Below are 72,089 nucleotides of genomic sequence, written 5' to 3' on the forward strand. Positions count from 1 at the left end.
GCCTATAGGGCCTTAGAGCTGGTGTCCTGCATACGAAGCCTTCATTCCTTTAGTCAAATGGAGCAATCCAAACCTTTGCTCTATTATGCTCAACCATTCATCAGCTTGTAATGGTTCTTCTGCCTCATGAAAGATAGGAGGCTTTATGTCCATGAAGTCCTTAAAGCTGTTGTACTGGTTCCACTTGGGTCCCTAGCGGACATGCCGATCCTCACGGTTAGCCATCTGGCGCATAGCCTCAGCTAGCATGCGCTGACTTTCCATGACTGTCTGCATTAGCTCAGCTGGTGTGGGTGGTGGAGGTGGTGGTTGTTCCTCATCTCCCATGCTACGACCGCGACGAAGGTTATAAGCCATCTGCAGTAAAAAGTTGCAACATAAGGGGAGAATCATTTAAGGGATATGAAATTTAATTAGTCGGGACAATCATATTTTAAAGGAGGAAGTAATGCAAGAATTGCCATGTATGCTTGAACATGATGCATGCACGATCCGTACGTCCTCACAAACCTAGAAAAATTTAAAGGCTAGTGAAATATACGGTGGCATACATACATTCTCTCGTATACGGTAGCTAGTCGATCTACAACGATACGTTGTTAGTGTACGTGCAGAAAATTTCATTTCAGCCCAGTAATTTCCCAAAATGCATAAAAAGTAAGCAGTAAATTAAATACTTTCATACATGCATCCCCTGATGCATATACTCTAGTATCACAACTACCCGTCAGAGATACCCACATTTAAGTACTCTCATAGATACATGATTGAACATGTAAGTATGCGAGCAACCACAACTACTCTCCCCTAGACCGACGGTTGGACGGTCATGCTCTCACAACTCCCACTTACCAGAGCATAGAGGTATTTTGATCCATACATTACCACCCAAGCGGATGGCATCCATACAATAGCATGCCGTATGGACGATGAAATAGAAACAAGCAGGAACCCCCAAGTTAGTACTTTAATAAGCCACCTAAGAGTCCTTATTTGGGCATAAGGGATATGACCACTGGCAATACTTAGTATTTAATTTAGGATTTTCACAAATACTTTTGTTTTAAATACACAAATGACATGTTTAGTGTTGAATCTTGCTCTGATGCCAGCTGTAACAGAATTGACCAAATCATAAGAACATAAGTACAAAAACAATCACCGAAGCGATCAAATTCCTGTACTTAAGCTCCCATAATCCCGGTAGTCCAGAAATCATGAAGGATTTCAACCAACTCTCGACATACAAACCAAGATCGTAGTGATTCAACACAACACATCATTCGTTACAACATTTCACAAGTAGCATTCGAATTACATCCATCAGAGTTCAATAACATATTACAAACCAAGTTTGAGTGTGCGGAAGCAACATAGTTTAGTACAAAACATCATAGTTTTCAAATACATTGCCAAGTCTGAGTCATGTCCCACAAAAGCATTATCAGGTACGAGAACTACGAGAGACCATGCCCAACGGTCTAGTCTTCATCCCCAGCTGGGAGAAGGCAGTACTTGCAGCAACCAAAGTAGAACTGGTCATCTGCAACAGGTGGGAAATAAACTCTGAGTATGAGAAGGTACTCAGCTAGACTTACCCATCAAAACCAGAAATAAAGGACACCAAGGATCATGCAAGGCTTATAAGGTGGGCTAGCTTGACACAGTTGCATAAAAAAGCTTATGATTATAGTAACCAATTTAAACTTAGCATCAAGCTTATCATCATTTACCTGTCCACTAGATTAGCACCTGTACTAGAGCACTCACTTATTAGGAGCAAATAATATTAACCATAGCAGGTATAATAAGTCTGTCATCATCATATCATCATTTCCGAACCATTATGTTATTTAGTGTATCTACATTGGAGATAAGCCCGTCAAGTTCTCACTAACCAGGAGAGACGGTGACTCGAATCGAATAACAACTCAGCTGAGGGGGTATTCCTAACTCTCACCCTGGCATACTTAGCAAGGGTAGCCGTGGGTTACCTTTGGTACAACTCAGGAACCAAATTCGCGGGTTCGATCAGTGCCAGCGCTCTCAGGGATTATCCTTCTACCAGGATGATCAGGACTTTTAAATCACCTGCCCTTGGACTCACGCCTATGACTCCCTTCTGAGGCGTACTTTATACTTATCGACTCCCGGCCTGAGTTGAGCTACTCGGCTTCGCGGTCGGTCTTCGAACACAGCCAACTAAGAGAGAGGCATGCGTTCAACATGAACAGGAAAGGCTCCAAGAATCAGTCCTTAAGTGACACAGACGGAGTCACTACAAACCGGCAAGCCTCCGTCCGGTCTTCATTTCAAATTAAGACTGGTTCTTTTCCACGATAGCAAATATAGCCAACCGTGCCATATGTATCTTCCTATATCTCGTAGGTGATAGGAAATCACCCGACTTCTACCGTGTTTAAGCAGGGCTAAGCACTACACGAGCCTGAGCTACATAGGATTCAGGGTAACAATATCTAGATAAGGATTGGGTAACCAATGCAGCAAGTGTTTGCATCCAACACCTAAACTTAATGCAACAATATATGTAATAATAATATTGTAACTGCATTTCGGAAATTAGGAGGCTTAATATGCTCCGGGGCTTGCCTTTCACAAAGTTGCAAGGATGGTGATCTGGGCACTCAACAGCGACCTCGTCTGGTACTTCTCCTGAAGGCTGCACCTCCTGAACTTCCAGTGTCGACTGCTGCTGCTCGCTCGGTTCCTCGAATTCCAGCAGTGTTACTCCCTCCGGTACACCTATTGCATACCGATGCATGAGATAAATATCATGGATGCATAAGGAATGACATGATGCTCATGATGAATATATCACAGTAAGTGTTTATGAAAGCATCACTGGACACCCGTTTACCGAGTAAAAATAGCTCTATTCAAATCACTTTAAGCATGTATCTAACTTAACTTAAAGAACAAGATCAACTTACCTAACTTGCATAATCTAAGATAAAGATGCTTATCTTCAGTTAAAGGCCTAACACCTAGGAACATTACCACAAACTTAGAAATAGTAAAGGTATACATAATTTAACATTTAAAGTTTCATATGCATACAAGTAGTCCCTTATTTCAATCACAACCAGAGTTCTACAATTCCAAATGACTTGTATGAGGACATTCTAGAAAGCTTATGAAATTCTCTACAAATCAATGGTAAACAGCAAAGCATGATTCTTATGTTAACCAAATCAATTTCCAGTAAACCTAGAATCTGTCCAGAAATGACAGGGTTACTAGCTTAATTATTTAATGATGATGCAAAAGCATAATTTGACCAAGCCAAGTTAACCAACTTGTTGCACATACCAGAGAAACACTAGAAAGTATAGTGCTAACTTCTAAATAAATTATTTAATATCCTTTTCCAATTTATTTAGTTAATTAGGTGATTAAAGCAATATATAGTAAAACTATTTATAAAAATCTACAAAAATTACAGTAGCTATCTCATGCTTCACATAGACTATCATAAAAATTTCAAAGCCATTGAGCAAGCAGAACTTGCTGTATCCAAAATAACAAGTGGTATGTCTATTTTGTGCATAATTAGGAAACCCTATTGAAACGTGTCAAGCAACAGATTTCTTATTTTTTCTAGTATCATTCTAACATAAGAATAGCACTCACCAATTTTCACCTTTACTGGATCTATAGAAAAAATATGAAAATTCACTCAAGATCCACTTATGCAAATAAGAAAATTTTCTATCTCTTACATACAGTGTCCAAAATTTATGAAAATTTAACTACAAGCTATTCATGATATGAGCAGTACACCATAAAAATTTCATGCCATTTGGAGCTACCTAGAAAAAGATATAATTACCCCTATTTCTTGTATGATTAAAAGAGATAAATAGAAACTCCTATTTTCATAATAGACATGGCATGGACTATATTTTTAATAGAAACTAGACATTATCATGAACTCAACAAAATTAGAACCACATTATTTGGATCTATATACTAGGAGATACATATTTTTGAATATCTATACAAATCTGTAAAAAGAATAAAACAAAAACACATTTGAAAACCTATCAGCTACTAGTGGGCCAGCCCGAAGAAACGGCGGCCCATGAGCAAGCGCTGGCGCGGCCCAGCCAGGCTCCCGCCTGAGCCTCAGCGGCTGACAGCTGGGGCCCGCGTGACAGAGAATCAGGCAGGGGAGGAGAAGGAGACGGCGGCGAAGCTCATCGCCGGTGACTCCTCCGGTGAGGTCAGCGTTGCTACGACGTTCAATACAATAGTGCACATCTATTGGTGTACTTAATTGATGCTATTGGCGTGGCTACCGGGGTTGGCGATGAGCACGGCGGCGCGTGGCCATGGCATGGCCGGCTCCGACGAGACGACGATGCTACGACTCGAATGTGAGACCCTACGAGCTTCAGCAGTGCTCCTAGGACCTAGCGCGAGACAGAGGAGGGATGGCAAGGGTGCAAGGACAGCTAGCCACGTGGAGCACCATCTCCGGCGAGAACAGCCACGGCGGCGGTGGAAGACAACGACGCATTCGTCCTTACCAAGACTCGATTGGACCGACGGTGGGGTGGAGATGGTAGAGAAGATCATGGCGAGGCTACTGACGGACTGGGCAACTCGTTTTCATGGTGGCGAGCGCGCACGACGACGGCGATGCACGGTCGGCAATGGCGGAGCTGCTGCGGACACGGCGCTGCATGCGGAGAAGGCGAGAGAGAGGAAATGGGGCGGTGAGCGCGTTCGGGCAGGCGCTGGCCTTCTTCTGGCGCGCGGACACACGACGTGGAGACCTCGGCAGCGCATGAATGCCACGCGGTGAACAGCTTCTGCGTCGATCGGCCATGGCGACACTGAACGTTTTCAGAAACGTTTCGATTCAGTACTCGATGACAGTGACTGTCAGCGACATTTCAACGTGTCAACACGGCTAATCCACTGATCTATTGCAAAAACAGTACACATGAAAAATGTAGGCCTACCATCCATCTACAACTTCTTTTCAAAGACCATTCCCTAATTCACCATGGATCAGCAGTTACATAAAGCCAAAGTGAGCTTGATGCAACTGAAAATGTAACTACGACTTAGAATATTTTCTAAGTGTGAAATCAGCATGAAATACTGACTTGTGGGCCATGTTTGGGCATGTTCTAACCATTTTGATGAAATGATCATAAAACAACTTTTGTTCCTTAATAAATTAGCTACAACTTTGGTAAAGAGTACACAGTCATGCAAGGTCTCTAAGTTGGTCTTTTGAATCAGTCAAACAGTGACACTCCAAGGGTCAATTCAAGTCAAACCTCCACTTGAGGGCATTTAGGTCATTTTGATCTACATGAACAATGTCCCAACAAGTAACCTAAGTGTAGTTAAGGTGTTTTAGACCATGATCAACCACTTTACACAATTGTTATACCAATTCAAATGATCACATGTGATGAAACAACAAAACAAGCATTTCACCCAATTGTTGCAATGCAATGTTTCACATGTTTCACGACTTGGTTGTTATTCTATACTTGTTACATTACTACCATGTTGCCATGTTTCAAGGTATGAGAAATTTATGTTGCATTCATATGTTGCACTACCACCATTCATAAGCAATAAAGTACAAAACAAACAGAATATGCGAATGTTGCATATGTATGTTTCAATGATAATGGCATGATGACATAGATGATGCATATGTTTATGAAATGACATGCAATTTAGTGGAAGCCAAACACCTAGGGTGTTACATAACTAACCCCACTGCTTCGGCTAGTAGAGCTTACATGAACTACGTGGCTCACACATCGAAGAAGGAATGATCACAGGCTCGCACCCAGCTTGCACGTCACGTCTGTTTGGTTGCTTGCCCAGGCAAGCTTCCCTGACCAGGCAGCAATCCATGTCATTGATTTTGACTACCTGGTGGCCAGGATTTGTTGCCAAGCACTGTCATGGTAGCAACCAAACAGGCCCTTCATATCCCTCTTGTGTCCTTCCGCTTCACCTTATATTCAAACCGTGAATCAAGCAGTAGGCATTTACGGTGACCTCGCCAAAAGTTTTGCTAATGTGACTCAAAACAATCACTTGAATCAAGCGATTGCCTCTTCAAGTCGGTAGTCTCGCCTCAGTTTTTTTTTCGTCCAAATTGACCATCGTCTCTCAATCCCTCTGAATGTCCTTGGTATGTCGATTGCTATATTTTACATCTCCATTTTTATAGTTGAAAAATGCTAAGAACATGTTTGGATCTCATTCTCATAGTGAGAATCTGGATTCTAGACAATGAGTATAAAATCTCACGATTCTGTTAAAGAAATGATGGACGTTTGGATTTCATTTTCATAGCGATTATTATTGGTGTAGTAAAAATCTTCAAAATAGCAGGTTTGGGTAGATAGTTGGATTGTTTGGATCTCATCCTTATTTTTCTACCCCATTCTCTTTTTTCTTAGGAGATCCAAACCGAGTCTGTTGTTTAGACAATAGTCGCACCCTTTGACTGCCTTATTATTCCAAGTGGATCCTCCATGTTAATTCCCATTTGAGCACTAAAGAAAAGGATAAATCTAAATTCCAAAAATCATAACCATACAACCGTTGACTCCATATATAGACTCTAATTACCAACAACAATTATAGTCATAACATTTATTTTTTTGTTTTCTAAAAAATAGCCGCATTTGTCATTAAGAAAAATAACAAAAAATGGTCCATAAGTTTACAGTAAATTACTGACATTATGCCATTGTGAACCCTAAATCCACGCCTAAATTATCTACATGTGCCATTGTGAAATATATCTAAAGTAAGCCCTACATTTGTATTCACGATTATTTATTGTGTCATTACAAAAAATAATTTAAAGTAAACCCCAACATCCAAATTATTGACTTGCATCATTATGTAAGATAATATTAAATAACCCCTTAAATTTACTAGCTTCTACTATTATTATGGAAAAAATAATTATAAAGTATGTCTATATATATGTTTTAAATACTAGTTCTACCATTACTTATAGAAAGGTAGCTCAAAGTAATGCCCACCATATAGACCAATTGCATGCATGTATGATTCGATGGTTTTGTAATCACAAAGAACCTATTAAAGAATAACATGCCAATACAACTAGCAAATCATTTTGAATTATGTTAATAACTTAATACTCATGACAATAAATTACATAAGTTGATACTTTATATAAGTTCATACATTTGGATTGAAACGTTATGACATATCTACATTGCAATGACTCTATTTTTACAAAAAAAAAACTAGTGCGCACAAAATTCTTCGATAAAAGAAATTCAACATCTAGAGTGCTAAAACGATTGTTTTGCCATTGCAATAACTAAGCCTAGGACCTAGACTATTTTTTTAATAGCATACAAAGGTGAGTTTTAAATAAAATATACAACAAATACCGAATTTCAACTTAAAATAATAAAAATAGTAACTAATAAGTCAAAAATGAAAGCTAAAATATAGGTTTATGACTTCACGGCACATGGGCTACAATAAGGGTTGGTAAAACTTAAGCTAAGATTTCAACTAAAGATATAATATAGACACGTAGAGATGTGAGGCAAATGGGGAAAATCTATGACATAACTTAAGTAATTGGTAAATCTATCATATAGATAGAGATCATAGACAGATCTATATGGATATCGTGCACAAAGACAAAGAATTTTAGTTAATTGTGGGAGCTAAAGTTATCCATGAACTTCTAATGCTTAAGATTATAGTCCATGCAAAAGCACGAGTGGTTATAGTAATAATTACATGCAAAATGGTCAATTTATTTTGCTTGTGTGGCTCCTTCTATAGAACTTGTTAGCTGAAAACAGTTGCTCAGCTCATTCCAAGGTCCCCACCAATCATCTACATGTCGTGTCACCCGCTAGTCACCAGTTGTGCAGCTGTTTCACCACTAGCTGGTGATGTCCCCTCAAGCTCCAAAAGTCGAGCCACAATCTCTTGCTTCTTGGCCTTTAGGTCATCAATCTTTGCATCCAACTTCTCTAGTTTGGTCCTCAGCTTGGCAGCGTCGGTGATCTCCCTAACTTTCTCCTTTTCTTTGTCCTCGCTCTTCTCTTTCTTTTCCTTCTTTGGCTTATTTTCCTTCTTGTCTTTCACAGGTTTCGCCTCTTCAGTGTGATCCTTGCACATTTCGATTTTGATAAAAAAGGAATGAATAAAAAATGCAGATGTTCACCATGTTTCATGCATAGATATAATTATAGTGCAAGACAATAAAATGTGAATTGATTGCCTGGTACGGTGCTGCCTAAATACAAGGGCAAACTATTGCATTGATTACCTTGTCCTTCCCCTTTGCTGGCTCGTGGTGAGTTGCAACTTCTCCTTCCATCTGGATTGTGGTAGGAGCCCAAGAAATCACAAAATATATTAGTATAAGATCCTAGAACTGAATACACACATCAATCAAATAAAGTATATTTATCCATCAGCAATGCATCTTCCAAACAAGAAATCTAAGTGTTGTTTGAAATCAGTGCTTTCCTTGACCAAGATAACAAAGCTTAGTTGTGAGAAGTCTTCAAAACAAAATGTTGCTACAATGTTGTTAGATCGATCCTTGAAATTGAAGCAAAGCCTGAAAAAAGTGACATGCTTAAATTATCATGTTCTAGGAAAATTTAATTGTGACTTGGAGCAATGCATTTCTATAATTAGGGTTGTGTATAGATTTGGGCATATGTTGTGGGGATAAGAGTGGAAGTCTCACCAAGCCAAATAACAACCACAAAAACTTAAAATCCATTTGGGTAAAAATAGTATTTCCTTTTTTATAAATGAAAGTACCATCTGTCTTCATCCTCTCAAGAGAGGAATCAAATCACGCTATTACAAGGTTCACCACAAAAAATAGTCTCACACGACTGGCAAAGTCATAATTTGGTTAAAACCCATGGGAGGCGAAGAAAGCCATTGTTGCAGACTCCAGCTTGTGACATGGCTGTAGGATGTGGTCTTTTCTCTATTCACATGTTGTAATGGGCCCAAAATTGTAGCCAATGTGCCCTTGAACAGAACTTGCAAATATGTTTTAGGTTGAGATTTATCAGAAAAATAGTGTCAATTCTTGTTAGCCATATGGACTAACAAAAAGTAGCAACACTAGTATGTAATAGTAAATTATACACTACAAGAATTTTGGCTTTACGTGACGTTTTGATTTAGTCACGGACAAGCGAAGACGCGTCACAGTTAACTATCGATGACGGTCCAGTAAAACGTCACCTGTCCCACGTCATATATTTTTTTGGACCGAAATAGAACGTCACAGGTTGGTTTTTTGGATCGTCATGGATAAACCGGAGGGCAACTATAGGAAGAGGCTATGTTGATGAACTGAACCGTCATGGTTTTGCTGCCACTTCAGCTGTTGCCATGTCATTAGGCTGCCACCTTGCCACATCATCAGTAGGCTTTTTATGGCCTATTTTCTTCAATTAGGCCCATGTTTTGTGTATTTTTTTAGATTTAGTTGGGCCCATATTTTAGTACACACTATTGGGCTAGCCCAATTGCATAGTAGAATTGGCCCATTGTGGCCCATAACATATTAGCAAAAATTCAAATTTAAATTACACCAAATTCAAATTTAAATGGACATCAATTTCACATTTAAATTGACGACACATTCAAATTTAAATTCACATGATTCACATCGCCATAGATGACCACAGATCATCACAGATAAACATAAATATGCCAAGGTCCCATCATCACACATACATCTAAATATAGTTACATATGAAGTTTGGCACAACAAAGCATGCATCAGGTCAAAGACCATGCTATAGTTCACAGAATAGCTGCAGTTCACACATACATCTAAATATAGTTCACATAACATACATCCATCACCAAAGGCCGTGCATGCACAGGTCAAAGACCATGCTGCAGTCGTTCACAGGCACATAAGTTCACAGCCATGCATCAATTGAACCAAAAGACGCAGCCACTTGTTCACAGCGCAGCATCCATCACCAAAATAAGCAACCAACAGCAAAGTGCACTAGCTGATAACCCAAGACAACCTTACTGTGTTGCTTGGCATCCTAGAACCATAGACATCAAAGTCTTGATCAGTGCATCAATGTCAGCTTGCCTTTTCTTCGACTCCTCTTCTTGCTTAGCCCTAGCTGCTTCTGCCTCCTGGAATTTCTTCATCATTTCTTCCATTTGCTATTGTTGAGCCTTGACAACCTCCCTAAGATCACTTGATGTTTGTTTCTCCACCACCAGTTCCTCTTCTAGGTCATGCTCAGCACTAACACGTGTGGCATTGCTTTAGAGCCCCACATTTACAAGAAACCCGTTCTTCTTAGTTTTCTGAACAAGAGCCTGAGATACCACATGAGTCACATCCTTTGGTTGAAGACCATCATCTACAGGTTCATTCAGCTTCTCCTCTATTTCAGCATAAGAGACATAGATAGGTCAATGATCATGATATATGAACCTAATGTATCATCAGATTGTGAACTAAGTATGATTTTACTTACAATAAGAGATTGAACTGCAGGAGCAAATCCTTTCTTTTTGTTGTAGTGCATCTCTTTCAATAGTTCCAGTGGATTTGGTGGTTCGTTTTTGTACTTGTTCGCCTGAAAAAAAAATAGAAAAGGACACTCTAAAAAACTATTGCTGATTCTATGTATTACTAACACAGATAAAAGGCATTAAACAAACTAAGCTAGAACATTTTCTAGATTTTCAAGTGTTAGTGGCATAACTAATTTTGTAGCCCCAAGTTTAGTATGCAGTGATATAATTTTGAAAACCAAGCAACCAGCAGCAGATTTTTGTTGCATTGTTGTTTCTAAAGTTCTACGAAGACCTGGTTGATGGGAAAGGATCGGATGAGAAGCCTAAAAACATTCCAGACAAGCCACTGAACAAAAAGATAAAGTTTGAGGACTCTGATTCTTCAGATGATGAGGATGAAGACCACTCTGGTGAGGAAGCCGACAATGGGATTGGGAATGATGTGGAGAAAGGTGAACCGCTCCATCTGAGAAGCAACAGGAGGTGCTTGATACCTCTGATACTGCGAGTAAGGACAATACCACTCCATCTGAGAACCAACAGGAGGTACTTGATACCTCTACCGTGAGCAAGGACAATGAGGAACAAGCAGTCACTACTGATGAACCGAAAGAAAAGAAGCAATGTGTGGAAGATCCTCCAGTTTCTGAGTAGACCGTGCAAAAAGAAACTACTGATGAACTAAAGGAGTCCACTGATAAACCAAAAGAGTCTAGTGAAAAAAATATTGATGATTTAATTGACGAGGACCTGAAAGAAATAGGGGGACAGGAAAAAGGTATCTTTGCTTTCTGGTGTGGTTATAGCTTAAGATATCTGCTACAGTGCTCCTCTGTTATGGTATAGTGCATATAATTTATACCAAAGAATAAACTGAAGTTTCTAGCATTTTCTCCATAGTTGAGGATGGATTGATCCATTTATCTTTTCTAAATTTTGTTCTTATTAAGCAGGGCCTTTAGCATAGGAACTTAGGGATGCTTTTAAACTACTGTAGACTTGTCCATCCTTTTACTATTATCATACAAATTTATACTGTAGATCCAAGTCCCATAGTGACCCTTAGGATACTGCAATCAAATATTCTCGTGCTTAATAATCTTCTCTAGCTCAGATTCAAAATTTAAATTTAGGTTGTACAGGATAAAATTGTTTCAGGCATGACTTTAGAGGTTGATTATTGTTGTATCTAACAAATCACTTTATACTAGATTTAATCTTGTTGCAACATCACTGAGTGTTCATGTATAAGTAGATCAGTACACTTCAGCTTAAACAATTTGTTGTGGGATGAAGATCATGTAGGAAATCTTGACTAATGAAGTGGTGGAAATTGGTATTATATACACCTTTTTAGCAACTGTTTATTTGAACCTTGAGCTGAGTCATCATCCCAGGTCTTATCTGCTTGTGTATTTCATTTGTTCAGTTCTGCTGGAAATCTTTCTGGCAATCGATTTATTATATTATATGCAAAAACAGCACATATTGACTAAGCTATGTATCTGTTTTTTTTTGAAAAAATTCTACTATGGTTTATGGCATTATATGCTAACTTATATGACTTTTTGTATTATGAACAGAGGCTCTTTGCAAGCCTTGAGTCTGGCTGCAATGGATGCATATTCATTCAAATGCATAAAAGAGCAGGAGACCCTGGTCCAGTTGAGATTGTACAAAACATGATGTCATCTGCTGCTTCGACTCGTAAACATATGTCAAGGTTCAGATATGGTTCTATTGCTGCCCATCTTCTCTTGTCACTGTTAATTTTCATTTTTAAAGATGCAGTTTTTCTTTGCTGATACAGATTATTGAGTTGCTTTCACACTTATAAACTCCCCATCTGAATGCAAACTAGTGTGTCAAGGTTCAGATATGGTGCTTTCATAGTTGCTGCACGTGTGTGTGCTGTGTTCTGTGCTCAACTCCTTCTACCTCTAGCCAAGTGTTGTGTAAGGGTGATCTGGTTGCTCACCTGTACAGGGAGGCCGGTTGCCAACAAAGTTTGCAAAAAAAGACTATTTTACTTTTCTTGGTACTGACTATTAATTTTTGTGGAGGTAGTGTGTTAGATCATATATGTTCATGTTATGAATGGATTAGGTACAGTTTTGATTTTGCGATGACAGTGCTACTCTTAGATAAGTTTCATTTAGTTCAGTGAATCAGTTTATAAGTGTCATGCTCCTTAATATCAATCACCCTGCAATTATACTTCTGTGTTTTCTCATCCAATGAAGTGCATGAAACATAACCAGACAAACTATAACATCCAAACATATATTCTGAACAAGTATTTTGTTCTCTTTGTTCATTATCTAGAATTGGACATGGTTTCTAACTCGGAACTTTAATCATACAGTTTGCAGTGTTATATGAAGCAAGGTCAAACATAGGAATTGATAGAATGAAAATCATAAATGCAGTAGCAAAATCTGTACCACAACCTTATTATTAATCTTTGTGCCATAGCTACATACAAAGCTCTTTTAAATATGCAGCGAAGAAAAGACCTCACAAACAACATGTTCTAGTGAAAAGACCTCACAACCAACAACAGATTTTTGTCAACTATTACTAAGCTTTGTGCCATAGCTACATACAAAGCTTTAAATATGCAGAGAAGAAAAGACCTCACAAATAGCATGTTCATATATAGTATCTTGCAATTGAAGCTCCAGCAACATGTTCTAGTTGAAAGTGACAATGAGTTGTACTCACCAAATCTACAATTTGCATTTCATAGCTGCGAGAACTAGTGGTCTGATGGAACTGCACTTTGCTTCTGTTCTCTCTGTTCTTCTCACAAGTCACCTACAGCAATATGGTTTTGTTGCTAAGCACACATGACATCAAACATGATGAAATTGGAAAAGTTGGATGATCTTACCATTTTTTGCTCATTTTTCCAGTGTTCCACAAGTTTATCCCATTGCTCATTAGTCATTGTGTCCACAGGAGATGTTTTGGGCACCAGATGTAGTGGCAAAGCATCAAAATACCTCTTTTTCAGCTTGTAGCGCTGCTGGCGAACAGCTTTCTTCAGCATAGCCACACATGCTTTTTTTCATAGGTAATGAATTTGCATCCGTATGAAACTTTGACTGGTGACAGTAAACAACATTGCCAATTGTTATTGAATGCACAATCTTAATGTTGCAAATAAATAGTGGAAAGGGGCAAGTTTGAACACTTACAACAACTCTCAATATGTACGCGTCGATCATCTTAGGATACTTCTTGTATTCCTTCCAATGTGGAAATATTGGAACAATTTGTCTTACTGCAATGTTGCACTCAGTTGCAAATTTTGTAGCGATCATCACTGAGTTTGGTCTTCTCTTCCCTGGCTCAATAACCAAAGGAAGTCTCTTCTTCCTCGAGCGAGTCATCTGAACAAGTTCCCTCCCAATACTAGGTCCCCTCGTCCAGTTCTCCTCATCAAATAGGTCATCTACGAAGGAGTTGTGTTAGTATACTGCTGTCCTATGTTGGGTATGGAATTACAATGTGCAAGACTTAGAAATACACACCTTCAGTGATGTTGGCAACCTGTGTTTGTCCATTTTCATTGACATCATTCATTGTGGCGCCATTTGGAGTGTGTCCATCCAGGTTCAGCTCAGTGTGTACATGCTGATCTCTAGCCAGGCAGCCATTTTGCTCACCTGCATCAGCTACAATGCAATATAGAGTTAGTAATAGTACTTTAGAATGTTGTCTCTAAATTTGAGTTTGATTTGTTACAAGAATGTAGTCAGTTAACCTTCCTCTATAGCCTGATTAGGGATTTCAGCTTGATTATTCATTGCATTAACATCAGCTGGACGATTCTTCATTCCCCTTGTGACAACACTAGATTTCATCCCAGGTTGTTCCTTCTTAGCACCTGTCTTCCTCTTCTTTGTTGTTGTCTTCTTTTGCAAAGAACCAATCAAACATACAGAATGGGAGATAAACATTAGATGCAATTAGCAAGCAAAGCACATATTAAGATTTGACACTATGGAATAACTAGCACCTTAGATGATAAAGTAGGAGGCTCCAGGTCATCATCACTTAGATGGGCATCACTGTTCGCCTCATCCTCACCATTGTACTCCGAACCAGAGTCTTCTCTGTCCTGCTGCTGCCACTTTTCTGGGGAAATAGTAGTGTTCGCACACAGTTGAGCTAACACAGGAAGTCCTAGTTTCTGCATGTATGCGTTGTTGTGCATACACGTTCTCATCCGTAGGAGTAAATAAGGATTGATCAGAGCTTCTGCAATGAGAAGGAACAAAGAGTGCAGATGTCAGCATGTTATAGTGAAAAGACCTCACTTGTAAACTAATTTATATTGTGAGGAGCATGTAGATTATCTTTCCTACCAGGACCCTCCATTACTAATCTCACACCGACAAATACCTTAAGCTGACAATGACTATTTTTAATTAAAGGAGAACGCAGAACAGTAAACAGTTGTGATTCCCAGAAACAGAGATCACCCAAAATAGAAGCTACATGAGAGACACTTTACCCAAAATGGAAGCTGCATGAGAGACACTTTACCTTCAATCGGGTTTCCCTGCCGTGGCCTTTTCGAATTCACAGCAGCAGCACCTATAACAAATTAACAGTTCAGGTTAAAGAACCCCACAGATGTTATCACTCTGAGAAGGCACTGCTAGTAGTAGCAGCAGAAATTGACGAGGATCTTGTGGCAATTTAGTTCAGGGCATCAATCCCAAGCTTTTCAAGCACATCCACAATTCCACATAATAATCCAAGAGGAGAAAATACTAGTGAGGTAACCCAGCAAACATCCCTCCCCTGATTTCCCCCAATTTTCGCTAATGTACAGAAAGAGTTTAGCTAGTGGTGAACCATTTCCTATATGTCCATCACCTGCCCCAATAGCACATTGACTCTACAGCAATGTACGTCACCGAAACACGGAGAAGAGGAGGGACAGCTCCATCTCATGGGGCACATGCGACCACATCCCCCTTCGCCAAAATTATATCGCCCAAAATAGAAGGTGCAGGAGAGACATTCACCTTCAACATGCTCTCCCCGCCGTGGCCCCTTCGCTGGTTTCCTGCCCCTCTTCTTCGGCGACATCGGTGGTGCCTGCGGGATGGTGGCGGTCGCGCTCGACGCGCTCGTCACCTTCACCATCGAGGCCGTGCTTGTAGGCTGCTAGACGGCGGAGCGGGATGGCGAAGCGGCGGTGGAGGAATCGGTGGATCTGGAGGCTGCGGGATGGTGGAGCGGGGCTGATGGACGGTGGAGCTGCGGGATGGTGGAGGCTGCAGGATGGATTGGGGGGATGGTGGCGGCATTGGCTGGGCGAATTGGAAGATTTGGGGGGATTTGGTGGCGCCGTTGCCTGCGAGACGGTGGAGCCAGATTATATATGGCGCTGCAATATTACCAAAATATCCCCATCGTTTCATTTGTGGGATGCACGGATGGCGGGGCATAATGGTAAATTCGTAGCCAAATATTGGAGGTGGGAAGGCCGCTCGCCGCGAAATTTTCAGAGCGCGCGCGTAATTTTTCCAGGGCGCGCGTCTCTGTTCAGGGTGCCTCTTTTTTTTCTTCTGTTATTTTTTTCTTAGCTATCTAAATAGTAAAATAGTGCCATATCCGTATCAATCGAAATCAATTGAGGCAAGATCTCTGGAGGTGGGCGGCAATGGATCCCCTGCAGGGGGGCTTGACGGAGCCGCTGCCGTGGCTGCTTCTCGGTATCGCCTTCACCGCGGCCACCGCGCCACCGCTGACAGCAACCGGGACGACCGGCGTGGATAGGGGCGGCTGGCGCGGACAGGGACCACAAGGCTGGCACTGGCAACGGCGGCTGGCGAGGACAGGGGCAGCCCGCGTGGAGAGGGATGGCCGGCGAGGACAGGGGCGGCGGGCGGTGCGCGCCCGGTGGCCGGCGTGGATAGGGGCGATGCGCACCCGGTGGCCGGCGAGGACAGGGTCGTGGTCTGGACACGGTCGCGTGGTCTGGAGACCTGGACACGGTCTCTAATTTGTTTCAGAACTATCCTAATTTGTTTGCCACCGGCCAAAAGAATAAACATATCACTAGTATACACACATGAATCAGTATCCAAGTGGTTAGATCTTGCTGTTGTGATCGACAGGTCCAAGGTTCAATTCCTTGCAGCGTCATTTTTTCCCCCATTTACCTTCCTCCCACCTTCCCTATTTGCATCTCTCACCGACAGGTAGGTCCCACCAGCCCCCCTGCCACTCAGCATGACATGTAGGAACGATGTGGACGCTCACATCACAATGACACGTTGGATGTTGTATCTGTGACCTTCCAATAAGTCCGTCATGGATGACTAAAATGATGATGATTTGTTAGAAGGTCACAATTAAACCGTCTCGTAAAGCCAAATTTCTTGTAGTGATAGTGATTGTCTCTCTTTTTATGATATCCACCAAATATACTTTTCCACATTTAGTGGAGCATGACACCTAACACAATATGTAAAGCACACCACTAGAACCTAGCATAATGACATTAAAAAAAGGGGTGTTGAATTGTTTCTAATTTAACATAAAAACACCATATCTACTAGCATTACGATTCCTACAGCAAGGTTATCTTTAGTAAGGATGACACTCTTTTTTATAAAACATAAAAAACCTTAATTTTCAAAGTAATTTTGTTCGCTAAATTGCTTGTGTGACTTTAATACTATTAATGACTATAATAAGATATAGAGAATTTAATGTGAATATACCATTTTTGTTCAAAGTCCAACTTGTAAGTTACCATTCGCAATGCATGCTACTAGATTATGCCATTCTTGTGATTTATGCCGACCAAAGCTCTTATTTAGGAAGCCTGTGCTAATGAATTCAGCACTGTAGCATGTTTCTTGTGGATAGTGTTATGCATGTTTGGATAATGTGAACCCAAATTGTTTTTCCCTAACCTTATAATTTTTTTTTCCAAAACCTGATTTAAGAACCATCTTTTAAATTAAATCTTGTCTAACTTATATATTGGGCCTTCACTCCATGAGACCCATCCAAAATGATAACTACTGCCACTTACAGGCCACCAGATGGAGGGTGGGAGATGCTGTTAGGCAAGTGTCAATAGATTTATGGGACTGGAGCAAGAACATTTTGGGGGACTTCGAGAAAAGGATTAGAAGGGCACGCAAAAATCTGGAAGAGTGTCGAAAAGGTGTGCTAAATGGACAAAACATCTCACGGTAATCAATTCTCAGATATAAACTAGGGAGGCTTGAAGATCAGAAGGAACTGTATTGGCGCCAAAGAGCGCATGTTCATTGGCTACAAAAGGGAGATCGGAATACAATTTTTTTCCACCAATATGCTTCTGAAAGGAAACGGACAAACAGAATAAAAAAGTTGGTGAAGGATGATGGAGGTGTAATGGAGGATACAGCAGGGCTGAAATTGATGATTACTAACTTTTATGAATCCCTTTTTGAATCCCATGCAGGTGCTCGTTTTGAGGAGTTGCTAAACCAGGTTCACCAGAAAGTGACGCCTGAAATGAATCACCACTTAACGAAGGAATATAGTGAAGAGGAGATTAAGCAAGCTCTTGATAATAAGGGGGATTTAAAGGCTCCTGGGGTGGATGGAATGCCAACCCTCTTTTACAAGCAGTACTGGAGTATTGTTGGGGAGGATGTAGTGAGGGAAGTGAAGAACCTGCTAAATGGGGGCACAATGCCAGAAGGATGGAACGAAACAATTATTGTGTTGATCCCCAAAATGCAAAATCCAGAAAAATTAAAAGATCTGCGGCCGATCAGCCTATGTACTGTTGTGTACAAAATTGCATCTAAAGTTTTGTCAAATCAGCTGAAAGTCATATTGCCTGAGATTATTTCTTTGAATCAAAGTGCCTTTGTGCCTGGGCATCTTATTACTGATAATGTCCTACTAGCTTATGAGTTGACACATCTTATGCAAACCAAAAAGGGGGGATCTGATGGCTATGCAGCTGTGAAATTAGATATGAGTAAAGCATATGACAGGGTTGAATGGTCTTTTTTTGGAGAAAATGTTGCTCAAGCTGGGTTTAATCCAGGTTGGGTCCAGGTTATTCTAAACTGTGTCTCAACAGTCACCTATCGCATCAAGGTAAATGGTGAATTAACAGAGGAGATCATCCCCCATCGTGGTCTCAGACAAGGTGATCCCCTGTCTCCCTACCTTTTCTTACTGTGTGCTGAAGCTTTCTCATGCCTGTTACATGAAGCTGAAGGGAGAGGGGAGCTGACTGGTCTTAAAGTGTGCCAAAATGCTCCGAGTACAAATCATCTCTTGTTTGCAGATGATTATCTGCTACACCTGAAAACTGATGAATGGAGTGCACATCATCTGTAAAATATTCTTTCTTTGTACGAAGATTGCTCGGGTCAAACTATCAATAAGGATAAATCATCAGTCATGTTTAGTAGGAATACAAAAAGTTCAGAGAAAAACCAATTGATGGCAGCTTTGGGTATCACTTCAGAGGCACGAAATGAAAAGTATTTGGGACTTCCAATTTATATGGGGAGATAAAAAAGAAGAACTTTTGAATATTTGAAGGAAAGAGTTTGGAAAAGAATACAAGGGTGGAAGGAGAAGCTATTATCGAAAGCTGGCAAGGGTGTTCTTATTAAGGCTGTAGCAACTTGCTCTTCGGCTTCTTTTAAAATCAATACCATAGAATCTTCTTTCTCGGGTTCCACCCAGTTCAAAGGAGTTCTACACTTGCGGCCATAAAGAGCTTCAAAAGGAGCCATTTTGATACTCTCTTGATAACTGTTGTTATAAGAGAATTCAGCGAGAGGTAACCAGTCCTCCCAAGAGCCTTTGCAAGAGATAAGACAAGCTCTAAGCATGTCTTCAAGAATTTGATTAACACGCTCAGTCTGTCCTGATGTTTGCGGATGATAGGCAGAACTGCGGATTAATGAGTGCCAAGATTCTGATGTAAGCACTCCCAAAAGCGAGCCATGAATTGCGGTCCTCTATCTGAAACAATGGATTTGGGTACACCATGGAGACGTACCACTTGTTGAAAATAAATCTCATAATTGTGGGGTGATAGGTAGACTTGACCGGAATAAAGTGAGCGGATTTAGTTAGACGATCTACGATAACCCAGATGGAATCACAACCCTTTTTGGTAGTGGGTAATCCAACAATGAAATCCATGCTAATTTCTTCCCACTTCCAGCCAGGAATAGAGAGTGGCTGCAATAATCCGGGCCTCATGTGAATAGCCTTGACTCTGCAACAGTTATCACACCTTGCCACGTAAGCTGATTTCTTTCTTCATCTTGGTCCACCAATAATACAGCTTGAGATCTTGATACATTTTACTGCTACCAGGATGGATGGACAATTTAGAAGAATGGGCTTCAGCCATAATTTGATTTCTAAGTTCTTTGTCTTTGGGTACCACAAGCCTATCATTAAACCAGAGAATTCCTTTGTCATCGACCCTAAAGTGCTTGGTCTCTTTCTCTTTCATCTTCGCTTGATGTGAAACACACCCACATCAGTCTTCTGGAGTTCGATAATTCGACTTCTAAGAGAGCAATCCACAGTGATATTGTGGAGTACTACAGGATGAAGGAGGTGTGCCAGATGAAAGTCTTCACTAACTAAGGAATTGCAATGGGCCTTTCTGCTTAAGGCATCAGCAACCACATTTGCCTTACCAGGATGGTAGTGCACTTGAAGGTTGTAGTCTTTGATTAATTCTAACCATCGTCGTTGACGCATGTTCAACTCGGGTTGAGTAAAGATACTTGAGGCTTTTATGGTCAGTATAGATGTTGCACACATTACCCAGCAAGTAATGTCTCCAAATCTTCAGGGCATGAACAACGGCTAGCTCTAAGTCATGGGTAGGATAGTTGACTTCATGCTTTCGAAGCTGGCGAAGCATAAGCAATTACTGGCCCTCCTGCATAAGAACACACCCCAAACCGGTGCCACATGCATCACAGTAGACATCAAAAGGCTTCTCGATGTCAGGTTGTGCCAATACAGGAGCAGAGGTTAGTAAGGTCCGCAAAGTGTGGAAAGCCTCTTCACACTTCGGAGTCCACACAAACTTCTCATCCTTTTGAAGTAGTCGAGTCATGGGCTTGGCGATTTTTGAGAAATCCGGGATAAAGCGACGATAGTAGCCAGCCAAACCAGGAAACTTCGGACTTCTGTGACCGTAGTAGGTGCCTTCCACTCAAGGACTTCTTGCACCTTAGTAGGGTCAACCGAAATTCCATCACCAGATAACACATGACCTAGAAAAGGTATCTTGTTCAACCAGAATTCGCACTTGCTGAACTTAGCATAAAGCTGGTTGTCACGTAACCGAGTTAAAACAATTCTCAGATGTTCAGCATGCTCTTCTTCATTCTGAGAATATACAAGGATATCATCAATGAACACGACGACAAATTTGTCCAATTCGGCATGAATACAGAATTCATCAGGTACATAAAGTGTGCCGGAGCATTTGTCAACCCAAAGGACATGACGAGGTATTCGAACAAGCCATAACGAGTAGAGAAAGTCTTTGGTATATCTTCAGGACGAATTTTGATCTGATGGTAGCCAGACCTCAAATCGATCTTGGAGAATACCTTAGCTTTGGAGAGCTGATCAAACAGAATATCGATGCGAGGAAGAGGGTATTTGTTCTTGATAGTAACAGCATTAAGGGGGCGATAATCCACGCACATGCGCAAGACTCGTCCTTCTTCTTCACAAATATAGCCGGACAACCCCAAGGAGAAGAACTAGGCCGAATCAAACCTTTCTTCAATAGCTCATTCAACTGACTCTTCAGCTCAGCCAACTCATTGGGCGGCATTCTATAGGGCCTTCGAGAAATAGGAGCCGTACCCGGAATGAGTTCTATCTTGAATTCTACATCACGGTCCGGAGGTAATCCAGGCAAGTCATCAGGGAAGACATCTGGAAACTCACAGACAAGGTAGATCCTCAATGGCTTTGGCTAGGGTAGCATTGGCTGTATTGTGGATAGAGATATCACGAGGTAACTGCACTAGAAAACCCTTCTTATCCATAGGATCCCTCAACATTACCACACGGGTTGATGTATCGATCAACACTCCATTCCCGCTCATCCACTTCATTCCTAGGATTACATCGATTCCTACCCCGGTAGAACTACAAGATCCGTAAGGAACTCTCGATCCCCAATCTCAATCTTTACATCTTTAACTACTTGGTTAGTCAGGATATTATTTCCAGCAGCACTAATACAATAACCACCCTTGACAATTGTAATCACATTCATCTTATGCTTAGATGCAAAAGTAGAACTCATAAAGGAATGCAAGCACCCGAATCAAAGAGCACAACTAGGGTGATCATTAACAAGGAACTTACCAGCGGTGACCACTTCACCAGCAGGAATTTCCTCCACAGTCGTGTAGTGAACACGCCCCTGACGGACGTTTCCTTGAGCATTCTTGGAAGGATAGGGACACTTATTTGCCCAATGACCAGGCTGGTTACAGTTCCAGCATGGCCTGTTGCTGGTGGGGCATTGGAGCTGCCCTGCCCAGAGGTATTCTTTGGCAAGGAAATTGTGTACCCCTTGCGGAAACCAGTTTTAGCTTGTTCTTCTTCTGAGGTGGGGCGGTACCGGACATTAGCATTGGGTGGACGGTACTGGTCTTGGATACCATTGGAGCCTTAGACTGAGAAGCACCAGCCTCAAAGTTTCTTTTAGGTTCTTGGAAGCAGCATATATCTTGTCATTATTCTCCTGAGTCAGGGTGTCACTGATAAACTCATTGAAGGTGACACACTTGCAGTTGCCCATAGACTTCATCAGTTTAGGGGAAAGTCCCCTCTTGAAGCTAGCTATTCTCTTGGCGTCAGTATCATGAACTCGGGAGCATACCTTGCCAGGTTGTTGAATGCCTGGAGGTATTCATTAAGACTCTTGTTGCCTTGGGTTAGCTTCATAAACTCGGTATGCTTAATGGCCATGAGACCAGGAGGGATAAAGTGTCCCTGAAAGCTGTCTGGAACTGGTCCCAAACTATCTCAACGTTAGCAGGGAAGGTGGTCCTGTGATGGGTCCACCAGATGCCTATAGGGCCTTGGAGCTGGTGTCCTGCATACGAAGCCTTCATCCTTTGTCAAAGGAGCAATCCAAACCTTTGCTCTATCGTGCTCAACCATTCATCAGCTTGTAATGGTTCTTCTGCCTCATGAAAGATAGGAGGCTTTGTGTCCATGAAGTCCTTAAAGCTGTTGTACTGGTTCACTGGGTCCCTGGCGGACATGCCGATCCTCACGGTTAGCCATCTGGCGCATAGCCTCAGCTAGCATGCGCTGACTTTCCATGACTGTCTGCATTAGCTCAGCTGGTGTGGGTGGTGGAGGTGGTGGTTGTTCCTCATCTCCCATGCTACGACCGCGACGAAGGTTATAAGCCATCTGCAGTAAAAAGTTGCAACATAAGGGGAGAATCATTTAAGGGATATGAAATTTAATTAGTCGGGACAATCATTTTAAAGGAGGAAGTAATGCAAGAATTGCCATGTATGCTTGAACATGATGCATGCACGATCCGTACGTCCTCACAAACCTAGAAAAATTTAAAGGCTAGTGAAATATACGGTGGCATACATACATTCTCTCGTATACGGTAGCTAGTCGATCTACAACGATACGTTGTTAGTGTACGTGCAGAAAATTTCATTTCAGCCCAGTAATTTCCCAAAATGCATAAAAAGTAAGCAGTAAATTAAATACTTTCATACATGCATCCCCTGATGCATATACTCTAGATCACAACTACCCGTCAGAGATACCCACATTTAAGTACTCTCATAGATACATGATTGAACATGTAAGTATGCGAGCAACCACAACTACTCTCCCCTAGACCGACGGTTGGACGGTCATGCTCTCACAACTCCCACTTACCAGAGCATAGAGGTATTTTGATCCATACATTACCACCCAAGCGGATGGCATCCATACAATAGCATGCCGTATGGACGATGAAATAGAAACAAGCAGGAACCCCCAAGTTAGTACTTTAATAAGCCACCTAGAGTCCTTATTTGGGCATAAGGGATATGACCACTGGCAATACTTAGTATTTAATTTAGGATTTTCACAAATACTTTTGTTTTAAATACACAAATGACAGTTTAGTGTTGAATCTTGCTCTGATGCCAGCTGTAACAGAATTGACCAAATCATAAGAACATAAGTACAAAAACAATCACCGAAGCGATCAAATTCCTGTACTTAAGCTCCCATAATCCCGGTAGTCCAGAAATCATGAAGGATTTCAACCAACTCTCGACATACAAACCAAGATCGTAGTGATTCAACACAACACATCATTCGTTACAACATTTCACAAGTAGCATTCGAATTACATCCATCAGAGTTCAATAACATATTACAAACCAAGTTTGAGTGTGCGGAAGCAACATAGTTTAGTACAAAACATCATAGTTTTCAAATACATTGCCAAGTCTGAGTCATGTCCCACAAAAGCATTATCAGGTACGAGAACTACGAGAGACCATGCCCAACGGTCTAGTCTTCATCCCCAGCTGGGAGAAGGCAGTACTTGCAGCAACCAAAGTAGAACTGGTCATCTGCAACAGGTGGGAAATAAACCCTGAGTAAGAGAAGGTACTCAGCTAGACTTACCCGTCAAAACCATAAAATAAAGGACACCAAGGATCATGCAAGGCTTATAAGGTGGCTAGCTTGACACAGTTGCATAAAAGAGCTATATGATTATAGTAACCATTTAACTTTAGCATCAAGCTTATCAATCATTTACCTGTCCACTAGATTAGCACCTGTACTAGAGCACTCACTTATTGGAGCAAACAATATTAAACATAGCAGGTATAATAGGCTGTCCATCATCATATCATCATTTCTGAACCATTATGTTATTTAGTGTATCTACATTGGAGATAAGCCCGTCAAGTTCTCACTAACCGAGGAGAGGAGGCGACTCGAATCGAATACAACTCAGCTTAGAGGGGGTATTCCTACTCTCACACTCTCACCCTGGCATACTTTAGCAAGGGTAGCCGTGGGTTACCTTTGGGACAACTCAGGAACCAACTTCGCGGGTTCGATCAAGCGCCAGCGCTCTCAGGGATTACCCTTCTACCAGGATGATCAGGACTTTTAAATCACCTGCCCTTGGACTCACGCCTATGCTCCCTTCTGAGGCGTACTTTATACTTATCGACTCCCGGCCTGAGTTGAGCTACTCGGCTTCGCGGTCGGTCTTCGAACACAGCCCAACTAAGAGAGAGGCATGCGTTCAACATGAACAGGAAAGGCTCCAAGAATCAGTCCTTAAGTGACACAGACGGAGTCACTACAAACCGGCAAGCCTCCGTCCGGTCTTCATTTCAAATTAAGACTGGTTCTTTTCCACGATAGCAAATATAGCCAACCGTGCCATATGTATCTTCCTATATCTCGTAGGTGGACAGGAAATCACCCGACTTCTACGTGTTTAAGCAGGGCTAAGCACTACACGAGCCTGAGCTACATAGGATTCAGGGTAACAATATCTAGATAAGGATTGGGTAACCAATGCAGCAAGTGTTTGCATCCAACACCTAAACTTAATGCAACAATATATGTAATAATAATACTGTACTGTATTTGGAAAATTAGGAGGCTAATATGCTCCTGGGGCTTGCCTTCACAAAGTTGCAAGGACTGGTGATCCTGGGCACTCAACAGCGACCTCGTCTGGTACTTCTCTGAAAGGCTGCACCTCCTGAACGTCCGTGTCAGACTGCTGCTGCTCGCTCGGTTCCTCGAATTTCAGCAGTGTTACTCCCTCCGGTACACCTATTGCATACCGATGCATGAGATAAATATCATGGATGCATAAGGAATGACATGATGCTCATGATGAATATATCACAGTAAGTGTTTATGAAAGCATCCACTGGACACCCCGTTTACCGAGTAAAATAGCTCTATTCAAATCACTTTAAGCAAGTATCTAACTTAACTTAAAGAACAAGATCAACTTACCTAACTTGCATAATCTAAGATAAAGATGCTTATCTTCAGTTTAAAGGCCTAACACCTAGGAACATTACCACAAACTTAGAAATAGTAAAGGTATACATAATTTAACATTAAAGTTTCATATGCATACAAGTAGTCCCTTATTTCAATCACAACCAGAGTTCTACAATTCCAAATGACTTGTATGAGGACATTCTAGAAAGCTTATGAAATTCTCTACAAATCCAATGGTAAACAGCAAAGCATGATTCTTATGTTAACCAAATCAATTTCCAGTAAACCTAGAATCTGTCCAGAAATGACAGGGTTACTAGCTTAATTATTTAATGATGATGCAAAAGCATAATTTGACCAAGCCAAGTTAACCAACTTGTTGCACATACCAGAGAAACACTAGAAAGTATAGTGCTAACTTCTAAATAAATTATTTAATATCCTTTTCCAATTTATTTAGTTAATTAGGTGATTAAAGCAATATATAGTAAAACTATTTATAAAAATCTACAAAAATTACAGTAGCTATCTCATGCTTCACATAGACTATCATAAAAATTTCAAAGCCATTGAGCAAGCAGAACTTGCTGTATCCAAAATAACAAGTGGTATGTCTATTTTGTGCATAATTAGGAAACCCTATTGAAACGTGTCAAGCAACAGATTTCTTATTTTTCTAGTATCATTCTAACATAAGAATAGCACTCACCAATTTCACCTTTACTGGATCTATAGAAAAATATGAAAATTCACTCAAGATCCACTTATGCAAATAAGAAAATTTTCTATCTCTTACATACAGTGTCCAAAATTTATGAAAATTTAACTACAAGCTATTCATGATATGAGCAGTACACCATAAAAATTTCATGCCATTTGGAGCTACCTAGAAAAAGATATAATTACCCCTATTTCTTGTATGATTAAAGAGATAAATAGAAACTCCTATTTTCATAATAGACATGGCATGGACTATATTTTTAATAGAAACTAGACATTATCATGAACTCAACAAAATTAGAACCACATTATTTGGATCTATATACTAGGAGATACATATTTTTGAATATCTATACAAATCTGTAAAAAGAATAAAACAAAAACACATTTGAAAACCTATCAGCTACTAGTGGGCCAGCCCGAAGAAACGCGGGCCCATGAGCAAGCGCTGGCGCGGCCCAGCCAGGCTCCCGCCTGAGCCTCAGCGGCTGACAGCTGGGGCCCGCGTGACAGAGAATCAGGCAGGGAGGAGAAGGAGACGGCGGCGAAGCTCATCGCCGGTGACTCCTCCGGTGAGGTCAGCGTTGCTACGACGTTCAATACAATAGTGCACATCTATTGGTGTACTTAATTGATGCTATTGGCGTGGCTACCCGGGGTTGGCGATGAGCACGGCGGCGCGTGGCCATGGCATGGCCGGCTCCGACGAGACGACGATGCTACGACTCGAATGTGAGACCCTACGAGCTTCAGCAGTGCTCCTAGGACCTAGCGCGAGACAGAGGAGGGATGGCAAGGGTGCAAGGACAGCATAGCCACGTGGAGCACCATCTCCGGCGAGAACAGCCACGGCGGCGGTGGAAGACAACGACGCATTCGTCCTTACCAAGACTCGATTGGGACCGACGGTGGGTGGAGATGGTAGAGAAGATCATGGCGAAGGCTACTGACGGACTGGGCAACTCGTTTTCATGGTGGCGAGCGCGCACGACGACGGCGATGCACGGTCGGCAATGGCGGAGCTGCTGCGGACACGGCGCTGCATGCGGAGAAGGCGAGAGAGAGGAAATGGGGCGGTGAGCGCGTTCGGGCAGGCGCTGGCCTTCTTCTGGCGCGCGGACACACCGACGTGGAGACCTCGGCAGCGCATGAATGCCACGCGGTGAACAGCTTCTGCGTCGATCGGCCATGGCGACACTGAACGTTTTCAGAAACGTTTCGATTCAGTACTCGATGACAGTGACTGTCAGCGACATTTCAACGTGTCAACACGGCTAATCCACTGATCTATTGCAAAAACAGTACACATGAAAAATGTAGGCCTACCATCCATCTACAACTTCTTTTCAAAGACCATTCCCTAATTCACCATGGATCAGCAGTTACATAAAGCCAAAGTGAGCTTGATGCAACTGAAAATGTAACTACGACTTAGAATATTTTCTAAGTGTGAAATCAGCATGAAATACTGACTTGTGGGCCATGTTTGGGCATGTTCTAACCATTTTGATGAAATGATCATAAAACAACTTTTGTTCCTTAATAAATTAGCTACAACTTTGGTAAAGAGTACACAGTCATGCAAGGTCTCTAAGTTGGTCTTTTGAATCAGTCAAACAGTGACACTCCAAGGGTCAATTCAAGTCAAACCTCCACTTGAGGGCATTTAGGTCATTTTGATCTACATGAACAATGTCCCAACAAGTAACCTAAGTGTAGTTAAGGTGTTTTAGACCATGATCAACCACTTTACACAATTGTTATACCAATTCAAATGATCACATGTGATGAAACAACAAAACAAGCATTTCACCCAATTGTTGCAATGCAATGTTTCACATGTTTCACGACTTGGTTGTTATTCTATACTTGTTACATTACTACCATGTTGCCATGTTTCAAGGTATGAGAAATTTATGGTTGCATTCATATGTTGCACTACCACCATTCATAAGCAATAAAGTACAAAACAAACAGAATATGCGAATGTTGCATATGTATGTTTCAATGATAATGGCATGATGACATAGATGATGCATATGTTTATGAAATGACATGCAATTTAGTGGAAGCCAAACACCTAGGGTGTTACATAACTAACCCCACTGCTTCGGCTAGTAGAGCTTACATGAACTACGTGGCTCACACATCGAAGAAGGAATGATCACAGGCTCGCACCCAGCTGCACGTCACGTCTGTTTGGTTGCTTGCCCAGGCAAGCTTCCCTGACCAGGCAGCAATCCATGTCATTGATTTTGACTACCTGGTGGCCAGGATTTGTTGCCAAGCACTGTCATGGTAGCAACCAAACAGGCCCTTCATATCCCTCTTGTGTCCTTCCGCTTCACCTTATATTCAAACCGTGAATCAAGCAGTAGGCATTTACGGTGACCTCGCCAAAAGTTTTGCTAATGTGACTCAAAACAATCACTTGAATCAAGCGATTGCCTCTTCAAGTCGGTAGTCTCGCCTCAGTTTTTTTTTCGTCCAAATTGACCATCGTCTCTCAATCCCTCTGAATGTCCTTGGTATGTCGATTGCTATATTTTACATCTCCATTTTTATAGTTGAAAAATGCTAAGAACATGTTTGGATCTCATTCTCATAGTGAGAATCTGGATTCTAGACAATGAGTATAAAATCTCACGATTCTGTTAAAGAAATGATGGACGTTTGGATTTCATTTTCATAGCGATTATTATTGGTGTAGTAAAATCTTCAAAATAGCAGGTTTGGGTAGATAGTTGGATTGTTTGGATCTCATCCTTATTTTTCTACCCCATTCTCTTTTTTCTTAGGAGATCCAAACCGAGTCTGTTGTTTAGACAATAGTCGCACCCTTTGACTGCCTTATTATTCCAAGTGGATCCTCCATGTTAATTCCCATTTGAGCACTAAAGAAAAGGATAAATCTAAATTCCAAAAATCATAACCATACAACCGTTGACTCCATATATAGACTCTAATTACCAACAACAATTATAGTCATAACATTTATTTTTTTGTTTTCTAAAAAATAGCCGCATTTGTCATTAAGAAAAATAACAAAAAATGGTCCATAAGTTTACAGTAAATTACTGACATTATGCCATTGTGAACCCTAAATCCACGCCTAAATTATCTACATGTGCCATTGTGAAATATATCTAAAGTAAGCCCTACATTTGTATTCACGATTATTTATTGTGTCATTACAAAAAATAATTTAAAGTAAACCCCAACATCCAAATTATTGACTTGCATCATTATGTAAGATAATATTAAATAACCCCTTAAATTTACTAGCTTCTACTATTATTATGGAAAAAATAATTATAAAGTATGTCTATATATATGTTTTAAATACTAGTTCTACCATTACTTATAGAAAGGTAGCTCAAAGTAATGCCCACCATATAGACCAATTGCATGCATGTATGATTCGATGGTTTTGTAATCACAAAGAACCTATTAAAGAATAACATGCCAATACAACTAGCAAATCATTTTGAATTATGTTAATAACTTAATACTCATGACAATAAATTACATAAGTTGATACTTTATATAAGTTCATACATTTGGATTGAAACGTTATGACATATCTACATTGCAATGACTCTATTTTTACAAAAAAAAAACTAGTGCGCACAAAATTCTTCGATAAAAGAAATTCAACATCTAGAGTGCTAAAACGATTGTTTTGCCATTGCAATAACTAAGCCTAGGACCTAGACTATTTTTTTAATAGCATACAAAGGTGAGTTTTAAATAAAATATACAACAAATACCGAATTTCAACTTAAAATAATAAAAATAGTAACTAATAAGTCAAAAATGAAAGCTAAAATATAGGTTTATGACTTCACGGCACATGGGCTACAATAAGGGTTGGTAAAACTTAAGCTAAGATTTCAACTAAAGATATAATATAGACACGTAGAGATGTGAGGCAAATGGGGAAAATCTATGACATAACTTAAGTAATTGGTAAATCTATCATATAGATAGAGATCATAGACAGATCTATATGGATATCGTGCACAAAGACAAAGAATTTTAGTTAATTGTGGGAGCTAAAGTTATCCATGAACTTCTAATGCTTAAGATTATAGTCCATGCAAAAGCACGAGTGGTTATAGTAATAATTACATGCAAAATGGTCAATTTATTTTGCTTGTGTGGCTCCTTCTATAGAACTTGTTAGCTGAAAACAGTTGCTCAGCTCATTCCAAGGTCCCCACCAATCATCTACATGTCGTGTCACCCGCTAGTCACCAGTTGTGCAGCTGTTTCACCACTAGGCTGGTGATGTCCCCTCAAGCTCCAAAAGTCGAGCCACAATCTCTTGCTTCTTGGCCTTTAGGTCATCAATCTTTGCATCCAACTTCTCTAGTTTGGTCCTCAGCTTGGCAGCGTCGGTGATCTCCCTAACTTTCTCCTTTTCTTTGTCCTCGCTCTTCTCTTTCTTTTCCTTCTTTGGCTTATTTTCCTTCTTGTCTTTCACAGGTTTCGCCTCTTCAGTGTGATCCTTGCACATTTCGATTTTGATAAAAAAGGAATGAATAAAAAATGCAGATGTTCACCATGTTTCATGCATAGATATAATTATAGTGCAAGACAATAAAATGTGAATTGATTGCCTGGTACGGTGCTGCCTAAATACAAGGGCAAACTATTGCATTGATTACCTTGTCCTTCCCCTTTGCTGGCTCGTGGTGAGTTGCAACTTCTCCTTCCATCTGGATTGTGGTAGGAGCCCAAGAAATCACAAAATATATTAGTATAAGATCCTAGAACTGAATACACACATCAATCAAATAAAGTATATTTATCCATCAGCAATGCATCTTCCAAACAAGAAATCTAAGTGTTGTTTGAAATCAGTGCTTTCCTTGACCAAGATAACAAGCTTAGTTGTGAGAAGTCTTCAAAACAAAATGTTGCTACAATGTTGTTAGATCGATCCTTGAAATTGAAGCAAAGCCTGAAAAAAGTGACATGCTTAAATTATCATGTTCTAGGAAAATTTAATTGTGACTTGGAGCAATGCATTTCTATAATTAGGGTTGTGTATAGATTTGGGCATATGTTGTGGGGATAAGAGTGGAAGTCTCACCAAGCCAAATAACAACCACAAAAACTTAAAATCCATTTGGGTAAAAATAGTATTTCCTTTTTATAAATGAAAGTACCATCTGTCTTCATCCTCTCAAGAGAGGAATCAAATCACGCTATTACAAGGTTCACCACAAAAAATAGTCTCACACGACTGGCAAAGTCATAATTTGGTTAAAACCCATGGGAGGCGAAGAAAGCCATTGTTGCAGACTCCAGCTTGTGACATGGCTGTAGGATGTGGTCTTTTCTCTATTCACATGTTGTAATGGGCCCAAAATTGTAGCCAATGTGCCCTTGAACAGAACTTGCAAATATGTTTTAGGTTGAGATTTATCAGAAAAATAGTGTCAATTCTTGTTAGCCATATGGACTAACAAAAAGTAGCAACACTAGTATGTAATAGTAAATTATACACTACAAGAATTTTGGCTTTACGTGACGTTTTGATTTAGTCACGGACAAGCGAAGACGCGTCACAGTTAACTATCGATGACGGTCCAGTAAAACGTCACCTGTCCCACGTCATATATTTTTTTGGACCGAAATAGAACGTCACAGGTTGGTTTTTTGGATCGTCATGGATAAACCGGAGGGCAACTATAGGAAGAGGCTATGTTGATGAACTGAACCGTCATGGTTTTGCTGCCACTTCAGCTGTTGCCATGTCATTAGGCTGCCACCTTGCCACATCATCAGTAGGCTTTTTATGGCCTATTTTCTTCAATTAGGCCCATGTTTTGTGTATTTTTTTAGATTTAGTTGGGCCCATATTTTAGTACACACTATTGGGCTAGCCCAATTGCATAGTAGAATTGGCCCATTGTGGCCCATAACATATTAGCAAAAATTCAAATTTAAATTACACCAAATTCAAATTTAAATGGACATCAATTTCACATTTAAATTGACGACACATTCAAATTTAAATTCACATGATTCACATCGCCATAGATGACCACAGATCATCACAGATAAACATAAATATGCCAAGGTCCCATCATCACACATACATCTAAATATAGTTACATATGAAGTTTGGCACAACAAAGCATGCATCAGGTCAAAGACCATGCTATAGTTCACAGAATAGCTGCAGTTCACACATACATCTAAATATAGTTCACATAACATACATCCATCACCAAAGGCCGTGCATGCACAGGTCAAAGACCATGCTGCAGTCGTTCACAGGCACATAAGTTCACAGCCATGCATCAATTGAACCAAAAGACGCAGCCACTTGTTCACAGCGCAGCATCCATCACCAAAATAAGCAACCAACAGCAAAGTGCACTAGCTGATAACCCAAGACAACCTTACTGTGTTGCTTGGCATCCTAGAACCATAGACATCAAAGTCTTGATCAGTGCATCAATGTCAGCTTGCCTTTTCTTCGACTCCTCTTCTTGCTTAGCCCTAGCTGCTTCTGCCTCCTGGAATTTCTTCATCATTTCTTCCATTTGCTATTGTTGAGCCTTGACAACCTCCCTAAGATCACTTGATGTTTGTTTCTCCACCACCAGTTCCTCTTCTAGGTCATGCTCAGCACTAACACGTGTGGCATTGCTTTAGAGCCCCACATTTACAAGAAACCCGTTCTTCTTAGTTTTCTGAACAAGAGCCTGAGATACCACATGAGTCACATCCTTTGGTTGAAGACCATCATCTACAGGTTCATTCAGCTTCTCCTCTATTTCAGCATAAGAGACATAGATAGGTCAATGATCATGATATATGAACCTAATGTATCATCAGATTGTGAACTAAGTATGATTTTACTTACAATAAGAGATTGAACTGCAGGAGCAAATCCTTTCTTTTGTTGTAGTGCATCTCTTTCAATAGTTCCAGTGGATTTGGTGGTTCGTTTTTGTACTTGTTCGCCTGAAAAAAAAATAGAAAAGGACACTCTAAAAAACTATTGCTGATTCTATGTATTACTAACACAGATAAAAGGCATTAAACAAACTAAGCTAGAACATTTTCTAGATTTTCAAGTGTTAGTGGCATAACTAATTTTGTAGCCCCAAGTTTAGTATGCAGTGATATAATTTTGAAAACCAAGCAACCAGCAGCAGATTTTTGTTGCATTGTTGTTTCTAAAGTTCTACGAAGACCTGGTTGATGGGAAAGGATCGGATGAGAAGCCTAAAAACATTCCAGACAAGCCACTGAACAAAAAGATAAAGTTTGAGGACTCTGATTCTTCAGATGATGAGGATGAAGACCCACTCTGGTGAGGAAGCCGACAATGGGATTGGGAATGATGTGGAGAAAGGTGAACCGCTCCATCTGAGAAGCAACAGGAGGTGCTTGATACCTCTGATACTGCGAGTAAGGACAATACCACTCCATCTGAGAACCAACAGGAGGTACTTGATACCTCTACCGTGAGCAAGGACAATGAGGAACAAGCAGTCACTACTGATGAACCGAAAGAAAAGAAGCAATGTGTGGAAGATCCTCCAGTTTCTGAGTAGACCGTGCAAAAAGAAACTACTGATGAACTAAAGGAGTCCACTGATAAACCAAAAGAGTCTAGTGAAAAAAATATTGATGATTTAATTGACGAGGACCTGAAAGAAATAGGGGGACAGGAAAAAGGTATCTTTGCTTTCTGGTGTGGTTATAGCTTAAGATATCTGCTACAGTGCTCCTCTGTTATGGTATAGTGCATATAATTTATACCAAAGAATAAACTGAAGTTTCTAGCATTTTCTCCATAGTTGAGGATGGATTGATCCATTTATCTTTTCTAAATTTTGTTCTTATTAAGCAGGGCCTTTAGCATAGGAACTTAGGGATGCTTTTAAACTACTGTAGACTTGTCCATCCTTTTACTATTATCATACAAATTTATACTGTAGATCCAAGTCCCATAGTGACCCTTAGGATACTGCAATCAAATATTCTCGTGCTTAATAATCTTCTCTAGCTCAGATTCAAAATTTAAATTTAGGTTGTACAGGATAAAATTGTTTCAGGCATGACTTTAGAGGTTGATTATTGTTGTATCTAACAAATCACTTTATACTAGATTTAATCTTGTTGCAACATCACTGAGTGTTCATGTATAAGTAGATCAGTACACTTCAGCTTAAACAATTTGTTGTGGGATGAAGATCATGTAGGAAATCTTGACTAATGAAGTGGTGGAAATTGGTATTATATACACCTTTTTAGCAACTGTTTATTTGAACCTTGAGCTGAGTCATCATCCCAGGTCTTATCTGCTTGTGTATTTCATTTGTTCAGTTCTGCTGGAAATCTTTCTGGCAATCGATTTATTATATTATATGCAAAAACAGCACATATTGACTAAGCTATGTATCTGTTTTTTTTTGAAAAAATTCTACTATGGTTTATGGCATTATATGCTAACTTATATGACTTTTTGTATTATGAACAGAGGCTCTTTGCAAGCCTTGAGTCTGGCTGCAATGGATGCATATTCATTCAAATGCATAAAAGAGCAGGAGACCCTGGTCCAGTTGAGATTGTACAAAACATGATGTCATCTGCTGCTTCGACTCGTAAACATATGTCAAGGTTCAGATATGGTTCTATTGCTGCCCATCTTCTCTTGTCACTGTTAATTTTCATTTTTAAAGATGCAGTTTTTCTTTGCTGATACAGATTATTGAGTTGCTTTCACACTTATAAACTCCCCATCTGAATGCAAACTAGTGTGTCAAGGTTCAGATATGGTGCTTTCATAGTTGCTGCACGTGTGTGTGCTGTGTTCTGTGCTCAACTCCTTCTACCTCTAGCCAAGTGTTGTGTAAGGGTGATCTGGTTGCTCACCTGTACAGGGAGGCCGGTTGCCAACAAAGTTTGCAAAAAAAGACTATTTTACTTTTCTTGGTACTGACTATTAATTTTTGTGGAGGTAGTGTGTTAGATCATATATGTTCATGTTATGAATGGATTAGGTACAGTTTTGATTTGCGATGACAGTGCTACTCTTAGATAAGTTTCATTTAGTTCAGTGAATCAGTTTATAAGTGTCATGCTCCTTAATATCAATCACCCTGCAATTATACTTCTGTGTTTTCTCATCCAATGAAGTGCATGAAACATAACCAGACAAACTATAACATCCAAACATATATTCTGAACAAGTATTTTGTTCTCTTTGTTCATTATCTAGAATTGGACATGGTTTCTAACTCGGAACTTTAATCATACAGTTTGCAGTGTTATATGAAGCAAGGTCAAACATAGGAATTGATAGAATGAAAATCATAAATGCAGTAGCAAAATCTGTACCACAACCTTATTATTAATCTTTGTGCCATAGCTACATACAAAGCTCTTTTAAATATGCAGCGAAGAAAAGACCTCACAAACAACATGTTCTAGTGAAAAGACCTCACAACCAACAACAGATTTTTGTCAACTATTACTAAGCTTTGTGCCATAGCTACATACAAAGCTTTAAATATGCAGAGAAGAAAAGACCTCACAAATAGCATGTTCATATATAGTATCTTGCAATTGAAGCTCCAGCAACATGTTCTAGTTGAAAGTGACAATGAGTTGTACTCACCAAATCTACAATTTGCATTTCATAGCTGCGAGAACTAGTGGTCTGATGGAACTGCACTTTGCTTCTGTTCTCTCTGTTCTTCTCACAAGTCACCTACAGCAATATGGTTTTGTTGCTAAGCACACATGACATCAAACATGATGAAATTGGAAAAGTTGGATGATCTTACCATTTTTTGCTCATTTTTCCAGTGTTCCACAAGTTTATCCCATTGCTCATTAGTCATTGTGTCCACAGGAGATGTTTTGGGCACCAGATGTAGTGGCAAAGCATCAAAATACCTCTTTTTCAGCTTGTAGCGCTGCTGGCGAACAGCTTTCTTCAGCATAGCCACACATGCTTTTTTTCATAGGTAATGAATTTGCATCCGTATGAAACTTTGACTGGTGACAGTAAACAACATTGCCAATTGTTATTGAATGCACAATCTTAATGTTGCAAATAAATAGTGGAAAGGGGCAAGTTTGAACACTTACAACAACTCTCAATATGTACGCGTCGATCATCTTAGGATACTTCTTGTATTCCTTCCAATGTGGAAATATTGGAACAATTTGTCTTACTGCAATGTTGCACTCAGTTGCAAATTTTGTAGCGATCATCACTGAGTTTGGTCTTCTCTTCCCTGGCTCAATAACCAAAGGAAGTCTCTTCTTCCTCGAGCGAGTCATCTGAACAAGTTCCCTCCCAATACTAGGTCCCCTCGTCCAGTTCTCCTCATCAAATAGGTCATCTACGAAGGAGTTGTGTTAGTATACTGCTGTCCTATGTTGGGTATGGAATTACAATGTGCAAGACTTAGAAATACACACCTTCAGTGATGTTGGCAACCTGTGTTTGTCCATTTTCATTGACATCATTCATTGTGGCGCCATTTGGAGTGTGTCCATCCAGGTTCAGCTCAGTGTGTACATGCTGATCTCTAGCCAGGCAGCCATTTTGCTCACCTGCATCAGCTACAATGCAATATAGAGTTAGTAATAGTACTTTAGAATGTTGTCTCTAAATTTGAGTTTGATTTGTTACAAGAATGTAGTCAGTTAACCTTCCTCTATAGCCTGATTAGGGATTTCAGCTTGATTATTCATTGCATTAACATCAGCTGGACGATTCTTCATTCCCCTTGTGACCAACACTAGATTTCATCCCAGGTTGTTCCTTCTTAGCACCTATCTTTCCTCTTCTTTGTTGTTGTCTTCTTTGCAAAGAACCAATCAAACATACAGAATGGGAGATAAACATTAGATGCAATTAGCAAGCAAAGCACATATTAAGATTTGACACTATGGAATAACTAGCACCTTAGATGATAAAGTAGGAGGCTCCAGGTCATCATCACTTAGATGGGCATCACTGTTCGCCTCATCCTCACCATTGTACTCCGAACCAGAGTCTTCTCTGTCCTGCTGCTGCCACTTTTCTGGGGAAATAGTAGTGTTCGCACACAGTTGAGCTAACACAGGAAGTCCTAGTTTCTGCATGTATGCGTTGTTGTGCATACACGTTCTCATCCGTAGGAGTAAATAAGGATTGATCAGAGCTTCTGCAATGAGAAGGAACAAAGAGTGCAGATGTCAGCATGTTATAGTGAAAAGACCTCACTTGTAAACTAATTTATATTGTGAGGAGCATGTAGATTATCTTTCCTACCAGGACCCTCCATTACTAATCTCACACCGACAAATACCTTAAGCTGACAATGACTATTTTTAATTAAAGGAGAACGCAGAACAGTAAACAGTTGTGATTCCCAGAAACAGAGATCACCCAAAATAGAAGCTACATGAGAGACACTTTACCCAAAATGGAAGCTGCATGAGAGACACTTTACCTTCAATCGGGTTTCCCTGCCGTGGCCTTTTCGAATTCACAGCAGCAGCACCTATAACAAATTAACAGTTCAGGTTAAAGAACCCCACAGATGTTATCACTCTGAGAAGGCACTGCTAGTAGTAGCAGCAGAAATTGACGAGGATCTTGTGGCAATTTAGTTCAGGGCATCAATCCCAAGCTTTTCAAGCACATCCACAATTCCACATAATAATCCAAGAGGAGAAAATACTAGTGAGGTAACCCAGCAAACATCCCTCCCCTGATTTCCCCCAATTTTCGCTAATGTACAGAAAGAGTTTAGCTAGTGGTGAACCATTTCCTATATGTCCATCACCTGCCCCAATAGCACATTGACTCTACAGCAATGTACGTCACCGAAACACGGAGAAGAGGAGGGACAGCTCCATCTCATGGGGCACATGCGACCACATCCCCCTTCGCCAAAATTATATCGCCCAAAATAGAAGGTGCAGGAGAGACATTCACCTTCAACATGCTCTCCCCGCCGTGGCCCCTTCGCTGGTTTCCTGCCCCTCTTCTTCGGCGACATCGGTGGTGCCTGCGGGATGGTGGCGGTCGCGCTCGACGCGCTCGTCACCTTCACCATCGAGGCCGTGCTTGTAGGCTGCTAGACGGCGGAGCGGGATGGCGAAGCGGCGGTGGAGGAATCGGTGGATCTGGAGGCTGCGGGATGGTGGAGCGGGGCTGATGGACGGTGGAGCTGCGGGATGGTGGAGGCTGCAGGATGGATTGGGGGGATGGTGGCGGCATTGGCTGGGCGAATTGGAAGATTTGGGGGGATTTGGTGGCGCCGTTGCCTGCGAGACGGTGGAGCCAGATTATATATGGCGCTGCAATATTACCAAAATATCCCCATCGTTTCATTTGTGGGATGCACGGATGGCGGGGCATAATGGTAAATTCGTAGCCAAATATTGGAGGTGGGAAGGCCGCTCGCCGCGAAATTTTCAGAGCGCGCGCGTAATTTTTCCAGGGCGCGCGTCTCTGTTCAGGGTGCCTCTTTTTTTTCTTCTGTTATTTTTTTCTTAGCTATCTAAATAGTAAAATAGTGCCATATCCGTATCAATCGAAATCAGTTGAGGCAAGATCTCTGGAGGTGGGCGGCGAATGGATCCCCTGCAGGGGGGCTTGACGGAGCCTGCTGCCGTGGCTGCTTCTCGGTATCGCCTTCACCGCGGCCACCGCGCCACCGCTGACAGCAACCGGGACGACCGGCGTGGATAGGGGCAGGCCTGGCGCGGACAGGGACCACAAGGCTGGCACTGACAGCGGCGGCTGGCGAGGACAGGGGCAGCCCGTGCGGAGAGGGATGGCCGGCGAGGACAGGGCGGCGGCAGCGGCGATGGGCGGTGCGCGCCCGGTGGCCGGCGTGGATAGGGGCGATGCGCACCCGGTGGCCGGCGAGGACAGGATCGTGGTCTGGACACGGTCGCGTGGTCTGGAGACCTGGACACGGTCTCTAATTTGTTTCAGAACTATCCTAATTTGTTTGCCACCGGCCAAAAGAATAAACATATCACTAGTATACACACATGAATCAGTATCCAAGTGGTTAGATCTTGCTGTTGTGATCGACAGGTCCAAGGTTCAATTCCTTGCAGCGTCATTTTTTCCCCCATTTACCTTCCTCCCACCTTCCCTATTTGCATCTCTCACCGACAGGTAGGTCCCACCAGCCCCCCTGCCACTCAGCATGACATGTAGGAACGATGTGGACGCTCACATCACAATGACACGTTGGATGTTGTATCTGTGACCTTCCAATAAGTCCGTCATGGATGACTAAAATGATGATGATTTGTTAGAAGGTCACAATTAAACCGTCTCGTAAAGCCAAATTTCTTGTAGTGATAGTGATTGTCTCTCTTTTTATGATATCCACCAAATATACTTTTCCACATTTAGTGGAGCATGACACCTAACACAATATGTAAAGCACACCACTAGAACCTAGCATAATGACATTAAAAAAAGGGGTGTTGAATTGTTTCTAATTTAACATAAAAACACCATATCTACTAGCATTACGATTCCTACAGCAAGGTTATCTTTAGTAAGGATGACACTCTTTTTTATAAAACATAAAAAACCTTAATTTTCAAAGTAATTTTGTTCGCTAAATTGCTTGTGTGACTTTAATACTATTAATGACTATAATAAGATATAGAGAATTTAATGTGAATATACCATTTTTGTTCAAAGTCCAACTTGTAAGTTACCATTCGCAATGCATGCTACTAGATTATGCCATTCTTGTGATTTATGCCGACCAAAGCTCTTATTTAGGAAGCCTGTGCTAATGAATTCAGCACTGTAGCATGTTTCTTGTGGATAGTGTTATGCATGTTTGGATAATGTGAACCCAAATTGTTTTTCCCTAACCTTATAATTTTTTTTTTCCAAAACCTGATTTAAGAACCATCTTTTAAATTAAATCTTGTCTAACTTATATATTGGGCCTTCACTCCATGAGACCCATCCAAAATGATAACCTACTGCCACTTACAGGCCACCAGATGGAGGGTGGGAGATGCTGTTAGGCAAGTGTCAATAGATTTATGGGACTGGAGCAAGAACATTTTGGGGGACTTCGAGAAAAGGATTAGAAGGGCACGCAAAAATCTGGAAGAGTGTCGAAAAGGTGTGCTAAATGGACAAAACATCTCACGGTAATCAATTCTCAGATATAAACTAGGGAGGCTTGAAGATCAGAAGGAACTGTATTGGCGCCAAAGAGCGCATGTTCATTGGCTACAAAAGGGAGATCGGAATACAATTTTTTTCCACCAATATGCTTCTGAAAGGAAACGGACAAACAGAATAAAAAAGTTGGTGAAGGATGATGGAGGTGTAATGGAGGATACAGCAGGGCTGAAATTGATGATTACTAACTTTTATGAATCCCTTTTTGAATCCCATGCAGGTGCTCGTTTTGAGGAGTTGCTAAACCAGGTTCACCAGAAAGTGACGCCTGAATATGAATCACCACTTAACGAAGGAATATAGTGAAGAGGAGATTAAGCAAGCTCTTGATAATAAGGGGGATTTAAAGGCTCCTGGGGTGGATGGAATGCCAACCCTCTTTTACAAGCAGTACTGGAGTATTGTTGGGGAGGATGTAGTGAGGGAAGTGAAGAACCTGCTAAATGGGGGCACAATGCCAGAAGGATGGAACGAAACAATTATTGTGTTGATCCCCAAAATGCAAAATCCAGAAAAATTAAAAGATCTGCGGCCGATCAGCCTATGTACTGTTGTGTACAAAATTGCATCTAAAGTTTTGTCAAATCAGCTGAAAGTCATATTGCCTGAGATTATTTCTTTGAATCAAAGTGCCTTTGTGCCTGGGCATCTTATTACTGATAATGTCCTACTAGCTTATGAGTTGACACATCTTATGCAAACCAAAAAGGGGGGATCTGATGGCTATGCAGCTGTGAAATTAGATATGAGTAAAGCATATGACAGGGTTGAATGGTCTTTTTTTGGAGAAAATGTTGCTCAAGCTGGGTTTAATCCAGGTTGGGTCCAGGTTATTCTAAACTGTGTCTCAACAGTCACCTATCGCATCAAGGTAAATGGTGAATTAACAGAGGAGATCATCCCCCATCGTGGTCTCAGACAAGGTGATCCCCTGTCTCCCTACCTTTTCTTACTGTGTGCTGAAGCTTTCTCATGCCTGTTACATGAAGCTGAAGGGAGAGGGGAGCTGACTGGTCTTAAAGTGTGCCAAAATGCTCCGAGTACAAATCATCTCTTGTTTGCAGATGATTATCTGCTACACCTGAAAACTGATGAATGGAGTGCACATCATCTGTAAAATATTCTTTCTTTGTACGAAGATTGCTCGGGTCAAACTATCAATAAGGATAAATCATCAGTCATGTTTAGTAGGAATACAAAAAGTTCAGAGAAAAACCAATTGATGGCAGCTTTGGGTATCACTTCAGAGGCACGAAATGAAAAGTATTTGGGACTTCCAATTTATATGGGGAGATAAAAAAGAAGAACTTTTGAATATTTGAAGGAAAGAGTTTGGAAAAGAATACAAGGGTGGAAGGAGAAGCTATTATCGAAAGCTGGCAAGGGTGTTCTTATTAAGGCTGTAGCACAAGCCATTCCAAGCTATGCAATGTCATGTTTTGATCTGACAAAAACTCTCTGTGATGAGATCAGCAGTATGATAAGTAGATTCTGGTGGGCTCAGCAAGACAAGAAAAATAAGATGCATTGGTTATCTTGGGAGTTACTATGCTGCAGAAAGGAAAAGGGTGGCTTGGGATATAGAGATCTACATCTTTTCAATTTAGCGATGCTCGCAAGACAGGGTTGGCGTCTTCTTCTAAATCCAGACTCTCTATGCGCTCAGGTTCTGAGAGCTAAATATTTCCCTGATGGCGACCTTCTATCAGTAGTAGAGAAGCCTGGAATTTCATATTCATGGAGAAGTATTGTTCGGGGGGTGCAAGGAAGGATGGGCTGATATGGAGGGTCGGAGATGGCACTCAGGTTAATATATGGACAGATCCCTGGATCCCACATGGTGGTGTTACTAGGAGACCTTGTACACCTAGGGGGCAAACAATTTTAAACAAGGTCTCTGATCTTATTGATCCGATGTCTGGTGATTGGGATAGAAGCTTGGTAAATGACGATTTTCTGGGAAGAAGATGCAAAATACATTCTATCTATTCCGTTGAAAAGTGGAATGGAGGATTCTTTGGCCTGGCATTTTGATTCAAAAGGAGAATTCTCAGTCAAGTCTGCATATCACGTTTTGAAAGATAAAAATGATCTCTCACAAAGGAGGAAGGTAGGTGAAGCTAGTGCTATCTCAGACCACACTTGTAACTTTAATTGGAAGAAAATTTGGGAGCTTCAATGTCCAACCGAAGGTGAAACTTTTCTTCTGGAGACTATCTCATAGCAGTCTTCCTCTACGCATGAATATTTTTTGCCGAGGCATGGACATTGATACACGGTGCCCTGTATGTTGGCGGCTAAATGAAGATGGTGGGCATTGTTTTCTGAAATGTAAATTTGTCAAGAAATGTTGGAGAGCTTTGAATTTGGAGCAGCTTCGTCTGGTTCTGATTGACCTTAACTTTGCAAAACAGGTTGCCATAAAAATTCTTTCTCTAGAAGAGGATAAAAATTTATTAGTGATTGATTTTCTTTGGGTTTGGTGGGATGCACGAAACAAGGCAAATGCTGGGGACAGAATTTTGTCCACTGAGGAGATAGTGTACAAGGTACAGGCTATGAAATCTTTTGATAATCTTCATACACATGAGAAGGCAAATAGGAAACAAAGTGGAATTTCTTGCTGGTCTCCTCCTGCTGCAGACATCTTGAAGATTAATTTGGATGGAGCTTACTCTCAAAGAGAAAAGAAAGATGCATGGGGCTTTATTGTGAGAGATCACAGAGGGGCTGTTGTGATGGCCGGTGCAGGTAGAATCAATGTGGTGCATGATGCTCTTAGTGCAGAGGCCCAAGCTTGCCTATGCAGCTCTTTATGCAACAATTGACCAAGGTATATCTCAGATCCTTTTGGAGACTGATTCATCAATTCTAGTAGAGGCTCTCCAGTTCTGCTCTTATGATTTTTTTTGTTAATGGTGTCCTGTTTAGAAAAGCTAAGTTCCTTATGTCTCTAAATTTTAGTCGGGCTAACATTGTCCATGTACCACGATCTTGTAATAGGGGTGCACATGATCTTGCTCATGTTGGTTTGAATTGGGACCCAGATCGATCTCATGTTTGGATCGATCCCCTCCTAGAGTTTGTAACAACTTTGGGAGCTCGTGATGTAAACGAACCTCCACAGAATTAATAAAGTACAAACCTTGCTTCAAAAAAAAAGATGGAGGGTGGGACTGGAAGACGCTAGGCTATTGAAGGGAGAAGGTTGAGGCTGTATTTAGCACATTTTATAAATTATTTATGACTAAAATAAATTGAAACTAAAATCCAAATGATACGCTTGCTTTTTTTTAGCTTTTTCTCCACACGCTTCTCCCACAGCACTCAAAACTCCTTTTCGGGTGCGGGCTTGCTAGCGCCAGGACATTCAGACGTCCGCGCCTGCAACCGTTTCCCACGCCGTTTCGCATGCCCACGTGGGGCCCGCGTCGTCCCGAACTGTAACCAGCATTGCGAAGAGGGGGAGGGGGGACGGATGCCAGCCAGCGCCGGGAGGAGATACCGAGGTGAAGCAGCAGAAAGTGAGGAGGGAAATGCAACACCCGATCTACTTTTGAAACATCTAGATTCAACACTTACAACATACGTCTGAAGGCAGATGAAACACTTGAAACATGCATCTGAAACACTTGCAAACACACATGAAAAACACTTGAAAACTATTGTAAAACATACGCAACATCCAGATAAAATACTTACAACATATGTGTGAAACATATGTAACATCCAAATAAACACGCTTGCAACATACGTTTGTGTCGGGGACCAATACTAGGGTACCCGAAGAGTAGGAGCTAATGGTCATCAACATTGATTCATCCGAGCAGTCAAGAGCACGACTATAGCTCCAATCAATCCCCAGGTGCGTGGGCTTCCGCCTCGCACGACCTCAGGGGGGTGGCTTCTGCCTCGCTCGACCTCTGGGTTGGGGGCCCCGCCTCGCTCGACCTCTAGGTCAGGGGCTCCGCCTCGCCCGACCTCTGGGTCGAGGGCTCCGTCTCGCCCGACCCCTCAAGCGTGGCTCCTGACGGAAGCCTGTACCACCGCCAACCACTACGGGCCAGAAAGTACAACCCAAGGTCAAACTTCTGGCATCGTGTAGGCAGCGGGCACATCTCAACATGGCCCGTGCCCGGACATGTCACTCCAGGGAACTCACATCACCAACGATGACAGACACGTGGTCACTATGCTGCCTACTCGTTGTACGGCCGCTGACCAGCACGCTGGTTCACCACGTCGCCCATCGGGACAGAATGGGACGTCATAACCCGCTGACAACACCGAGATGTGGCATCATCAGTGAATAGGCACCCAGCGTGGAGCCATCCCTATCACCATCTGTAGTGTCGGCGGACCCGCATAAAGGAGAAGAAAGGCCCGGTGGTCCTAGAAGCCTTCCTCTCCTTGGCTCTCCTCCCTCTTTCTCTCTATGTAACCTGCTCTTCCCCTTCGTCTATAAACAAGGGAAGTAGGACGTCCTAGGAGAGAGGACGACAATTCACCACTCTACATGGCTATAACATCAAAACACATGCCCTAACATGCCTTAGGAGCACACGCACATCAGAGACTTGGGACCTATCCCTATCTTGCTCGTTTGTAACCCATACTACAAACTTTTTGTGCTAGTAACATGAGTAGCAGCAACAAGCTTGATGTGGGGACTTTTTGCCTGAACTAGTATAAACCTCAGTGTCCTCTAAACGCACCATCCGAGCCAGACGTGCAATACTAGAAATTTAGTAGTTGGTAACTCAAAACACCGATAGTTGGCACACTAGGTAGGGGCTTTTTGCGTGGCTAGACGTCCACATCAGGCCTCGGATGGCTAGTCACGGCGTCAGCTGGGTCCCGAGCACGCACGTGTGCTTTGGGAACATGGACTTCATCGTCACAATGGGGGGAGAGTTGGTGCAGGCTCCCGTCGGCGTCCAACCTCTCCACTCCTACCAGTCTCGATGCGATCGTCGAGGCGCTTGAGGAGCTATGGCTACACGCACCTAGAGGCTCGCGCCCCCTGGGAGCGACTAGCTCCTTGGCTTCTATTATGGGAGGCTAGAATGCCAGCTCGGCGCCTTCCTGGGACCTTGATCACCCCAAGAGGACTTAGGCTGCCTCATCTTCTCGTTCACCAATGTCATGACGCAGCTTGCCGGAGGAGAGCCGTTTTCCTCAGAATACCTCATCCGGAGCGCCCCGACAGCGCTCCCGTTTGGTCTACGCAACGCCGCCAAGATCAGTTGGTCACCTTGTGGCACAACACACGCCCCCATCCCCCACGAACGACGAGTTCATGGGGATGACCGAATATGTCATGAAATCTTTCCATGACCTCATAGGAGAATCAGAGTCGCCCTCCAACTCTGACTCCAGCAGGAGGAGCCATCACCCCTCTCGTGAATGTTTCATGGCAGGAACCCCTGAGGGGTATGTCGAAAGCATCCATGAGGGAGAGGCTACCCCAACGAATGGCTTTGACGATGAGGTCGAGGGGGGTGTAGGGGCCCCACCTCACCTACGGTTAGAGCAGCTGAAGGTCCAGCACCAAGAGCTCGAGGAAGCACGACTCTAGCTCGAGAAGGAACGCGTGGAGCTCAAACGAGAGATAGAGCGCCACGAAGATGGTGGGCGTGCGCGCATCATGGCCCACGACGTGAACCGAAGGATCATCGAGGACGATGAAGCCCTCCCACACTTCACCCTGGGCAAGCCAAAACATCGCTGCTGCGGCGGCCTTGTGTCACACCCGATTTTAAGGATAAAATTGGATGCAAAATCTTATGTATGCCCAGAGATCAGTCACACACATAAGCCGACAAATTATAAATAGCATCATCACAAGTGTTTATTACATCACGAATAATCAGACATAGTCTTCACATAAATGTAGCGAAAGTATAAAGAAAAATCTCTCGTGGAAGTTCCATATCACAGGGACATCAACTGGTTGACCACAAGTCTAGTAACCCTCAGGAAAGTCATTATTACCATAGCCATCTGTTACCCATCTGGGATTTTTATCCAAATAATGAAAATAAACAAGTGTAAGTACGTGTCTTACTCAACAAGTGTAACATGGGGTTCATGAGGCTCAAAAGGCTTAACACAGGTTTAACAACATTCAACTTTTAGTTGTCACAATTTTAGCATAAGAGTAGCAACAAGTTGTTTCAATCCCAAAGTAAAACACATGATCAATGTAAACAAGCATAATGAATAGCATAAATGGATAATTCTTAGTGATCATCTATTCCATAAATCGTCCAAGGCCGCTCGTGACCATAAGCACAGCTGATATACCAGTTTTACACTCGTACAGAGGTTGTACACTTTCACTGTGAGTCATGATACCCATATGCCCGGGTTAATTACTCCCAAAACACTACCAAGGTGAGCAGGCAGGGTTCACTATGAAGTCTTTCAAAGGTTCGTCTAACAAGTTAGGGCCATTAGATTCACTCGGCAAACAGATATAGGAACCCCCTGTAGAATGGCACAATTCCATCATGGCTATACACATACGAGTAGAGGTTGTCCTATACCTGATTCATCAAGCCATTCTTACGCCAACAAAGGTAACCACTAATAAGCTAGAAAAGGTCCTCATACTGAGCTATAGCTAGAGCCATAGTAGCACTCACAGCTTATACTATAAGTTCTCGGATGATCACTTATAGATAAGTCCCTAGGGAGAGGAATCTTGAAGCATTTAGAAAGTAGCTAAACTACTCCAGCCCCCTATTTCTAAGTTGCTAAAAAGTCATGTTTTAACATTTATTGGATATACCATTAGTCAAGTTATAAGATCATGGTTTAGTTGAGCACTAGCAAAGCTACCCAATGCATATCCCATAGGAGACAAGGATATAAGTTCAATTCTAGGAAATCCTTATCAAGGTGACACATGCAATCATGAATTAAATGCATTAAGGTGAATAGGAAACAAGGATGATCCCATGCTATACTTTCCTTGATCAAAGTGTTCCTACTGATCCTACTCGTCAAAGTAGTACTCTTGATCACCCACGAATTGCTCACCGTCTATACTCGATAATCACAAGCAACATACAAACATCCTAGAACCAATCATGCATTAGCAAACAAATACTATAGATTAGAACTAGTACACCAATAGCATAAAATCAAGATCAGAAAGCTTGTAAAATGAATCTACATCTTGCTACTGAATACACAGACGCGAAGAATCACAAAAATCAGAGCTAAAACGAAGAAGTTATGAATTAAACATGATTTCCTTTAATAAAATAATAGATTAAATCTAACCTTGAATTTTAAAAGTTGAAAACATACCTAACAGTAGTATGAACATGTAGATTATGGAATTACGAACCTAACACAAGTTGAACGGGTCAAATCATGAGCTAAAACAGTGAAAGTTATGGCCTATAGAAACTAGTGGCAAAACTGTAAATAGATGAAAACGTATTTTGGATCTAAATCGAAAAAAACTATGTTTTCAAAAGACGAAAATGTATTCTTTGAATACACTTTGGACTGTGGGTTTGATAATAAAAAACCTGAGGGGTTCTTTAGCAAATAAGATAGGCGAAGGGGTATCTTTGAATCTGGGACGTTGATCACGTGATGGACGGTTGCGATTAAGTGGGAGGGAGAGAGAGAGTGCACGATCGGCCAGAGAAAGGCCGACACGGCGACTACCATGAACGGTGGCAAAGAGCTCGCTGGTGTTTGTCGATTTCGACATTTCAGGCATCATCGGACACGGGAAAAACATGGGGGAGAGAGGAGATGACGCCAAACTCACCAAGACCAAGAATGGAGGCGGGAGCGGTCCAACGACGACACGTGGCTACTGCGCAGAACCAACAGTGGTGGCGGAGCTTAGGGTTGTGGCTTTGCTGTGGCTCAGAGCGAGGCGGCGGCTTCAGAGCGACTGGATGGAGGTGGCGGGTGCATAGGGACACTATTTAAGGGGGAGCCATGCGTGGGGTGCATGCCAGGACATGGTGTGACGGAGGCGGACTCGGCCACAGGAGCAGTGTCCGTGCTAGACACGAACTAGACGAAGGAGACAACATGGCTAACATGTGGGGCCGACTCAGTCAGCAAAACCAAGCGGGAGAGACGAGGGCGCGGCGATGCGGTGGAAGACTGGGTCGCTTGTTGGGCCGCTACGGGAAAGCAGGCCACGCGGGGAGAGGGAGAGAGGAGAAATAAACTCCTTTTCTATTTTCTTAACACATTTTCAAATCTAATTTAAACTTAAATTCAAATTCTTTTGCAAATTCTAATCAAACCAAAGCATCACAAATAAAATATGCAGCAGCATGTATGCACACACATATATGTAGACCTATATTTGATTTTATTTTTAACAAAGTTATTATTTTCCTAAATTTAAATGCTTACAAAATGCATAATTAAATCATTTTCTCCTATTTTAAAATGTTGAAATTTTTAGGGTGTTACAATTCTACCCCCCTTAAAATGAATCTCATCCTCGAGATTCAGACGATGCTTACTCAAAAAGCTGCAGGTATGTTTTTCTCAAATCCTCTTCTCTTTCCCAAGTAGCACCATCTTCTATATACCAATTTCACTGAACCTTACACGTCTTTATAACTCGGCTCCTCGTAACTCTTTCTGTCGTCTCCAAAATCTTTAACAGAAATTCCTCATATGTAAGATCTTCCTTAACTGTAAGCTCCTCTAATGGTATCTGCTCCTCTGGTACATGCAAACACTTCTTTAACTAAGACACATGAAACACATCATGTACACCTGACAAGCTCTCAGGCAATTCCAACTGATAAGCTACTTCTCCACGTCTCTCCAAAATCTTGAAAGGCCCGATATACCTTGGTGCTAACTTTCCTTTCATGTTAAACCTTCTCACACTTCTCATAGGTGACACTTTCAGGTAAACATAGTCCCCTATTTCAAAAACCAATTCTCTTCTCCTAGTGTCAGCATAACTTTTCTGTCGAGACTGTGCCACTCTCAAGTTATCCCTAATCATCCTTACTTGCTCTTCTGCGTCTCTTAAAACATCTGGTTCGAACACTTGAGTTTATCCCATTTGATTCCAAAACAACGGGGTTCTACACTTTCGCCCATACAAAGCTTCAAAAGGTGCCATATTGAGACTCTTCTGATAACTGTTGTTGTACGAGAACTCTGTATAAGGCAAACTCTTGTCCCAACTTGTACCATACTGCAACGCACAAGCTCTCAACATGTCCTCTAAAATCTGATTAGTTCTCTTAGTTTGTCCATCTGTCTAAGGATGATATGTTGTACTAAAATTCAACTTTGTTCCCAATGAACTATGTACTTGCTACCAAAAATGAGATGTAAATTGAGTACCCCGACCAGACATAATTTTCTTGGGAACTCCATGCAGACATACTATTCTTTCCATATATAATGCAGCCAATTGGGGTCTAGTATAGGTAGTCTTGACTGGTAAGAAGTGAGCAACTTTAGTTAACCGATCCACTATCACCCAAATTGAATCATAACCTCTCTAAGTGCGTGGTAACCCCACAATAAAATCCATACCATCTTCTTCTCACTTCCACTCAGGTATCTTCATTGGTTGTAATAAACCTATAGGTCTTTGATGTTCAGCTTTGACTCTCTAACATGTATCACATATAGCAACATACTCAGCAACATCTCTCTTTAGTCCGTACCACCAATACTTCTCTTTCAGATCCAAGTACATCTTGGTACTCCCGGGGTGAATAAAGTAAATGGACTCATGTGCCTCACGAAGAATTGCATCTCGTATAGCCTTAATCTCAGATACACATAGTCTTTTCCCAAACCATAGAGTTCCATTATCATCCATATGAAAACCTGGTGCCTTGCCAATCGCTATGTTCTCCGCTATCTTTTTCAACTTCGCATCTTGTAACTAGCCCTTATGTATTTCTTGCTCTAGTGTAGGCTCTATCACCAACTCTACTACATTAGTGACAAAACCCAAGTTTAGTTGCTTAAGTTCAGCAAACAACTCACTTGACATAGGTACCACTTGCACCTCCTTGGCGTAACTCTTCCTGCTAAGAGCATTGGCAACAACATTTGCCTTTCCAGGATGATAGTGTACTTCCAGATCGTAATCCTTAATCAACTCCAACCATCGACATTGTCTCATATTTAGATCTATCTGAGTGAAAATATACTTCAGACTCTTGTGATCAGTATAGATATCACTCTTATGTCTGATAAGATAGTGCCTCCATATTTTCAAGAATAAACCACTGCTGCTAACTCCAAATCATGAGTTGGATAGTTTAGCTCATGCTTTCTCAACTATCGGGATGCATAGGCCACTACTCTCCCTTCTTGCATAAGAACACATCCGAGACCTTGACGAGATGCATTACAATAGATAGAAAAGTTCTTTCTCAAATCTGGCAAAACCAATACTGGGGTTGTAGTCAATCTTTTCTTCAACTCCTCAAAGTTAGCCTGGCACTTCTCTGGACCACATAAACTTAGCATTTTTCTTCCAATAGAGCTATCATAGGCTTGGCAAGTTTAGAAAACCCTTCTATGAACCTACTGTAGTATCCAGCCAATCCTAGGAAACTATGAATCTCTCCCACATCGGTTAGTGGTTTCCAATTCAACACATCTCTCATCTTGCTTGGATCTACTGCTATTCCACCATTAGAGACAACATGGCCTAGGAAAGAAACTTCCTTCAACCAAAACTCACACTTGCTTCGCTTAGCATGCAACTTGTGTTCTCTGAGCTTTTGCAAGACTAACCTTAGATGTTCATCATGTTCTTCTTCCATTTTGGAAAATACCAATATATCATCGATAAATATCACCATAAACTTATCCAAAAACTCCATGAACACCTTATTCATCAAATACATAAAGTATGTAGGTGCATTGGTCAATCCAAAGGACATAACGGTGTACTCATACAAACCATACCTCATAGTAAAAGTTGTCTTGGGTATGTTAGTTGCATGAATCTTCAACTGATAATAACCAGAAGAAGATCAATCTTAGAGAAAACACAAGCACCTCTCAACTGATCAAACAAGTCATCAATTCTAGGTAGCAGGTACTTATTCTTGATAGTAACCTCATTTAAGGACCGATAATCCACACACATCCTCTGGGTACCATCCTTCTTGTCAACAAATATAACCGATGCTCCCCAAGGTGACAAATAAAACATTTCTCCTACAACTCCTTTATTTGTTTCTTAAGTTCCTCTAGTTCATTAACCCCCATTCTATATGGATGCTTAGCTATAGGTGCAGTTCCAGGTAATAATTCAATAATAAACTCAATGTCATGGTCAGGTGGCATACCTAGCAAGTCATCGGGGAACACATCTAGAAACCCATCCACTACTAGGTCCTCCTTGTTGATGCTATCATCAAGCTAGTTCATTGTGGCTGCTAGTTGCTTCTGCACCACAACATCGACACTGATTCTATCCCCATTAGGTGTGGTCACAACAACTACCTTCTCCTGGACACTAAATCACTACTTGTTGTTGCATCATCCAATCCATACCTAGAATCACATCGATACCTGGATGTTCTCAACACAATGGGGCTCACTTTCAACTCTACCCCCCTTAAGGATAGACTAGTTGGAAGACAACGATAAGAAGCTTGCATACTACCTCCTAGTGAGTTTACTAGTATGGGATCTTTGATGGCACATAAGGGTATGCTATGCGTTCTAACAAATGCTTGTGATATGAAAGAATGCTAAGCTCCAGAATAAAAAAGAACAGTGGCAGGAGTGGAATTAACATCAAATGTACTAAGCATGACTTCTGGTTCTACAAGCACCATCTCTATAGACACATGATTCACCTTTCCCATGTTGGGTGCTGGCTTCTGAGGCGTTCCTTTCGGATTACTATGCTGACCCTAGGGTGTTAGCTGATTCTGCTTCATGGGGCAATGGTTAGCATTATGTCCAACTTCTCCACAATGATAGCATATGTTGGGGGTACTAGGTGCATTGGTCTTCATGGGAGTGTTGTTAGGTGTTCCCTGTCATGGTGTCTGCTGGCCACTCTACTGCTGGGGGCATTGTTTGCCATTTTGCTGCTGGTACAGTGGGTGCTACTGATTCGGGTTGCGCTAAGGGTACTAACCATGATTCCACTGATTAGGTGGTCCCTGGTACCTCTGTTGGAAGCCTTGCTAAGGATTGGTACATGGCTCCTCTTCTTAGTCTCCATCTCTTTACGCTTATAATCAATAACAATATCATGATTCACCAGCGTCTAGAAATTAGGGTATGTATTGGACATAAGCTAGAGTTGCAGACCATCATACAAACCCTTGAGAAAGCAGCATTGCTTATCAGCCACCTCATTCAGAGCGTAACATGACAACTGAGCAAATTTGTCATGATACTCAGCTATAGACATAGATCCCTATTTTAGAGCTCTGAATTCCTCCTGCTTGAGCTCTATCAATCCTTTAGGTATATGGTAGGATCTAAAATTCTCTCCAAATTCCTACCAGGTGATAGGAGGAGCATTAGTGGGACGTCCATATTCAAATGCCTCCCACTAGTCTTAAGCTTCTCCCTGGAGTTGTTCTGACGCATATAACACCTTCTGCTGGTTGTCGCACTGCTCTATGTTGAGTTGTTTTTCCACTACATGAAGCCAATCATCTGCTTCTAGTGGATCAGTGGTGTGATAGAACCGTCCAATTTATACAAGATCAAGTACGGCTGTCCTGCTAACACGTTGACACGCGCATACTTTCACTCATATAAACCCAGTAGTCCACCGAGTGTCATGAAAGACCTCGATAAATCAACATCACAACCAAGATCGTATGATTAAGCAAATACACATCACATACGTAGAGTTGCAGCGGAAATAATATTACAAACGTGTTCACAAATAATAGTACAAGTTTGGATTTCAAAACCGATTAGTGAAAACAACATAGCTTTCAAATGATTACATTAATATAACTTCCAAATACATTGCTAACATAAGTGACATCCTCAGATAAAAGCATATAGATGAGAAATAAATATAGAGTCACCGAGCCCACCGACGGTTAGCCACCATCTTTAGTAGGCCAAGAACTTCACCTGCAACATGGTGGGATAATGTCGATAGAATATCATCGGCAGTCCTCTAAGGGGTATCCCACAAAGGTAGATTGATTGGCAGAGGAGCGTGAGATCAAGAACAAGAAGGCAACAGAGATAGAATGTCGACAGAATATCATTGGTTTAGGCCATCAGTATGACATAATACCCTACTACTGTGGTCTGTTGGTTTGTATTAGCTATTATATGATATTGTGTGAGTTTGGAGAGGTCCCTACCCACCTTATATAGTCCGAGGAGCAGGGTTACAAGTTGGTTAGATCTGAGAGATAACCAGAAAGTAATAACTGATTATAGGAATCTTGGGATCATACATATCCTAACAGATCTCATAGTATTTTTAGGATATCTTCTAGATGTCTTATGGGAGGCGCCGAGTAGAGTCGTGCCCCACAAGGCTTCATCTTGTGGGCTGGGCCGCCCCTAGGGGCATAGCCCATGTGGTCTGCCATGGGTATCTAGGGTCGTACCCCCCACAGCTAGTCCCCAAGCACCTTGTACCCGTTGTGCAATGTCGTCTTACGCTTGTCCGAGCAGGTGCGAACAAAGCCAAGCAATCAAACTCATGGTCCGACCACCTTGATGAGTTGTCGAGCAGTTGCTGAGCAGCGTGAACCATCATCGAGCAGCGAGGACCATAGCTGAGCAATATGATCCAAATACAGCTTGCCATAAGGGTGTAAGGAGCTCAAGTTCATAATCGAAAATTTCTTCGCAGTGGACCAAGTGTGCCCACTTAGAGTCTGGCCACGAGAGAAGGAGATAATCTTCTTTAGCCTCAAGAGACACGGAGTCTTCCAAAACAAAGCAAACACATTCACCACTAGGTGAAGTGTGCCCACTTAGTCCCTGAGCCTGACAGTAGATGATGTAGTCATGTGGTGCCAGGGTCTAAAGTCGAAGAAAAGTAGAAAACTAGTCGAGCAAGTAGCCAGTCCCCGGGCGTAGCCCTGAAGTGAAAAAAACACATTCACCGCAAGGTGAAGTGTGCCTACTTAGTCTCCGACCCTGACAGTAGGTGACATAGTCACATAGTGCCAAGGCTAGAAGCAATAGTCAACTAGAGAAAAATCCCTAATGCGTTGAGGAATCCAAACGTGATGCTGACGCAGTCCCCGAGATACAAGAGGAAAAACCTAGAGATAACAAAACCATGGAGAAAATACCAGAGCAATGGCTGTACAGTAATAATTACTGAGCCATAATGGTTGGTGGAGATGTCAGCAAATATTCGGTTAGCAATAACCAATTGTGGTGATAAATCAACGATGTGGGCCGGGGCTGGGTGAAAGCCCAGGTAGCGGCCCACCTTCAGTTGCGGAGAATTCGGAGAAACGCAAATCGCAGGAATGGTTTCCCAAAAACCCTCGAATGTGAAAGGGTGGGGGAAGTGCCTTATAACTGTGCCACCACACCCCGTGTTCCCACATTTGCCACTTTGCCATTTTGTCTTCCTCCTCAGCCCTCACATTTCTAGATTCGCATCCACACGCGCATTTGCCACCAATCTTGAACCAAATCTAAGAAATGGCATCAAAGAAGGGTGTAGTGAAGCTAAAGAAGGCGGCTGCCAGAGCTAGCCACGACGAGGAATGGGTGCCATCGAAGGTGGGAAAGGCGGATCTCGACAGGATGGCGGCTAGCCAGAGGTGAGCCCTTCCCGATGCCCAACACTGATGAAGTTGTAGTGTTTGAGGATTATTTCTAGCATGGATTGGGGTTCCCTGTTCATCCTTTCCTGCAAGATCTGCTGGAGTTCTAGATGATTAGTCTGTGCAATCTCCACCCAAACACCATATTGCACATCTTAATCTTTATCCATTTCTGTGAGACATATCTGGGGGTTCTGCCACACTTCAACCTCTTTAGACACCTATTCTGGTTGAAGAAGAAGGGCGGCAGTGGTTCTAAGGTGGTCGACGGCGTATATCTGTAGCTCTAGGATGGGATGGCCATCGAGTACATTAATGTACTGCTGAACACTTCTCTGAAAGGGTGGAACTCTAGGTGGTTCTACATGAAGCAGAGCCACCCTGTAATCCACTGCGACGTCCACCACATCCGAGAGAGCCAGAAGAGCTAGTTGAAGAAACCGAACAACACTGACATGGAGCAGGTGAGGGAGCTCCTCGACTTGATTAAAGGCATGGAGATTAGCGGTGAACTGGTGGCGGCAAGCTTCATAGTGCGCCGTGTCCAGCCCTGCAAGGAGAGGGCCCACCCAGGCTTTGACTTCAAAGGTGACGACGATGGGACCCGGGAGAGGATAGAGCGACTGTCGAGGAAAGATGTGATAGAGCGGGCCATAGAGCTATTCGCTCCCAACACCTCCTTCAGCTAGCCAAGGCAAACGAGGGCCTTCAATTGTACAAACCTGCCTCCTCAAGTAACCATCTCAATTGTTTTTCTCATGCTGCTTTGTGTCTATGATTATTGCTGAGCAGTGAACTTATTCACTTATGCAAAGATCCATTCGTAGGAAAGAGCAGTGTACTTCTCGGGCATCCCAAGGAGCGATTGGCTAAAGGGCATAGATTCCTAGCTACCACCATAGCCTGAGGAGGGAGCAGTCAGCACCTTGTTAGAGAGTCCATCCCCAGTGCCAGAGAAAATCTAGGGGAAGAGAGCAGCGGTAGACGAGCCAGCCCGGAAGAAGAGGAAGACAGCGGCCGCCGGTCCCCTCAAACCGAGCAACATCTCACTTGGTGGTGACCAAACCACTCGAACACGAAGGACCATGGTGCTCGAGTGGTCGGATGACGACGAAACTTCGGTGGCTCCTTCGTCGAGCACTAAAGCACCTCCACGCAGCACGCGCGTAGAGGAACAAGCAAAGAGAGACGAAGAAGTTCCCGAGCAGCGGGCGATGGGAGTCCCTGAACAGCAAGCGGAGGAAGTCCTAGAGTAGTAGGTGGAGCAGAGGCTAATGGTGGAGGAGACTGGACCTCCACCCTAGAGCATAGAAGTCGACCCCATGGCCGTGCCTAGGCACTTGGGTAGGTGTCACTGGTTCAGGAAATTGTACCGGCAGACCAAACCATAAGTATCCTTGCCTTGGAGTTACTGTGCTATCATTTCTTAGCTTTTTTGGTGACTAACGAGATGGTCTGATGCAGTGCAAATCGTGCGGAGAGTCTAACCCCGCCAGTCCAGACAAGCGAATAGTTGAAGGCTGATTCCGAGGTGGAGGCAATGCTGGTGGCTCCCATCCCGAAGTCCTTGAGTGCTCAGTAGCCAGAGGAGGAGTCAACCACTGCTACTGGTATATGTGGCAATGATGAACAGGTGGCATTGACAATGGATGGTTCAGCGGCAATGCCCGAGGCAACGGCAGGAACCACCGGGTGTTTGGGAGCAGAGGCTAGAGTTACCGATGATGCGTCGAAGTCTGGGGTGGCAAAGCTGGTGGCGTCCGAGGAGCAAATTGTGCCCCTTGAAGCATCGCAGTGCATGGTTGGACCTGCTATCCGACCATGTAACCCCCCGGTGGTGCCTCGAGCTACGGCAGAAGAGGACGAGGTGGAAGAGATCGAGCGTGCCGAACCTCGACCCCAATTTGTCTGAATCCTCCACAAGCGCAGCGACGAGGTGGTGATTGTGGGGGTATGTCCCCCAAGACATGGGCTACACCATCGGAGGTGGCCCAGCCCACAAGATCAAGGCGTGCATGGCGCTGCTCAACGTGCATTGCAAGACATTATATAGTACCAAATAGGCTACTTTACTTGTAACCCTGTCCCTCCAGACTATATAAGGAGAGGTAGGGGTCCCTAGCAGACATGATCCATCAGGATCTATCAGATCTCATTTACATACAGCAATACAATCAGACACATGACATAGGTATTACGCCTTCACAGCGGCCGAACCTGGATAAAACCTTGTGTCTGTCTTGCGTCACCATCTCGTTCATAGCTTGCGCACCTGTCTGCCAATAATCTACTACCTTAAGCATACCCCTAGGTAGACTGCCGACCATATTTCATCGATAGTGGCGTGCTAGGTAGGGGTGTGCGTACTGCTCCCCAGACGAACAAGATGGTCATCATCCCCGGTTCCATGGCTACACCAAATGGCCCCACATTCACCATCGGCCAGATCACCTAGACCACTAGCTCCGACAACTTCATCGCCATGACCACGGAGGAGGCGCATATCCAATCTGCATCGACCACTGCTTCACCAGCATCAGCTACGGCTCCAACCACATTGGATATGGCTCCGACCACACCAGCATCATCTTCATCCATGCCGATAACCCGTCATTTGCTTCCTCGCTACAAAGGGAGGCAGATCGACAACGCTGACCTACTCGACCCCATCGATCAGGTCAGCACCAAGCTTGCTGAAACCCTAGCTCTGGTAGATTTGATTCAAAATCAACCTACCGAGCAGGTAACCACTACCCATAATAGATCTACCTGACTAGCTCGGGCCAGTTGTCCTACATGACTCAGTACAGATCTCGTGGTCATGTCTACTCCTAAAGGGCGCTCCGTTTGTCGCCGACCAGCCCCCGCAATGGGTCTCCGGCTCTCTGAGTGCGAAGCCTTGATGGAGAATTACCAGGCTTAGCCCTACGGCCTAGGAAACACTGCTTCCAACTATGCGTACAATATACAATGCTGCTCGGATCTGTGTTTTATACACCAGACGCACCATCCAAAGCTAAGTCATGCTTTAATATTTTCCTAAATATTCTCCAATCTCCGTATATCGCCATGATGTTTCTCCGAATTGTTTTCTCCATATTTGCTCTCCAAACGATTTTCCGAACCCTTGAATAGTCATGTTGATGCTCAAACATCTCCAGAGACGGCCCTGTCTCTGGCTCCTCCCTACACGTGCATGAGCGTCTGCCCTCTACGTTATGGGTGGTCGGCAGCGGCTCCTTGGTGACGCCTATTCCTCCTTCACGTGTAGGGCTCCGCGCTCGATGTTATGGAATATGGGCTAGCTAGGGCTGGAGACTTAGCTACACACTAACTGGTCAGGCGGTTCTTATTAAACATAAATACATCTTCCCACCAACTAATCGCCGAATTGCATACGTCGTTTCATCACCATTGCTAATTTTTCTCTGGAGTTTATTTATTTGTGCGTCATGTACTACCCGTTCTACATATTTGTATTGCAGGGTCATTATCTAGGTGATCGGACCACCTAGTGCTTGGGCTTCTCCACCGATCAACTGGTTGGACCGCTTGGTTCATGGACTCCATCGCCGACCAGTTGATCGGACTGTTCACTGGTCGTTTCTACTCAATGTTCACTTCGCCATCGACTAGTTGACCAGACTGTTCACCGCTCATGCTTCATCGCCAGCTATGCCGGTTACTCCTCAATGCTCGGATTCTTCATGCTCGAGGACTAAGTGGGCACACTTCACCGCACGGACGTCATCAGCTACGTCGGTGCTCGGACCTTGCTGCCTACACCGAGGACTCCTCGATGCTCGGACATTGCCGCCTATGTCAGGGACTCCTCGGTGCTCGAACATCGCCGCCTATGCCGGGTACTCCTTAGTGCTCGGACGTCGCTGCCTACGCCAAAGACTCCTCGGTGCTTGGTCATTGCCAGCGACGTTGAGGACTCCTCGCTCCTCGGTGCTCTGTCATCGCTAGTGACACCGGGGACTCCTCGCTCCTCGGTGCTCGGACATCACCGCCTACGTCGGGGACTCCTTGCTCCTCAGTGCTCAGTCATTGCCAGCGACGCTGAGGACTCCTCGCTCCTCGATGCTCTGTCATCGCCGCCTACATCGGGGACTCCTCGCTCCTCAGTACTCAGACATCGCCACCTACGTTAGGGACTCCTTGCTCCTCGGTGCTCGGTCATCGCTAGTGACACCAGGGACTCCTCGCTCCTCAGTGCTAGGTCATCGCCAGCGACACCGGGGACTCCTCGCTCCTCGCTCCTCGGTGCTCGAACATCGCTGCCTATGCTGGGGACTCCTCGGTGCTCGGACATCGTTGCCTATGCCGAGAACTCCTCGGTGCCCGGTCATCACCAGCAACACCGGGGACTCCTCGCTCCTCGGTGCTCGGTCATCGCTAGCGACGCCGAGGACTCCTCGCTCCTCAATGGTCAGACATCGTCGCCTACATCGAGGACTCCTCGCTTCTCGGTGCTCGGTCATCGCCAGCGACACCGAGGACTCCTCGCTCCTCGGTGCTCGGTCATCGCCAGCGACGCCGAGGACTCCTCGTTCCTCGGTGCTTGGACATCACCGTCGATGCCGGGGACTCCTCGCTCCTCGGTGCTTGGATCTTGTTATGTGTCGTCGGTGTGCTATCAAGCTGCTCCATGTTGTTCGGATCAGGTTGCTGATCTTGGGCAGCACATCTAGGGTCTTGATATGCACATATCGGACGACGTCGATAAGCTTTTAGACTTCTTTTTCTTTGACCCTACTACAAGATTCATTCTTCATCTTCCAGCAGGCTTGGGGACTAAGTGGGCACACTTCACCTTGCGGTGAATGTGCTTGTTCTCATCTCGAGGCTACACCCAGGGACTGGCTGCCTACTCGGCTGGTCTTCTACTTTATGACCCTAACACCATGTGATTGTGTCACCTACTGTCAGGCTCAAGGACTAGCTGTGAGGGTATGGCCCCCCAAGACATGGGCCGCACCATCGGAGGTGGCCTAGCCCATAAGATCAAGGCACGCACGGCACTGCTCGACGTGCACCGTAAGACATTGTATAGTACCAAATAGGCTACTTTACTTGTAACCCTGTCCCTCTAGACTATATAAGGAGAGGCAGGGGTCCCCTAGTAGACACGATCCATCAAGATCTATCAGATCTCATTTACATACAGCAATATAATCAGACACAGGACATAGGTATTACGCCTTCACGGTGGCTGAACCTAGATAAAACCTCGTGTCTATCTTGTGTCACCATCTCGTTCGTAGCTTGCGCACCTGTCTACCGATAATCTACTACCTTGAGCATACCCCTAGGTAGACTGCTGACCATATTTCGTTGATAGTGCTCTACTGCCCTCTGTGCTGACCAGAATACTGGCACGTTTGCTTGATCAATGTTTCAACTAGTTGGAGATGACAGGAAGACAGACCGTATTAGCCAAAGAAGATCAAACGGCATGTTGCAACATAATACATGGTGCTCGGGGACTAGCTTTGGGGGTATTAACCCCTATACCCTTATGGCTAGGTTTAGGCCGGTCCAGACTAGGGGGTCCGACCCACTAGAAGACGACGCGTGGCCCAGCCAATCTGCTCGGAGTCCCACATAAGGAATCAAGGCAGACTTGGAGATCAAGCAAGATCCTGGTCAGTTAGAATAGGAATCCTTATTCGGCCACCTATGGCAATTGTAACTGGTTGGGATTAGTTTCCAGATCTGTAACCCTGTCCCCCAGACTATATAAGGTGGGCAGGGGACCCCTCTCGAACATCATCTCATTTACATACAGTAATACAATCAGACGCAGGACATAGGTATTACGCCTTCACGGCGGCCGAACCTGGATAAAACCTCATGTCTATCTTACGTCACCATCTCATTTGTACCTTGCGCACCTGTTTGCCGATAATCTACTACCTTGGGCATACCCCTAGGTAAACTATGTCGAAGTCTGGGGCGGCGAAGCCGGTGGTGTCTGAGGAGCAAACTGTGCCCCCTGAAGCATCACAGGGCATGGTTGGACCTACTATCCAGCCATATAACCCCCTAGTGGTGCCTCGAGCTACGGTGGAAGAGGACAAGGTGGAAGAGATCGAGCATGCCGAACCTCGACCCCAATTTGTCTAAATCCTCCACAAGCACAGCAACGAGGTGGTGATTATCAAGGAGGAAAACACCACCTGGGAGATGAAGAGACTGAAGACCGCCCTTGCTAGAGTGGTGAAACAAATCAAGATCAGTACTGCATCTGGAATGCTCATCTTGGACATTGGAGATCAGAGTTCATCATTATAATTGTGCATTTGCAAGGGATAACTCAGACTACCGAGCAGCGGCACCAGCTGATAAAGAGAATGGAACCCTCGCTGAAGAGAACAAAAAACTCAAAGAGGCGATGAGCCTAATGGAGAGAAACATCTAGAGGGCCTGGCGCGAGCGAGACCTTGTTGAGTCCAATGCACGGGACTTGGAATACCAAAAAGGGGTCCTGTTCGAGCAGCTGGCGGATGCATCCGAGCAGCTGTGGTGCAAGTCTGAAGAACTAGCAAGTGCCTCCATGCAACTAGAACAGACATCCGAGCAGCTTAGAGGTGTATTCGAGCAGAAAGGAGGTACGGTATATCGATGAATGTGCTTTGTATTGCTGAATAGCCCTATTTTTGGAGATGATTGTTGTGCTTATAGAGCAAAACACGAAGCTCGGCTAGCTGCGCTAGGCCCTCGAACAACTCCAAGAGGAGAAGGTGAAGGAGACAGGGCAAGCAGACAAACTAGCCAAGGAGTTGAACGGTGAGTACTCCCTGGTTGGAGTTAATGCTGAAGTAGTTTCCTTGCTTGATGGAACTTTGTAATGCTTGCAGAGTACTGTCGGAGGGTCAAGGCACAGTTCGATGTGCTGGAGCAGGACGCCCGAACCCATAGAGACAAGTTTAACACCATAGTTGGCGAAGTCAAACCAGTGCTTGACTACGTAGACCTAGAGGCGGCTCCTCAACCTGATGGCAGACCGCCGCACCCAGACATCATCATCAAAAGGTGCAAGATGGCGTGGGAGAGCTTCAACCATGACGTCGTTGTCACCGGCATTACTCATGCCCTTGCGGTTGTTCAGTCCCACTATCAATCTGTTGACCTTCAGGCGATAGGGGCTGGATTTGCCGAAGGGCTGAGCGAGGCGGAGACCCAGTAGCTGGAGGATGAGGTGCAGGATGCGGCAAAAAAGCTAGCCGGCGACATCGACCTATTTAGTGAGATGAGCGGCGGTGGTGAAGCTCGGTGATCTGCTTAGATATTATCATCTATAATATCTAGACAATGTAGTTAGAATGCGTGAAAGCGCAAAAAACACTTATGTATGTGATAAATGTTATAAAGTGCATGTGTATGCAGTTTGCTTGTATTTCGGCGAAAAAATCTTCGTAGTTCTAACCATAACGCAGTTATACGTAGTATAAGTAGCGTCCAATCAGTTTGTTCGCTATAGGCCCCCATGGCCTCGGCTAGCCCATAGTCCATAACGTCGAGCGCGGAGCCCGTGCACATGTAGGAGGAACAGGCGTGACTAAGGAACCACAGTGGACCACCCATAACGCAGAGCATGGAGCCCAAGGCATGTGTAGGGAGAGATCGGAGACTGGGTCTTCTCCATAGAGAATAGAGTGGAACATGTGCTACTCGGCGGCTGTCGAAATAACTTGGAGATATATGTAATATAAGTGGCGTCCGAGAGTTCTGTGTTGAGCTCTCAGCCTTGGCTAGCCTATAGTCCATAACGTTGAGCGTGGAGCCCGTGGACGTGTAGGAGGAACAGGCATAACCAAGGAACCACAGCCGACCACCCATAACGTAGAGCGTAGAGCCCATGGCACATGTAGGGAGAGATCAGAGACTGGGTCTTCTCCAAAGAAAACAGAAAAGAACGTATGTTGCTCGCTGATCAGTGAAATATCTTGGTGATTTGGAAAAAAAATCTTTAGCGATTTGGAGAAACACATGGTGAAATACATTGGCAATTTGGAGAAAACATGTTCGGCGATTTGGAGAAAACGTGTTCGGCGAGTTAGAGAAAACGTGTTCGACGATTTGGAGAAAACGTGTTCGGCGATTTCGTATTGGAGTTCGTTATGGAGTAGCATAGAGCTCGACGACCGTAAGTGGAGATTAAACCTCAATGGAGAAAAAGTAGAGACAAGTTATGGAGACCAAAACTTTATTCATCATAAAGTGGAGAGTACATATCTAGGGCGTTTCAAGGATAGAAACATATGAGGTGCTCGATGTGCCATGAGTTGGGGACATCGGTTCCATCTAAGTCACATAGGTGATAAGACCCTGGTCGGGTAACCTCTTTGATGACATAAGGCCCTTCCTAGGGGTAGGAGAGCTTGTGCATCCCTTCGGTTTTTTGTTTTCTATGGAGAACGAGGTCACCGACAGCAAATGAATGACCTTTGATGTTGCGGTTGTAGTACCTTCGCAAGCCTTCTAGATATTTGGCTATGCGAACGCAGGTGATTAGGCATTCTTCCTCGGCCCTATCGACGTCCTCTATCCGAACAGCTGCGGCTTGCTCTTCATCATAATTTTCCACCCTAGGTGCTCAGAAGGCAATATCTGCTTGTAGTATGGCTTCTGAGTCATAGACCAAGAAATATGGAGACACACCAGTGCTAAAACTAGCTTGAGTGCACAGTCCCCAGACTACAGCTAGTAGCTCCTTGAGCCATCTGCCCAGATGTTTTTCTTCTTTCTGATATAGCCTCTTTTTTAGGGCATCAAGGATCATGCCGTTCACCCGTTCTACCTAGCCGTTGGCTCGAGGATGGGCAATGGAGACGTACTTGATGAAGATGCATCGGTCTTTGTAGAAGTCCCAAAAGTGATGCCAAGTAAATGTAGTTCTGAGGTCAGTGATGATGCTATTCGGTAGACCGAATCTATGGATGATGTCTTCGAAGAGCTCGACTGCTTTCTTTGCAGTAGCCGAGATGAGTAGTTTATACTCGATCCACTTGAAGAACTTATCAATGGTGATGTATATGTACCAGAAGCCACTTGGCGCTAGTTTAAAAGGACCAATCATGTCCAGTCCCAAGCATGCGAAGGGCCAGGAAACTAGAATCGTCTATAGCTCCTGTGCCAGCATGTGTATTTGCTTGGCAAAAAATTTGCATCCTTCACAATGTCAGACGAGGTCTTTTGCATCAGAGATGGCCATGGGCCAATTGAAACTAGCTCAAAAAGCCTTGCCAATCAGTGTTCCCGAGGCTGCATGGTTGCCATAGGAATCAAAGTGAATTTTGAGAAGTAGCTTCACTCCGTTTTCTTGGGTGATGCATTTTTGTAGAATCCCTTCCTTGGCACTTTTCCTCATCAAGTTGACGTCTACCAGCATGTAATGCTTGCTTCAACGGATTAGGCGTTCGGTTTCAATCTTATCGATGGGTACTTCGATGCTGGAGAGGTACTTGATGAACTGTTCCCTCCAATCGGCGGCTGGCAAAGGTACCATAAGTACCAGCTGCTTAGCGGGGGAACTTCCTACATTTCCTTATCTTCCTTAATAGATGGCGCCAGAAGATCTTGAACGAAGACCCCCGGCGGAATCATGGCGCGAGAAGAGCCTAACTTGGATAAGTGATCGGCGAGCCAATTTTGATCACGTACCACGTGGTGGTACTCGATACCGTAGAACTTCCCTTCAAGCTTCCTGATCTCGGTGCAATATGCATCCATCTTCTCACTAGAGCAAGACTAGTCTTTATTGAGCTAGTTGATGACTAGCGTGGAGTCCTCGTAAACCATGACACATTTGATGCCGAGCTCAATGGCTATATGGAGTCCATGGAGACATGCTTCATATTCAGTGGCATTGTTGGAGGCCGGGAAGTGTATCTAGAGAATGTATCAAAGCTTATCCTAGGTTGGCGTAATGAACAAGATGCCTGCACCAGCACCATTGATGTTAAGGGCACCATCAAAGTACATCACCCAGTGCTCAAAAATGGTGGCGGCGATGGGCTCTTGGATCTCGGTCCATTCAGTGACGAAATCAGTGAGAGCCTAAGACTTGATGGTAGGCCTACTTCTGAATTCAATGGAGTAAGTGCCAAGCTCGATAGCCCACTTGATGATATGGCCGTTGGCCTCTTTGTTGCGGAGGATGTCTCCCAGAGGGAACTCAGTGACCACGGTGATCTTGTAATACTCGAAGTAGTGATGGAGCTTGCGTGAAGTAATTAGGACAGCGTATAGCAGCTTCTAGACCTAAGGATAATGAGTCTTGGGCTTGTTAAGAACCTCGCTGATGAAATATACTAGACATTGCACCTTATAGGCATGTCCGGCCTCCTCACGTTTGACCACAATGGCTGTGCTGACCACACGAGAAGTAGCGGCGATGTAAATTAGGAGAATTTCGTCTGGCCATGGTGCCATCATGATCAGAGGCTTTGTTAAGAACAACTTGAGCTGCTCGAAGGCTATGTCTGCCCCCTCTGACCAGGAAAAATGCTCGGAGGCCTTCAGGAGTTTAAAGAAAGGTAGCCCTTTTTCATTGAGGCATAATATGAAGCGGCTTAAGGCAGCCATGTAGCTTGTAAGCTTCTGTATATCCTTGATGCATGTTGGCCATTTCATGTTGGTGATAGCAGAGACCTTGTCAGGATTGGGCTCGATGCCTTGTGCGTTGACAATGTAGCCCCAAAGTATACCGGATGGAACTCCAAAGATGCACTTTGAAGGGTTCAGCTTCCATCGGTACCTTTTTAGGTTGGCGAATGTTTCTTCGAGGTCGGCGATAAGATCATCGGTGGTCTTGGACTTAATGACCACATCATCAATGTAAGCTTTGACATTGCAGACAATCTATTGATTAAGGCACATCTGGATAGCCCTTTGGTAAGTTGCCCTAGCATTCTTGAGTCCAAAGGACATGGTTGTGTAGCAGTACACACCGAAGGGCAAGATGAATGACATCATGATCTAGTCTTCTTCCTTGAGGTTGATCTGGTGATAGCCAGAGTAACAGTCAAGCAAGGAGAGTAGTTCATAGCCGGTGGTGGAGTCTACAACCTCGTCTATCCGAGGCAAACTGAAGGGGTCTTTAGGGCAGTGTTTGTTAAGATCAGTGTAATCAACACACATTCTCCATTCTTTATTCTTTTTTTGAACGAGAATAGGGTTTGCTAACCACTCAGGATGATACACTTCTTTTATGAATCCGGTAGCTAAGAGTCATTTTATTTCTACCCTAATAGCCTCCTTCTTATCTGGCATGAATCGGCGGAGTTTCTGCTTGATTGATTTGGTGGTCGGCGAGACATTCAAGGAGTGCTCGATCTTCTCATGTGGTACCCTCGACATGTCTATAGGTTTCCAAGCAAACACATCAGCATTGGCACATAGGAAGGAGATGAGCGCACTTTCCTATTTGGGGTCAAGGTGAGCCCCAATCTTCATGGTCTTGGAGGGGTCATCGAGGCTGAGGCTGACCTCCTAGACTTCCTTGGACTTGGTGGAGGCACAAGGAGGCTCTATCTCTAGGATCTCCATGTCGTCGGCGAACACTGTCTTAGCTTCGGTGACCACACTAGCCATCTGGATGGAGAGGTCGGTGGCTTCAGTGAGGGTGAGACTCTCTGTCTCACAGGCTTAGGCGATGGAGAGGTTGGCCCGTAGGGCCAGGACTCCTACAGGTGAAGGCATCTTCAGCACTAGATAAGCATAGTGCGGTACAGCCATGAACTTGGCCATAGCTGGTCGACCAAGTATAGCATGGTAGGCGGTGTTGAAGTCGGTGACATAGAAGTTGATATGCTCGATGCGGTAGTTGCTTGCCGTGCCAAACTATACTGGTAGGGTGATCTCTCCAAGTGGTTTGGAGACCCTACCAGGTACCACACCCAAAAGGAGGAGTCGAAGGGTGTGAGATCTACCAACCCAAGGCCTAGCTCCTTTAGGGCTCCAGCGAAGAGGAGATTTAGAGCGCTCCCACTATCGACGAGAACTTTTCTGAAGAGCACCCTATGTAAGGGATGTCCACCCACTGGTCAGCCCTATTGAAGGTGATGGGGACCTCGGACCTTGGGTGATAACTGGGGTTAGCGGCGGCATCCTCCATAGTGACGGCGAGCACCCATAGTGCGGTGAGCTTCCATTCTCTTCTGCTCTTGGTGGAGGTGAGGCCCCCAAAGATGATGGCAACCACCTTGTCGTGGTCCTGAAAGGCATTATTATTGCCCCTAGGTGGTCGGCGACCTCTGGCTCCATCATTGGCGTCGTCGTCCAGCTTTTTGTCCTAGAACACCTTAGCCAAACCAAGGCAGTTCTTCATCTTGTGCTTGGCATTCTTATGGAGAGGGCATGGGCCATTGAGGATCTTCTTGTATTGCTCATCGTAGTTGCGCTTGGCATGATTTTCATTGATGGCAGCGATGATGTGATCTGGCCAGCGGCGGTGATTTTGATTAGTCTTGGGTCCTTCTAGCCGATCATGGCCGCTGTCATGATGGTAACTGCGGTCATCGTGGCGGCGGTCATTGTGGCGGTGGTCATCGGGGCGGTCGTCGTAGCGGCGTGTTGGGCGATGAGTGCCCGCATCCTCATTGAAGCACACCTTGGCTTCCTCAGCATTAGCGTACTGGTTGGCGGTTGTGATCATCTTGCTGATCCTAGTGGGCGGCTTGTGGTTGAACTTGGAGCAAAGCTCATGGTGATGGAGTCCTCAAATGAAGGCGGTGATGACCTCAGCTTTTATGATGTTTGGAATAGAATTCCTCATCTTGGAAAAGTGTCAGATGTAGCTGCAGAGGAGCTCGGATGGCTTCTGGTTGATGTGGTTGAGATCATGCTTGGTTCCCAGTCGTGTACATGTAGCCATATAATTGTTGGTGAAGACTTTTTTCAGCTCTTCCTAGGATCCAATGGAGTCTGCTATCGCAGAACCGACCAATTTATAAGAGTACAAGTATAATGGCAGCCCGCAAGTGGTCGCACAGTCATACTTGAACCCAGATAAACCTGGTAGTCCATCGAGTACCACGACGGGTCTCGATAAACGATTTACAACAACCAAGATCATATAAGATTCAACATACATGCCACATATTACATAAAGTTCACAGATACATTTCATCATCAGAGTACAAATAAAAGTTATTACAAACCGAGTTTGATAAATAAAGCGAAAGCAATTAAGTTTGAAAATAAAGTTTCCAACATAGTTTAATACAGTGCCAAGTCGGATCACGGTCCACCAAAGCAAGGATAGGAATTAATAAAGAAGCCTGCCCAAGGCTTACTCCTCATCCATGGCGGGATAGAAGCAACTCTTGCAATAACCATGATACACAGTGCCATCTGCAACAATGGGAAAATAAACCCTGAGTACGGGAAGGTACTCAGCTAGACTTACCCGTCATGAACCAGAAATAAAATGACTCCAAGGATTATGCAAGGCTGTATAAGTGGACGTAACTTGACAATATTTTGCGAAAAAGGCAATTGACCCATTGTACAATTATGATTCCTTTATCAAGTTAATTATAACTATCCATTTCTAGGTTAGCAACTATCCTGTGCCAAACATGTGGTATATCATTTAGAAGCATACAATAGTAACCATAGCAGGTATTGTAATTCCATATTCATCTGAACCATCATGTTTCATAACATAGTTACTACGATGTTAGAGCTAGTCAAGTTTCTCACTATCCGGGAGAGACGGCGATTCAAATCGATTTCAACCAGCTGGGAATTTATTCCTAACACAAACCCAGGTCTACCAGCCACGATAGCCTTAGGTCACCTTTGGTACAGCTCAGGTACACATTTCGTGGGTCCATACCGCGCTGCACAATCTAGAACACCAGATGCCAGGATGCTCAGGCCAAGCCTGCCCTTGGGCTCAGTCTGATCATTCCCCAGAAGGATCCCACAACAGAATGGTTCCCGGCCTAAGTTGAATTACTCGGCTTCGCGGTTGGAACGAGTTATCCGGCCAGCTAAGTGAGAGGCATGCGTTCAATCTTGTCAGAAGTTCCAACAATGGTACGGTCCTTGATCGACACAGATAGGGATAGATCCACACCCAAGACCTCCATGCCTTGTTGCTTCTCTGTCAATCTCCTGCCCGGTCTCGATTTACTTTTACCCCATGGTTCTGTTCCATGATAGCAGATATAGCCAACCATGCTCTAGTATCCACCTATATCTCATAGGTGATAGGACATCACCCAACTTCTACTGGTCTAAGCATGGCTAAGCATATATTCGATCCTGGACCTATACCGGTTAAAGGTGTAATATCTAGACAAGGAATGTACATGCACCAAGTGGTTCCATTCAACTCTTATAACCTAATGCATCAATCATAAGTACTTAAGTAAACATTTGTAAAATACTGGGAGACTTAGAATGCTCCGAGGCTTGCCTCGTAGAAAGGAAGTAGGGTGGTGGTCAGGACACTCCGGAACCTCTTTAGGGTTCTGCTCCACACCTTCGGGAGCTGCGGCCTACGGATTCTCCTGCTGGTCCCCTTCCTCTGCTTCTTTGAATTCCAGCAACGTTATCTCTTCCTCTAATCCTAGATGTATGAATATGGCATAAGTATTATGAATGCATATATGTTAACAAGTGCATCATATTTATTGAGTAGGTGCATATCTCTTCTCGATTATTTAATTAACTACTTCCACAATGCATCGATTATACCACAAAACAGTAGCTACTTGTTTCACTCATAATTGGAGTTCTACTCATCCAAATATAGTGATCTTGGACTTTCTGGAAAGCTTATCAAATTCTCTACAACTTTGTTATTAACCATTTTTATAGTACACATCATTTTCAACATGCAACTCATCAAACCCCAGAATCTGTCCAGAAACTATTCAATTTGCAATACAAAGTAACAATACTTCTACTTCATGAACTCAGTCAAAATTTGACAACATAAAATCTACCAACAGTTTAAGCATACCAAATACATTTAAGATAACATAATGGTGAAGCCTAAACTATTTCTTTATATGACTTTATTATTTTATTTGGATACATAGGTTAAATAATAAATATATATCAAATGTGCATCAAAAATTCTTAACAATTTTCAATGTCCTTCTAAGGCTATCAAAGGACTACTATAAAAATTTCATGTCATTTTACTAAGCAGAACATCCTATACAAAAATGACAAGGAAGCAAGGCTTGAAATAGCATAAATGGAAAACCCTATTGAAAAGTGTCAAACAACAGATTTCCTATTTTTCTTAGCATCCATATGGTACTAGGATTACCTCCAACAAATTTCATGAATTTTGGATTCATAAATAATTTATAAAAATTCATGCAAGGATTAACTATTCATAAAAGAAAAATCTATAACTATAAATCTACCCATGCACTAGTCCTCAAATTTTTACCAGAGCTCATATATGCTAAGACTAGCTTACCACAAAAAATTTCATAATTTTTGGAGCACAGGAACTCTAGATATAAAATAAACAAATTTGAATGCATTCAAAAGCACATTTCAAATCCCTATTTAAATCTCCAAAAATTTCTACTGGAAAAGTCAAAAACATATTTTTCCTAAATACTACACTTCCTAAGGAACACTAATAAATTTATTTCACAATTTTTGAAGCTACCAAACTGAAGATACAAAAATTACAAAACATATGAAATCTGCATTCAAAATGAACTGGCTTTGATACATGGAGTCACTGACACGCAGGACCCACTGGTCAGCTGACCCCACCAGTCAGTGAGACAAAATAGAGCCGGTGGTGCCGCTCGACGCTGCACGGCTGGAGCTCGTCGATGGCGAGTCCACCGGCGGTAACATCTTCACGGCGTGACCTACTCGACCTAGCGCATCTATTGAACCACTTGGCCGGCCCTATCATCGACGCCAGTGATGACAGCGGCGGCCATGGTGGAGCGGAGGTGCGGGCCGACGGTGAGACGTCGGTGGAAGCTACGGCGGCTCCAACTAAGGCATGGACGAGTAACTCTAGACCACGGCGATCCTATACCATAAGCTATCACGGCCAATGGTGGATGGAGGCGACGTGGCCACGGTGATGGGACTAGCGGCGGAGCTCCAGCGAGCTAGCGCACGGCGCTGTTGCTTACCAAGTGCAGTCAGCGAGCGCGGGCCGAGGCGGTGACTCACGAGAGCTCGGGTGGAGGTGTTGCAGTGGAAGAGAAGCGGCTAGGGCGAGCTAGCGTTGGCTATTGTAACACCTTAGGTGTTAGCCTTGCATAACTTGACTTGCATAACATGAGCATGAGCATCAAGCATTCATAAATCATCATTTATAATTGAAACATTTGATGGAAACATATGAAACATTGCTTGTTATCTCGTGTTTCTTGAAACATATGCAACGTTTGCTTGTTTTTGCATGTTTCTTTGTACTTATGCAAATAATCATGAATGAAAACATGTACTTGGTAGATGTGAGTCACAAAAACATGTAACCACACTTGGGTTAGCAATTAGTGCATGGTTCATGAAAGTCACTTTTCATAATCAAGCCTTTAAGGCATATTTCATGTGATTACTTTAAATAGCTCTATGAGTGACTACTACATGAAATGATTAAATGACCTTGCAAATTGCTTAACCATGTTTAGAGTATCATTATAAACAACTTTGATATTCATGGTTAGGGGTAAATAGGTCATTAAGCCATGCTTTGATGTGTTTCATCTTTTAAATGTGACATGTTT

At 43.1% G+C, this 72,089-nt stretch overlaps 2 protein-coding genes and 4 pseudogenes across 2 annotated transcripts; 2 read left to right on the forward strand and 4 right to left on the reverse strand.

Annotated features, from left to right (window-relative positions):
* Nucleotides 1-7,734: 7,734 nt before the first annotated feature.
* On the reverse strand, nucleotides 7,735-8,383 carry LOC136473418 (protein PXR1-like). The gene is made up of 2 exons (XM_066471067.1): nucleotides 8,333-8,383; nucleotides 7,735-8,172 (listed from the first exon to the last, which is right to left on the reverse strand). The coding sequence occupies exons 1-2, from the start codon at nucleotides 8,381-8,383 to the stop codon at nucleotides 7,906-7,908; spliced, it is 318 nt and encodes a 105-aa protein (XP_066327164.1). The 3' UTR covers nucleotides 7,735-7,905.
* A 1,697-nt stretch (nucleotides 8,384-10,080) lies between these two features.
* On the reverse strand, nucleotides 10,081-15,753 carry LOC136469825 (uncharacterized; annotated as a pseudogene).
* Nucleotides 10,829-12,440, forward strand: LOC136475428 (uncharacterized; annotated as a pseudogene).
* Nucleotides 15,754-30,652: 14,899 nt separating the features above from the next.
* Nucleotides 30,653-31,094, reverse strand: LOC136474106 (protein PXR1-like). The gene is made up of 2 exons (XM_066471714.1): nucleotides 31,044-31,094; nucleotides 30,653-30,883 (listed from the first exon to the last, which is right to left on the reverse strand). Exons 1-2 carry the CDS (start codon nucleotides 31,092-31,094, stop codon nucleotides 30,653-30,655), a joined length of 282 nt encoding a protein of 93 aa, XP_066327811.1.
* Nucleotides 31,095-32,789: 1,695 nt separating this feature from the next.
* LOC136469826 (uncharacterized) lies at nucleotides 32,790-38,462 on the reverse strand (annotated as a pseudogene).
* Nucleotides 33,537-35,149, forward strand: LOC136475429 (uncharacterized; annotated as a pseudogene).
* Nucleotides 38,463-72,089: the final 33,627 nt, after the last annotated feature.

This window comes from Miscanthus floridulus, chromosome 8, assembly GCF_019320115.1.
Source record: "Miscanthus floridulus cultivar M001 chromosome 8, ASM1932011v1, whole genome shotgun sequence".
Classification (NCBI taxonomy): Eukaryota; Viridiplantae; Streptophyta; class Magnoliopsida; order Poales; family Poaceae; genus Miscanthus; species Miscanthus floridulus.

What these genes read in the sequence shown, in the direction of transcription:
- LOC136473418 (XM_066471067.1), bottom strand. Translation starts at nt 8,383, where the DNA reads ATGGAAGGAGAAGTTGCAACTCACCACGAGCCAGCAAAGGGGAAGGAC. An exon ending in CAGCAAAGGGGAAGGACAAG is followed by an intron (nt 8,173 to 8,332) that starts GTAATCAATGCA and finishes GAAATGTGCAAG; the next exon opens with GATCACACTGAAGAGGCGAA.
- LOC136474106 (XM_066471714.1), bottom strand. Translation starts at nt 31,094, where the DNA reads ATGGAAGGAGAAGTTGCAACTCACCACGAGCCAGCAAAGGGGAAGGAC. An exon ending in CAGCAAAGGGGAAGGACAAG is followed by an intron (nt 30,884 to 31,043) that starts GTAATCAATGCA and finishes GAAATGTGCAAG; the next exon opens with GATCACACTGAAGAGGCGAA.